Source organism: Chiloscyllium punctatum, chromosome 50 (genome assembly GCF_047496795.1).
Source record: "Chiloscyllium punctatum isolate Juve2018m chromosome 50, sChiPun1.3, whole genome shotgun sequence".
Classification (NCBI taxonomy): domain Eukaryota; kingdom Metazoa; phylum Chordata; class Chondrichthyes; order Orectolobiformes; family Hemiscylliidae; genus Chiloscyllium; species Chiloscyllium punctatum.
In genome coordinates this window covers 24,153,498-24,225,586 of record NC_092788.1, presented here as the reverse complement: position 1 = coordinate 24,225,586, position 72,089 = coordinate 24,153,498, and the positions used below count along the sequence as shown (strand labels likewise).

Here is a 72,089-nt window from a genome sequence, read left to right as displayed (position 1 = left end):
CTATTTGTGATGAGGCTGTTTGGTTATGCACTGTGACACCGAGACAGAAAGATACTCCACTCTGGACCATGGGGAACAAAACCATCCTGTTCATGGTGCATCAGACAGTGACAGACACACACTATTGTCTGTTCCAATTGGACATTGATCATCCCAAGCTCAACATTCACTGATGATCAAGAGCAGAACAGAATCCAGTGGCTCCCATCCTCCCAGTTGGAAATCAAAAAGGGAATGCGATGGTCAGATGAAGTGGGAGTAATTGGGGAATTGGTGTAAGTTACGGTGGAAGTGACAGAAGGATGGTGTAAAGGGAAATAATCAGTGGAAGAGCATGTACCAGCAGAAGGGGTAGTGCAAGGGAAGTAGGAGTGTGAGGAAAGAATAGGACGAAGGAGGAAGAATGACGGATGAAGTTTTAGTGACAAGGAAAATCTTGTTTTTGGGGAAGCGGGATTGGATGCGAAAACATCACTGTTCAGGAAAATCGAGATCAGGTTTCCATTCAAAATTAAGAAAAGATTTCATGTTCTTTCTTTTCTATCACTTGATTCTTGTTAAGATGATACATGTACTCTATCTTTCCGAATCAAGTGCAGAGGATTTTTTTTTCTTGTCTTGTGTGGTGTTTCAACATTTTTGATTTTTCTTTACAGTATGTATTTGCTTCCAATTCAAGGTAGACATGAGAATATGATTTGATCTCCTTCAGTTTGTCCATAACATAGAATTTAATTGAGTATTTATCCTCATCACACTAGCTGATTTAAACAAACAATGAATTAGTCTGTGTCCATCCTGCAGATGAAAAATGTCTCCAGCTCTGGCTATTGCAGTGCCTCCAAAAGGTTAATGTTCCAGCGCAAGATGCCAAAACCTAGTTCATCCTAAATTATTTCCAAGCTTTATGTATAAAACATGCAAAGTGTAAAAGATGAATTCAACTCTGTGTCAAACTGGTTATTTCTGGCTTCCTCATAAAAGATGTTAACCAAATCACTCTGTAAATTGACCAAAATAAGAAAAAAACAGAGACTGGAATTCTCAAATCTTCCTCTGAATAACATCTGGGAAACAGGAAGGAAATCACGGTTTGTTTGTGTTATTCATAAATGACGATGGTGAGCATGTGGAAAATGCGGGGTGGGGGCAGTGGAATGCTGACCAATGTTGTGGATGACACAAAGCTGAGCTGAGTGGCTCACAATCAGGAGAATATAAATAGATTATTCAGATAGCCAGATGAATGGCCGATGAAATGTAACACTAATAAATGTGGGATGATGCATGTCAGATGTAATAAGACAAGTGAGTACTCAAACTATGAATGGGGAGGGCTAAATTTGCTCGATTTTTCTTTGCAGCAGGGAAGGTTGAGGAGGGAATCTGCTACAGGTATACTGGAGTATAGGGGTATGGAGAAGATGAACAATCAGAAGCTGTTTCTCTTCGTCAAAGGGTCAAAAACAAAGGAACGCATTTTTGAAGTGAAAGGCAGGGATTTGAGAGGACTTGTGGAATGTGTTTCGTACTGAGAGGGTGGTATGAATCTGGAATGCATTGTCTAGGAGGGCCGTTGAGAGAGGTAACCTCACAAACATTTAAAAAGCCTTTGGATGTGCACTTGCTGGTGCAGACATGACATACCTTTAATTCGTTTCATGATTCTATGCGTTGGCAGCCATGAATGCTCTGATATATTCTGAAGCAATAAACAATGGCAGTTGCTGGTTTGTTCCTTTCACTAGACTCAGTAAGTGGCGCGATCACAAACCAGAATCATCTCATGGAGTTCCAGCATCCAAGCCATCTCTGGGAACATCCAGGGTAATTCACATGCTCAGTGCAAGCATTGTCTAACAACAACACGAGCATTTTTCCAGCTGTTTACCACCATTATTATAGCTACAGGAATGTCATGGACACAGATTTTTCTTCAATATAATGCAGACTTCTAGCAATGAGGGTGCTATTTCTCTGAAGCATAATAAATTACTTCCCAGATATTCACTTTGATGAAAAGCAAGTTTTCCTGTGTTTTGCTGCCAGTTATTTATCACAGAATTCCCCACCCCACTCCATCCCTTCAATATTTACCCTTTAATATTTTCTTGTACATTGTCTTCCTGATCTCTCACACCTCAATCCCTCACATACCCCATACTCTCCATCCTCATTTGTTAATCGCTGATAAACCTGAGCCTCATCTCTATCATTTATTCCAACTTCCATCTCACAATGTGAACTGATAGGATTCCTTCCCTCAGCATGGTCATTAGACTGGCCATGCCTGATGTGCTATTCATCTCAACCTTCTACTCAGTTTCTGACCCGCTGCTTTGGTTACCAAACTCCTGGTTAATTAGTTTAAATCCATTCGACATACACGAGCAAAGCTCCCCAAAAGGATGTTGTTGCTCCTCCAGTTAAGATGCATTCTGTCTTTTTTGTACAAGTCCCACTTGTCCTGGAAGAATTCCCAATAATCCAAAAACCTGAAACCATCAACCCTGAACTAGCTTTTTAACAACATGTTAAACTATACCGCCGTCCTAATCCTGACCTTTATTCCATATGGCACGGGGAGTCATTCAGAGATTACAGAGGATTGTTCTGTCTCTCTCTCTCTCTCTCACTCACGCACTCACACACACAATAAGACAGACTCCATATTACTTTGCAGAAGAATACCAATAACTTTAAAAATAATCAGAATGATAACTGGAATGAAGGATTTCGTTAAAGAAAGGACGAGAGAAATTGCATTTCTTCTGGATGTCAGTTTGAGTTGGAGAGTTCATTTTCCGATGGATCATCACTATCCTCGTGAACATTATCAGTGAGACTCCGGTGAAATGTTATGTCCCACTTGCTATTTAAGTGTTTAGGTTTCCTTGAGTCAGCGATGTAATTTCCAGTATTGGTGATTTCATGCCTGGTCCTTTTCCTCAGAGAGTGTTAGATGGAATCAAAATCGATGTGTTTGTTGATAGAGTTCCGGTTGGATTGCCATGCTTCTAAGAATTCTCGTGCGTGTCTTTCTTTGGCTGGTCCTCGATGGATGTGCAGACCCAGTCAAAATGATATACTTCCTCATCCGTATGTAAGGACCTAGTGAGAGTGGGTCATGTCTTTTTTCTGGCTAGTTGTTGTTCATACATCGAGGTGGCTCGTTTTCTGCCTGTTTTTCCGACGTAGTGCTTGTTACAGTTCTTGCAAGGCTTATCCTTCCTGGAGCAGAACAGACAAAGATGTGAACTTATCGCGGTGCTCAAAAGTATGAAGAAAGTTGCAGAGTAAAACAGGAAAACTCTGTTTCCGTTAGTTGGCATTACAGCATCAAGGAGTTCTAATTTCAAAATGGTCAGCAAAAGAGCTGGGACTGAGATACATAAATACTTCTTTATTGAGAGAGTTCTTAGGATTTGGATTAGACTGCCTGGGAGAGTTGTAGATGACGATTCAATAAAGAATTGGATATTTATTTGTAAATTATAAATTTAATGGGCTACAGAGATAGGGCTGGAAAATGGAAGGTGCTTGGGAAACATTACTGGAGCTGGTGCACACACAGCGACCAATGGCCTCATCCTGTACTTTAAAGGCTTGTACTCTATCATGTGTCTGATGCAAATAAAAATCAGTATCGGATTATTTCCAGTTTTAAGTGCTCGCAAATATCTGATTATTTGGTGCAGGATAAACATTTAAAATGCAAAAAAAAATTACAAGGTCAGTCTCATTATGTAGTCTATTTATTTCTCAGAACATGAATATTTTAAATGTTATGGTCTGATAACGAAAACAAATATCTCATTGCTTTGGCACAAATCTCTTTGAAAAGGTCTCACGCCAAAATATGTCCATTTTTTTTTCACTGTCCACATTTCATATTCAGTAGCATTCTTTCTAAAAATCGGAAGTTTTGAAATTATTCTTCGCTAAAATTTGATAATGTAATCATTCACAGTGCATGTTGAATTATTGCTATTTCTAAATTGCTGGCTATTAGCTGAAGCTCGTACATTTCACTGAGAAATTTAACTGATTGATTATATATAAATGCATAAGAATGCTAATTCTATTTGATTGTCCAATCGTTTACTCTCTCTGAACATGTAATCATTCAGAAGCCGACCATTTTCAAAATGTTGGAGTGGCAATGCATTGTTTTGAATCCTGACATTGAATATATAATTCTGATCATAACAGTTACGTACCATGTTCTTTATTCAAAGTAAAATAAAATGTGCATTCTTTATTTTTGCGTTACAAAAAATTGATAGGAGTTTATCCTTTACTCCCATAAATAGAGAATCGACCTAATTGTTTTCAGAGATTATAGTTCAGTTAAATAATCATACTTCATATCTCATTTTTGCCCAATTCACGAAACATAGCTAACAGTTGATTATTGTTCGGGTCAGTAAACTCAACACCTTGCAATGAGCTACGCTAAAAATGGCTTCCAAAAGATTTTGAATCATTTACAGTGTTACTGGAATTCACAGTTGCCTGTGATGCTGAGTGACACACTGACCTGCTCCTAAATCTGTGCAAAGAGTTTCTAACCTGGGTCAGGGCAGTTAGTCAAATATTTCTTCACAACAAATAATTTGGTATCCACCCTGGGAAAGGTGGGAGCTCGCTAACAGACTATTACTGGTCTCAGTGTAGCTACAAATAATGTCCAAATTAGATATCAATGGCTGACCAGCAACCAAGTTTTAAAAAACCATCTTCAGTCAGAGCCTGGCCCAGTGGGCAGATGTGTCGACATGCAGTGTCAGAATCACACCGCACAACTTACTGATGGTGCTGACACCTGGCCTACCTCCCAGACTCTATACATCTGCACCCTGGACCGGATGCTGGGAAAAGACGTTAAAAATTTGACAGTCTGATGCACAATCTTGAGTCTCACAAAGAAACCTCTGAAACCATACCCAATAAATGTCACCTTCATTATCACCAGTATTAAAATGAAATTTTACATCTCTGTGGATGGCCAGATATGAATACAGGGTTCACGAAACAGAATATATCTGAAGAAAACAGCAGCAAATGGCAGGCCAAGAAGCACGTTAATAACTGAACTTGGCGGATTCTGTTTGGTGTGTGATGACATACACATATTGTACTGACACTCAGATGACTGTAACAATGCACAACGTAAATGTAAGTTTTGACCTAACACCTCGTCAAAGCTTCCTGATCTCAAACACATCACTCCCTCACACACTCAAGAATTGATGAGAACCTACAAGCTTGGTGAAACAGGAATCATCGAACAGGCCCTTCAGCCCTTGACGTCCTGCCGACATTTTATCCTGTTCTAAGATCAGACTAACCTACATACCTTTCATTATACGATCATTAATGTGCCTATCCACACACCCACACTCTCTGTGTAAAGAACCTACCTCGGACATCTCCCATAAATATTCCTCCAATTACCTTAAAATCATGCCCCCTCATCATAGCCATTTCCGTCCTGGGTGAAAGTTTCTGGCTATCCACTCTATCTATGCCTCTATTCATCTTGTCCACCTCTATCAAGTCATGTTCAATTCTTTTTCGTTCCAATGAAAAAAAACCTAGTTCCCTGATTTTTCTTTACAAGACCTGCCCTCCAGTCCAAGCAGCGTCCTGATAAGTTTCCTCAGTACACCCACCAATGCTTCCACATGTTTCATATAATGAGGCGACCAGTACAGAACGCAACATTCTAAGTGTGATCTCACCAGGGTTCCATAGAGCTGCAGCATAACCTCACTACTTAAACTCAACCCCCATGCTAATGAAAACATCATCCGGCTTCTTAAGAACCTTATCCACTTGGGTGGCAACTTTGTGGGAGCTATGACATGGATCTTCAGATCCCACTGTTACTCCACAACGTATGAATACTACAAACTGAATCGCTTTACAATTTTCCAGGTTGAACTCCAACAGTTTCTTATCAGCCCAGTTCAGCATCCTGTCAATGTCCTGTGCAAACTACAATAGCCCTCCACACTACCCACAATTACACCATGCTTTGTTAAATTGAGAAAAATTACTAATCCACCTACCCTCTTCTGCATCGAAGTCATTTATAAATATCACAAACACCAGAGGTCCCAGAACCGATCCCAATGGAACACCAATGAACACCGAGCTCCAGACTAAATACTTGCCATTTACCATCCCCCTCTGTCTTCTATGGGCCAGTCAATTCTGCATCCAGACAGACCGGTTTCCCTGTATCCGATGCGTCCTTACATTCTGAGTGAACCTACCATGGGGAAATTTACCAAACGCCTGGTTAAAAACCATGTACTCCACATCCACTACTCTTGCTTCTTCAATGTGTTTGATCCAATCCTCAAAGAATTCAGTAAGGTTTGTGAGGCATGACCTGCCCCTCACAAAGCCATGCTGACTATTTCTAACCAAACTATGATTTGCAAGTAATCATAAATTCTGTCTCTCAGAATTCTCTCCAAAACTTGGCCCAATGCTGATGTAAACTTACTGGTCTGTAATTCTCAGGATTATCCCTATCCCATTTCCTGAACAAGGGAGTAACACTTGCCTCCCTCCAATCATCTGGCACTACTCCACTGGAGAGTGAGGACGCAAAGATCATCTCCAAAGGTACAGTAATCTCTTCGCTCTCTTCCTGTAGTAAGCCAGGGTGGATCCCGTCTCGCCTTGGAGATTTATCTATCCCTATGTTTGTATTTCAATCAGTCTGTACTTCACCTCACCATGTCTACTCACTGTCCAACTATCTGATTGACTTCTTTCCATTTCAGGGTTCTATACAGTGCTGCTTTCCTGAACACATATGGTTCCCTATAACCTGTTAATCATGGAATGGAAAACATGGGAAGGCACCAATGCCTTCCCGATGAAAGGCTGATGCCCAAAGCTTTGACTTTCCTGCTCCTCAAATGTCGCCTGACTGGCTGTGCTTTTCCAGCGCCACACATTTCGACTCTGATCACCAGCATCTGCAGTCCTCACTTTCTCCATTACAAAGGGCTGTCCCCTCTGCACACTGAGCAGGCAATTAATCAGCAGAAACCCGTTGTATTTAGAGCTGACTGTTCAGTTCTGGAAAATTGCATTTGATGAATACATTTACTGAAAATGAAATTACAACAAATATTCATTCAGTCCCAGAGTTACAGTTGTGGTTCATGAATTAGGCAGCTTGATAACGAGCAGTCAATGACTGAAGAACGCTGTGGTACAGCGTATTCCAGGTAATATATTCCAGGCTGGATGTACTTTCCCTTAATGTTGGGTATATTGTCGGACAGACAGATGTGATAAGGGAACGAGCTGACACGTGGAATTGTGACATTTTTGCCATGACAGAGATGTGTTTGAAGGAGGTCAGGGCTGACAACTCAATATTGTGCGGTACAAGAACTATAGGCAGCACAGGAGAGGGGTACAGGAGGAGGTGGTGATGCATTATTAGTTATGGAGTCAGTTGCTGCAGTAAGAAGGGAATTAAATCGGAAAGAGAAGCTTAAAGCAGGTACACATTGAGCAGGTCAATGGAGGCAACTACCATATGTGTAGGGCTAAACTTAAAACGGCAGTAGAAGCGTAAATATGAGGCGTGATAAAACATTAGCGGGTAGTATGAGCGGGTGAGAGAGATAGGGAGTAGTATATGATTTGGGAGGGTCTTAGAGATATAGGGAGGGGTGTAGGGTTTGAAGTGGATTAGTGAGATCGGGAGGCGTGCAGGGTTTGAGAGAATTATGGAGTAGTATAGGGTTTGGAGGAGGTTCGAGAGAGAGAAGGGTTACAGATTGGAGGGGGTTAGACCGACAGTGAAATGTATAGGTTTGGAGGGGGTTAGAGAGATAGGGAGGTAATACAGGGTTTCAGAGAGATAAGGAGCAGCATAGGGCTTGGAGCAGGTTAGAGAGATAGGGAAGGGTGTAGGGATTGGAGGGGATTAGACAGATAGGGACAGGGTTTGGTGAGGTTGAGATAAGTAGGGAGAGATATAGGGTTTGGAGAGGTCAGAAAGATAGTGAGGGGAGCAGGGTTTAGAATGGATTAAGGAGATAGAGTGTGGTGCTGGGTTTAGAGTAGGTTAAAGAGATAGGGAAAGGAGTAGTGTTTGGAGGAGTTTAGAGAGCTAGGGAGGGGTGCAGTATTTGGAGAGGGTTAAGGAGATAGGGAGGGGTGTCGGGTTTGCAGGAAGTTAGAGATATATAAAAGGGGTACAGTGCATGGAGGGTGTTATAGAGATAATGAAGGCGGTAGGGGCTGGAGGAAGTTACATAGATGGGATGGGTGGAAGGTTTGGAGGAGAGTAAAGAGATAGAGAGGAGTGTAGGGTTTGGGGAAGGAGAGAGAGATAGCGAAGGGGGTAGTTTTGGAGGAAGTATGAAGTTCATTGTGTCAGATCAAACACTGACACCGAAACCTCCTGCTGACTCCCCTCCCTCAGCCTCACGGTGTCAGATCAAACACTGACACGGAAACCTCCTGCTGACACCCCTCCTCAGCTGGTGGATCAGTGTCCCTCTACATTGAACAACACTTGGAGGAAGCACTGAGAGAGTGACAGAGCTGGAGAATGTCAACTGGGTGGGCCATTTGAAACCCACCACCAAGAGGAGCTCAGCAGCAGCATTACTGATCGAGGTGGTCAGGTCCAAAAGGACATAACTGCTTCACTGCATCTGCACCAGGTTGGGGGGAACGACTGATAGGGAGAAACATCCTTGACCTCACCATCACCAACCTACTGGCTGCAGACACATTGTTCGATAACCGTATTGGGAATGGTGAACTACCACACACAGTATTTCTGGAGACAAAGTTCCACTTTTACATCGTGAAGACCCCCTGTGTATACGTGACATCATCACTGTGCTAAACAGGGCAGATTTCCAATAGATTTTGGAATTTTGCACTGGCCTGTGTGAGGCGGTTCCAGTCATTACCAATAGCATCAGAATTGTACTCCTGTATAATTTTCACTATCACTGCCTGGCATATACTCCACTTTATCCTGGCCGTCAAGCCAGGGATACACCCTTGATAAATGGAGAAAACAGGAAGGCCTGACTATAGTAGCATCAAATACACCTCAGAATGAGATGAAGTTACTAAATTGGGCCACTTACTCACCACATGGTATAAATAGCAAATAAGACACAGATGTAACCAGTGAATAAGACCTAATCTCTATCTGGGTGAGTGGTGGTGGACAATCGCACAATTCATTGGAGGAGAAGAATCCACCAATACCACCTTCCTGAATGATGGAAGGGCTTAGCACAATAATAGAAATCTAAGGCTGAAACATTCACAGCAATGTTCAGACAGAAATATCGATGGGATGATCTATTTTAGTCTCCTCCAGATGGCAGTCTTCAGCTAATCCGACTCACTTTGTGTGGTATCTACAAACAGCTGGAGGGATTGGAAAATGCAAAGGCTGTGGGCCATGATAACATTCCATTCAGGCTGTTCCTGCTGGGATACAGCACTGGGACCTACCTGACAATGTTGGAATCTATCCGGGTGTGTTCTGTACACACACAGACAAAACATTAGACAATCAGTGACTACCCCATTGCTCTAATCCCTGTCACGAATAAAGGGATGGCAGATGTCATCTACAGTGGGGTCAAGCAGCACTTCCTCAGTACTAAAATGCTCGGTTAGTACGAAAGCTCAGTTTGGGCTCATTGAAGCCTTGGTTTAATGATATACAACAAGAGAACACACAGCTGAATTCGAGAGGTGAGGTGACAGTGACTGAACTTTTAACATGATCATAACTACATTTGACCAAATGTCGTATCCAGGATTAACGGCAAACCTGGAGCAAATAGGAATCGTCTGCATTGGCATAAGTTATACCTCGTACAAAGGAAGGTGGCTGGGGTTGGTGGGGAGCAGCCATCTAAGTTTCGCCGCAGTTCCCCAGGGACGGGGTTTCTGGGTAAGCCTGTAGATGACAAATGTAAAGGTAGGGCACCAGACTCCTACAGGATGATAGAGACAACTGGCGGTAGTTGAACTGGACAGTTATCATACCTCAAGTAAGGGAGAGATTGAGTAGGACAGTCCTTTAGTCACCCCAGGAATTGAACCCACACTGTTGGCATTAATCTGCATTACAAACCAGCCATCCAACTGATTAAGCTAACCAAATCCTAACACAGCCTTCTGTGGTAGATATTGAAATATTATTCCATTCAGATATGTTGTTGGACACCTCTGGAGCAGGTGGAACAAGAAGCAAGCTTCCTAGCTCAGAGAGAGGGACAGCATCAGTGAGCTGTAAGAGTGCTCTCTGCCCTAGGCCCTCTAATTTTCAGCTGCTTCATAAATGACTGTAAAATCACAAGTGAGGATGTTTGCCAATGATTGGACAGTATTCAACACCATTCATGATTTACTCAGATACTGAAGCAGTCCTTGTCCAAATGTAACAGAACCTGGAAATATGCAGGTTTGTGCTTAACAGTGACAATCCCATTTCCATTACACATGTGCCAGACAACGATTACTGATATCAATGGAAAATTGAGACACACCCTCTAACGTTCAATTCCACCACCATAACTGAACACACACCAAACAATATCGCGGGGATTATTGTTAACCTGAACTGGACTGACCATATGATTTCATTACCCATTCCTGTGAAAGGGTTATGCTAAAACATTGCCTTCTCCTGTACTTCAGATGCTGCCTGACTTGTTTTACTTTTCCAGCGCCACTTTTTGACGCATATAAATTCTTTAGCTACAAGAATATGTCATTGGCTCGAAATTCCTCAGGAATAACTCACCTCAAAATTTCCGAAAGCCTGCCCCCTATTGCTCAGACACATGTTGAATGTGTGTGTGATTAAATACTTCCATTTGCCTGTGTGAGTGCAGCTTCACCCCTCTTCCACTGACGCTCAGCAGCAGCAATACCTGCCATCTACACGGTGCCCTGCAGAAATTTACCAAGGCTCCTTACAACGTACCTCTGAAACCCGACCATCGAGAAGGTCAAGGGAAGCAGATACACGGGACCTCCACCGTGTTCGCTTCTGTCCCAAGCCATCTACCATCCTGATTGGGAAGTATATTGCCGATCCTTCAGTGTCACTGTTTCAAGTTCCCTATCGATCAATAAATGCCGTCCCAATCACATTTCATGAATAAATTAACATAACAGTATTGTCTAGACCTGTTCAATGCAGGACATGGTTTTGAATTTTGTGAGCTCAGGCTGCTTGGTCCAGGCAGTACATTGCTTTTTGTGAACAGCTGAAGGGATATTAATACAATATTAATACAAGGGAAAATAATTGTGTATTTTCAAAGTCCTTGTACTTAATAACAATACGGTCTTGGGTGTGGCAATGAGACTCATCATTTCAATGCTACTTACTGTGAGTTTTCATCATATTGTTATTATAACAGTGTACTGAATAAATGGGTGAATTTTGTGCTTATAGAACAATCTAAAAGTTGGTATTATGAAAGGATATCGGAACTTCAGTAAAGAGACTTTACTTAATGGCTGTTAATGGTTAAAACAATGCTGCAAACATTTACACAGAGATTTCCAGCTTAAGTCACACACAAGGACATTGGGCTGGGATCACGCTGGCCATCAATGGAGCTGTACAATTCTGTTTGGATACTGACATTTTGGGGCTAACATACACTGGATATGGTTTATGAGGGATTCAATGTACGATGCCATGTGCTTCAGGAGCCCATCACCTTTATAACACCTTCATTCAGGATCAGGTCCAAGGTGCAGAATTATCGAGATTGGGTGGCACACAGAAAAGATATACTTGCAAGACATGACTGTTTACAGGTCGTTGTTATAAATATTGAACTGTGTCTGGACCAGCACCATGTGCGAGTCCATTGAACAGTCTGCCCCACACACATCTCCCTGTTGTTCAGGTATGTCTCTAACCAGTCTATTGTGAGGGATTGTGTGAGTAACTGCCCAGCTCCAGTTTGGGAGCTCTCTGGACAGATTTTGGAGATGGCCAGTGTTTTGGAGGTCGTGGTGAGGCCCAATAACACTGTGTCTGAATTCAGGCTTTTCCTCAAAGTTATTTTCAACAGCTTTGCTGCCTGCAAGATGGTGTGTTCACTGATCTGAACATGAATCGGCTGTTTACTACAGTCACTGAATCGTGTAATAGTTAGGCATGCGCTCTGGTAATTCAATTATCATTCACTTCAACAGTTCTCAACTGAAAAATAATGATGTTTGGTTTATTTTAAAATATGCAAGAAATAAAGTGATATTAGCTCTTCATTAAAGAAAATGTGAAAGTGACCTGTTATATATTTCCCATGAACCAATCAAGCAACTGCCAGATATTGTCTGTAAAGCAGGATTCTGTGAACAGGACTATGTCCCAGGCAACATGACCACCCTCGCTGGTAGGTTCTGTCCCACTGACAGGACACAGCCAGGCAGACGGGGACAGCTCCTTGGTATATAGTCAATATAGGGTGGCACGGTGGATCAGTGGTTAGCACTACTGCCATATAGCACCAGGGTCCCAGCTTTGATTCCAGCCTCAGGCAACTGCCTGTGTGGAGTTTGCACATTCTCCCTGTGTCTGCGTGGGTTTCCTCCCACAGTCCAAAGATGTGCAGCTCTGGTGAATTGGTCATGGTAAACTGCCCAAAGTGTTCATGCATTAGTCAGAGAAGCGTGTGTTGCTCTTCGGAGGGTCAGTGTGGACTGGTTGGGCCGAAGGGCCAGTTCCCATACTGTATGGAATCCAATCTAATGATAGTGCTCAGCATTGATGCTGGATCCTGTGGCTGCTAGACTGCTCTGTGGCAGGTTATGGTGGAATCAATAAAAGGAAAACATATCATTGACCACATCATCACCGATCTGCCTGCTGCAGATACGCCTCTCCATTTCAAACATCAGTAAGAATGGTCACTCCACAATGGGGAGCAAGGACTACCTTCACATTTTGCAGACCCTCCTCACCATGATACTGAATGGGACAGACTGTAAACAGATTGAATAATTAATGATGATGCAGCCATGAGGTGCAGAGGGCCATCGGCAGCAGCAGAACCATACTCTGTACAGCTCATTCACTCTTCAACCTCACAGCCAGACAGACCTCCCTCTGTACAGTAACCATCACGGCCTAACATACTTCCCACTGTACAGTAACCATCACGGCCCATCATATGTCCCACTCTACGGGAACCATCAAGAGTGGCATGGTGGCTCACAGCGCCAAGGTCCTGGGTTCAATTCCGGCCTCGGGCGACTGTCTGTGTGGAGTTTGCGCATTCCCCCCCGTGTCTGCATGGGTTTCCTCCCGCAGGCCAGGTGAATTGGCCATGCTAACTTTTTAAGTGTTTTAGTCAGAGGGAATTGGGTGTGTGTGGGTTACTCTTCACAGGGTTGATGTGGACTGGTTAGGCCAAAGGGCCTGTTTCCACACTGTAGGGAATCTAATCTACTCTGCAAGGTTCAAGTCAGGGATGTGATGGAATAATCAATTGTCTGAATGAGTGCAGCTCCAACAGTACTCTAGTATGGACTTACTAGCAACAAGCAACGCAGTTGCGTGGGGAGGGTCATGTCTCACAAACTTAATTGAATGTTTTGAGGAAGTGACAAAATTGATTTATGAGGGCGTGGGGCTGAATGTTGGTCAATTAGACCTTAGCAAGTCCTTTGATATGTTTCCTTATGGCAGGCTCATGCAGAAGATGAAGTGAAATGGGATCAGCGGTCAGTTAGTAAGATGGATAGAGAACTGCTTGGTCATAGAAGACAGAGTAGTGGTGGAACAGTGTTTTTGTGACTGGAGATCTGTAAATAGATTGGCGGAGTTGCAGATTGTGTGGATGATTGCCAGATAATACAGCAGGATATAGGTCAGCTGCAGACTTGGACAGAGAAAACACTGATGTAACTTTATCTGGACAGTTGCGACGTGATACATTTTAGAAGGTCGAATGCAGGAGAGAAGTATAAAGTGGATGGAAAAACTACTGATTGCATCAATTTCCAAAGGATCTTGGTGTACAGCTCCACAGTTCCCTGAAAGTGGTAACACGGGTGGAGAGGGTGATCAAGAAGACTGATGGCAAACTTGCAGACAGGCATCGGAGCATGCAGTATGAAAATTAGCAGGTCATACTGCAGCTGTAGAGAAACTTAGTTCGAGTTACATTTAGAATTATGTGCTCAGTACTAGTTGCCACACGATGCTGAAGTGTTGGTGAGGGTATGGAAAAGTTTTACCAGCATATTGTCTGGTTTGGAGGGTATTACCCAGAAGGAAAAATTGAACACACATGGTTTATTTGTACCTGGGCATCATTGGCTATGGGGCTCCCTGATAGATATTTACAAAATTATCAGAGGCATAGATAGAAGGACAGGTAGAGGCTTCCCTCCACCACCCCCCAACACCACCCCCCCCCAACACACCCCCCACCCAGAGTACAAATATCAATTACCGTAGGTTTTAGGTAAAAGGGAGAAAGTTCAGGCGATATGATAGGTAAGGTTTTTTTTTGCTGTTCCAGACAGAATGTGAAAGTGCCTGGAATGCACTGATAGAGGAGAAGAAGCCAATATAGCAAGGTTTAAGAGGGATCTTGGCACAAATATGGGTAAAAAGGGAATAGAATGACATAGAAGGTATTGGAGCAAAACCTTTTGTTTTAAATTTAGAAGGTCATCCTGTGTCAATGCGGGCTTGCTGGGCTGAAGGGCCTGTTCCTGTGCTGGACTGTTCTTTAAGACAAGATTTGAGCACGGGAGTGGCGAAATGCTCATTGAATGATTACTGATTATCAACAGCCACATTATTGTGGATCCCTCCCCTCATCATCTTGCAGCTTCAGATCGTTTCCCAATGTGGGGAAACTGAATATTGAGAATTTGACATGAATGTCAGAGCTGGTACCTGGTTTTTTTTTAGATTAGATTAGTTACAGTGTGGAAACAGGCCCTTCAGGCCAACAAGTCCGCACCGCCCCGCCGAAGCGTAACCCATCCATACCCCTACATCTACATCTACCCCTTACCTAACACTATGGACAATTTTAGCATAGCCAATTCACCTAACCTGCACATTTTTGGACTGTGGGAGGAAACCGGAGCACCCGGAGGAAACCCACGCAGACACGGGGAGAACGTGCAAACTCCACACAGTCAGTCGCCTGAGGCGGGAATTGAACCCGGGTCGCTGGCACTATGAGGCAGCAGTGCCACCGTGCTGCCCACAAAGCCACCTTGACCCTCGCTCCTGCAGACTTCTGTCCTGGACACCAACGTCTCCGGGGACACTGCACTGACAGAAGCTGCATGTCCTCCACACCCACCAATGCTATCATCTGACACATGCCAACTTCACCATGCCATGCCAGCACATCTCCAACCCACTGACAGTACACTTCTGTACTTCAATGCTGCAGCTCAGGCTGCACTGACAACTCTCATTGCAATGCTGCTACAAGGGCACTGTGCTCAGAGACACACACCCAGCTCATGGGCTGTCCCTTTGGGCTGCTCACTCCGTGTTTGTACGCACGCAATCCTGCTGCAAGGACACTGTGCTCAGGGACACCCACTCCGCTCATGGGCTGCCCAATCCATGTTTGTACACATTCACTTTGAACTGACGTGAATGCTCACCGAATTATTGCCTTGCCATACACTGCCTTTAGCAGCCTTTCTCCTCAGCTACATCTACCAGGCTCACCCATCTGCTGTGTTGTCTTGATGTTTAGCAGAGACACAAACCCAGGAAGCTTGATATCATTGTCCACAGTAAGTCATGGTGCCCAGCAAAGTGAGTCAGGGGGAGTCTCAGATCTCAGATTCCAGTCTGGGAGCTTGGACGTGGTCAGTCACGGTGCCCAGCACAGTGGGTCAGGAAGAGTCTCAGATCTCAGATCCCAGTGCAGGAGCTTGGACGTGGTCAGTCACGGTGCCCAGCACAGTGAGTCAGGGGGAGTCTCAGATCCCAGTGCAGGAGCTTGGACACGGTCAGTCACGGTGCCCAGCACAGTGAGTCAGGGGGAGTCTCAGATCCCAGTCCGGGAGCTTGGACACGGTCAGTCACGGTGCCTAGGACAGTGAGTCAGGGGGAGTCTCAGATCCCAGTGCAGGATCTTGGACAAGGTCAGTCAGCCTCTCGTGGTTGTTAGGGTCAGGATCCTTCCCCTATGAGGGGGTGAGGAGATGAATGTTAGGCTGCCCCATATCCCTCATCGCTCTTTGTGCCCTAGTGTGTGATGGTTCCTTCTGGAATGTAAGAATTACCAAGTAGGATTAGGGAAATGTAAGTGGTTGGTACAGCTGTTAGTGCTAGCACAGCTGGGGGGAAGGTGTCGAGGTGTTCTGAGTGAGGGAGGGGGCAGCACAGACACCAGGCAGAGTTGGGCAGAGGGGCAGAGAAGAGATTACAGAGAGACTGAGAGAAGGTGCTGCATTCACTGACGGTGGAAGAAAATGAGCCTTGGTGGGAGGTGGGTGCAGTAACAGAGAGAGAGTGAGGGTGAGGTCACAAATTTCAGATGGTGGCACTTATCCTGGTGGAGTGGAGAAGGTCACTGACCTCCTTCCTATACTGCTAGGTATTCACCCAGAAGTCTGGTACCTCACTGACCTAGGGGTCAGCCTCGGACAAAGCTGGAAGGGTCTGGTGTCATAGCTTCCCCTGCCAGCCCTTTAGGAAGATAATGTCCCTCTCCTGTACCATGCCATTCACCAGAAACTCAGGGGCTTGGCCACAAAGTCGGGCCCCAGTTTTACCCCTTTGCCATGTCCAGGACAGTTTCAGATTCACAATCCAAGAGTAAAATGACTTTTTAAAGATGGCTCTGGGAAACAGGGAGGCCGGTGCATTCTGGGATATCCAGGCAGAGGGCAGTTGTTGTGACAAAGGGTAAAAATCATCGCGTTAGTGTCAGATGAGAGGAAGACCACGCGAGCAGGGAGAGTCATTAATGAGGCAGATTGGGGCTGGTATCATGAGAAAATGCAATTCATCTTGCGGAGAGAAACCCTCCATAAAACCTGATTAAAATGAGACTTGACCAAATCATAAGATGGGTTAGGCCTTTGTCTGTCTGGATCAAAATAGGGATGAAATATTGGGAGCAACAAACTTGGAGCGGACAAATATACAGGAGACTCAAATCCTTAGAAAGAGGCAACACAATGTTCCAGACTGTTAAAAGGAGCCGGGGAAAATCCCCAGCCTTATAGTTACCTACATTATCCAATCCTCACTGGATGCAGGGATGGTGCCGGAGGCCTGGAGAATGGCTAACACGGCAGCTTTGTTTAATGTAGAGCAAGGGACTGACTGAATAGGTCGCGGCTGGAATTCTGAGACAGTGGATAAACGATCACTGAGGAAGTCCCAGGGACTCCAGGACAGTCGGTCTGGATTTGTTCAAGGAATATCATGTGTAATTAATCTGACTGTGTCGGTTTGAGGCACTAACCCATAACTGCATGTGACTTCCTTGGATTTGACGAGAGATCCCATGGCAGACTGTTTAAAAACAGAAACTACAGGATCCAGGGGAATGGAGCAAATAACCCAGAGAAGTGCAAGGCAAAGCATTTGGGGACATCAACAAGAGAGAGGAATACACAATAAATGAGAGTATGGTCAGTGTGAGCAGGTAAATGAAGTAGGCTGGACACATCAATAATCTCATTAATGGAGCAAATGGCATCATTTCCTCTGTCAGCCAAAGGGCAGAATTTCAGAGCAGGAAGCTTATGCAGGAATTGTATAAATAATGAGTCACAGCTTGGGAAATGTGTGCATTTCTGGTCACCCCATCACATGGGAGGATGGAATTGTACTGGAAAGGGAATAGAGGAGATCCGTTACCCTGTGACAGTGGAAGTGCAGTTATGGGGAAAGATTGGAATGGAGGATCCTGAGAGGAGATTTGATTGGGGTGCACATAATGTCAGGAGTCTGGATAGAAAGGGAGAGAATACCTTGTTCCTGTTGGAGAGCTCAGTTACCTGTGGCGAATAATTAATGTATGTGGTTGAAATAGTAGAGACGTGATGAGGAAAGTTGTGATTTCACCCAGAGTATGGTCGGGATCTGGGAGTCACACATGGAAGCGGAGTAAAGGCAGAAACTCTCAAACCATTTTAAAAAGGTGTTGGGATCTGCACCTGAAGTCCTACACTGTCTGGGGAGACAGAACTTGGGCTTTAAAAAATAACGTTACATCTTGTCCAACGCAGACAGTGGACAGAGGTATTTCCTCTATACTGTGCTATTTTCTGAAGTTTGCAAAGGTGACCAATATCTGATAGGATTAATACGCAGGGATGAGGGGTTAGGGCAGAGAGGAGCAGTGTGTAAATTGATGAGCATCACAATAATACTGATGCCATCCTTTATACACATTGCTACTTCACTGTGTTGGCCTGTTTATCCTTCCTGTAGAAATGGGGAAAAGATTTGATTATCCAGGTCTGTCGTGGTCACACTACAGCCCCATCTCCATCTGATCTGGTTCACACTATTTAAAGCTACCATTTCACTGGCCTTGTTGAAAAGTTCCCAGCTTCATTCTTGCCCCATTGAAGACTGCTGTCAGTCAACTAATGTTTCTCACTCTCAATTATTGCATTTCATTCGCTACCAATATCCTGAACTTTACAATAAAATGATTGCTGCGCCCCAAAACCATCCCCTACTGACACTGGATCCACTTGCCCCACCTCTTTCCCAAGGACCAGATCCAATAGTACATGCTCTCTTGGGTTGGATACATACTCCTGCAGTGAGCTCTCCTCCATGTAATCCAGGAACACTTGACCCCCGTGACCCTTCACCACCAGTATCCCTGTCTGTATCTGGAAACAATAATTTTCTCAGTATAACTAATCTGTAGTATTGTTATCGCTCTCAAATGACCCTGTGTATTTATTGTCTCCATCATTTCTTTGGTCCTGGCAGACAGACTGTACCTCACAGTTTAATTGCATACTTTTTGTTCTGTAGCTCCAGCCAAATTCTGTCCTTGGACGGATGCTCTTTCTCTTGGACGCCTTAACTAATGCTAATCTAAACCAATACTTCTACCTTCGTTCTTTCACTTCCCTTCATTCATTTTGGAATCCTTTATATTCAGCAATATTTAACACACAGTCCTGCCATTCCTTGAGCCAGCTCTTGGTGATCAGTACATCAGATTTCCACACACTAATCTACATCTGGAACTCCCTACATTCCGAATATTCATGTCCATGCAGAGTACCTCAGATTAAGGCTTCCTTTCTTACTCCATCTTCCACTGATAAACTTGTTGTTGTAAATTAGTACCAACTGAGGCTCCCATTATTTTGAGAATCCTGGTAGTCTCCTCTACTATTCCTTTTTGGATCCTAAGCACACATCAAGTTATTTTCAATCCCTCCCACACAGACCACAATGAATTCAGTCCCAGCTCTGTCACGTTAGCCCATCCAGCTTGTCCAGTTGCTGCCTTCCACAGAACCAGTCCCAATGTCCCAGGAAGCTGAAGCCCTTCCTGCTGCACCATCGTTCCAGTCACACTCTCATCTACCTAAACCAGAAACACAACAACGAGCACCCGAGCTACAAATCTTCTCCCAAACTTTGAATTTATTATTGGCTCACAATTTCACTTCTCCTTCTTATTTCTGTGCTCAACCCTTATTTCAGAAGTTTAAAAAAATGCTAACTTACAGCAATTAACTGACAGTTGCTAATACCGGTGTATTTATCAGCCAATGAACTTGCAGATTTTTCTGTGATGGCTCTTGCACTTCTTTCAAACTCAGTGCAGGCAGGTCCCAGCAGCAGAAAGTTATCTCTGTGACTCCCAGGTATGTGTAATCCTCCAGCTCCCACTCCACCCTGCTCCCTCACAGGGTCACCATCTCTGTGACTCCCAGGTATGTGTAATCTTCCATCTCCCACTCCACTCTTCTCCCTCACAGGGTCAGCGTCTCTGTGATTCCCAGGCACGATTAGGCCTTGATCCTCAGTGTTGATTTATATCCTCCCACTTTGCTGCCTCTCTAACTCCCAGGTGTGAGTTAGCCTCATGCTCCTGCTCCAAGTTGTTCTATCACATGGTCACTCCCTCTGTGATTCGGTGCTGATTTCGAGGCTCCTGCTCTGCTGTTTCTCCAACTCCAAGTCCCAGTTGGCCTCGATCCTCATTACGGATGTATATTCTCCCGGTTTGAGCTGCTCTCTCAGGTTCCATCCATTTGTGACTCCCAGGTAATGGTAGGCCTCAAGCCTCAGCTGACCCCATTCCGAACTGCTCTCTTATAGGATTGCTGTTGTGCCTGGAAGACAGTGGAAAAGAGGAGGATTAGACAGAGCAGAGGGTGTTACAGTACTGAGCGAGCTGTATGGGATGGAACATGTTATCTGGGGAGCTAGGCAGACCTGTAGCAACTAAAGAAGTTTGCTGAAAGATACAGTGAGAGTTTCAGACATTGAAGAAGGCAAAGGAAATAGAGAGATGGTGGCTTGTTCATGACGGTGCTTTGTAGAGCCGAAAAGGCTTTTTTTGAGCTGCTGACAGAAATGTGTAGACTTCAACAAATGCAAAATGACAGCCAGCAAGTGGTGTAAGGTACTGGAGACTGTTGAATGTTACAGAGTTAGAAGACTTGCAGCAACTGGGCGGAATATAATCTTTTGGAGCAATTGTGATGTTCAAGGACCCTCAGGACGGTGGCACGGTGGCACAATGGTTAGCACTGCTGCCTCACAGCACCAAAGACCCGGGTTCAATTTCCACCTCCAGTGACTGACTGTGTGGAGTTTGCACATTCTCCCCGTCTCTGCGTGGGTTTCCTCCGGGTGCTCCGGTTTCCTCCCACAGTCCAAAGATGTGCAGGTCAGGTGAATTGGCTGTGCTAAATTGCCCGTAGTGTTAGGTAAGGGGTAAATGTAGGGATATGGTGTGGGTTGCGCTTCGGTGGCGCGGTGTGGACTTGTTGGGCCTAAAGGCCTGTTTCCACACTGTAAGTAATCTAAAAAGGACATGAGGAGGTGCAGAGAATGGGAGCATTCCAAATATGGGATTATAGGAGCTGGAAGTTCTTAGATGGATAAGGAGGATGAAAAGTGCCAATTTAGCACACACAACCATTGTAATTATAGAGATTTAGGAAGGGAACCTGTGCTGTCATTGAATACAGTTAAGTGGAGAGTTACAGAAGCTTAAGGGTTTACAAATTTAAAAGGGGATAGAGTTGAGGTGATCAGAAGTTTAAACAAGAATAAAGAAATTTTAGAGATGTCAGGCACAGATGGGAATGGATGAGGTGAGATATTGTGAGGAACTACAAGAGTTATAAGTCGGGATGGATGTCAGATATAAAAGGGAGAGCTGCATTGTCTGTGTGGAGGGGACACAGATAATAACAGTTCCAACTGCTGATGCAGTGACTCAGGAAGGCAGCTCCCCACCACCTTCTCAGGGACAACTCCAAATCAACAACAAATGCTGGCTCAGCCAACAAATCTCATCTTCATGAATGAATGAATAAAATATCTACAAGTAGCACTGAGATCCATCAGGAAGTATCTTTCAACAGCACTTCACAAACCTGGAACCACTATTCCCTGGAAGGACAGGAGCTCCGGGTGCACGGGAACACCAGCATTTCCAAGGTGCCCTCCAGGCCATGCTCCATCCTCCCAGCACTGTGTCTGTCCCTACACCCAAAGGACTGCAATGGGTCTGGAAGGCAGCTCCCCACCACCTTCTCCAGGGAATTACAGATGGGAAGGTAATGGGGAAACTCTGCTGTTTACACCCAGACAGAAAATTAAATCCAGCAGTGGGTGTGAAATGACATTTCCGTTTCAGAACAACATGCTGAACATGGATAGAGGATTTGTCTGATTGGCACAAGGCAGAGAGTGTGAATAAAGGGGTCTTTTTCACGATGGGAACTGGTGATGGGGGAGCTCCACGGGGTCAGTGTTGGGACTACATTCAACACGTTATTCATTCAGTCTGAACAAAGGATGTGAAGGGGTACGAGAAATGGGTATCCAAGAAAGATCTCAGGGATGAAATTTGTGTCATATGAGGAGCAGGTGAAGTCTCTGGGTCTGCACTTGATGAAGTTTCAGAGGCGACGGCAGAATCTCATTCAAACTTACAGAATATTGAGGGGCCTGGATGGAGTGGACGTGGGCAAGATGTTTCCACGAGCAGGAGAGACCAGAGGCCAAGGACACAGCTTCAGAGTGAAGGGACCACCCTTTAGAACAGAGATGTGGAGGAATTTATTCAGCCAGAGGGTGATGGATCTGTGGAACTCACTGCCTCATAGGGCTGTGGATGCTAAGTGATTCAGTGTATCTTACTCAGAGATAAGCAGGTTCTGGATGGATAAAGAGATCAAGGGTTACAGGGAGTGAGAGAATAGGGTTGAGAAACAATTCATACGCAATTGAATAGTGGAATAGACCTCATGGATTGAATGGTCTAATTCTACCCCTATACATGATGGTCTTATGGATTGCGCTTATTACATAGGTTTCTAAGTGTGCAGTTAGTATTTCTGGCATATCGTTTAACATACATCCCAGCACTTTCGTGATTATTACTGTCAGCTCTTGGTTTCAGATCAACTGCAGAAAGGTTCACCAGGCTGGTCTTCAAAATGGAGGGATATTGATGAGAAGAGGTGGAGAAGGTTGAACTTGCAGTCGTTAAAATTTAGAAGAATGACGCAAATTTATTGATAAACCAAAGATTCTTGTGTTCTTACAGATTCTATACTGAGACATTGTTTCACTGTGCAAGGGTCTGTAACCGGAGATGAAGGGGAATACAGTTACCAGACAAGCTAAGAGAGAAAAGCTGGGCTGTAGAGACTGGAGGATGTTACGGAGTTCAGTGGTTTGAGATCACTGTTGGTGGTTAGAGATCAGGTGGTTGTCGGGCTGAAAGATGTCAAGTGGAGTTACAGGATTATCAGTTCTGAAGGATTTACAGAGATCGGGAGGAATATAGGGACTAGAGATTACACAGTAGTAGTTGGAGCTACAAAAAAGTTTTAGAGAAAGGGAGGGTTATAGGCACTGGAGAATAGACAGATGGGGTGGTATTTGGAGCTACAGGAGTTTATAGAGAAAAGGAAGGACTGGAGGGACTGGAGATTACACGGATTGGGGTGGTAGTTGGAGCTGCAGGAGTTTATAGAGACTGGGAGGATTGTTGGTGCTGGGAATTACACTGACATGGACAAGAGTGGAGGGGAGGGTTGAAGGGGCTGGATCAGTTCAAACAGCCAGGGAGAAGTGTAGGGATTGGAGGAGCCAGAGATACTGAGGGTTGTAGAACTGCAGGAGTTCAGACAGTTACTGAGGACTGTGAAAGCAGGTCTGCAGCATTCCCATCAGTTACACAGAGATGTGGAATGCTGTTCTGGAGGGGGTTACAAAAATCGAGAGGGTTGCAGATACTGGAAGATATGACAAAGAGAGTGAGCTGTAGTATTTGAGGAGGTTACAGCGACAGGGTGCATTGAGGAGTTGATGGCTGCTACAGGTGTTAAACATGCTGCAAGGGATCAATAACCTTACATTGATCAGGGGGATTGGAAACTCTGGAGATAAAGAATGAGAATTACAGTAACTGAAGAATATCACAGAGATGGGGAGTAACATATGAGTTAGCGGAGTTATAACATGAGATGGGCTGTATTCAATGGAGTCAGGGAAGATACAGGGAGATCTGAAGGGACTTGAGGTGATCAAAAGGACAGTGAGGCTTCTCACTGTCGGATTGGGTCAGTTTACGCAGGCATGGGGTATTTTATGGAATTGTGCTACTTACAGAGATTAAAAGAGTTGTATAGGATTGAGGAAAGAACAGAGATATGGAAGGCTGCAGTTAATGAAGACTTTTGTTGATGTCAGATGCTGAAGTTCTGGAAAGTATACGGACTGGTAAACTGTACAATCTGTCAGAGTTTACAGAGACAGGAACAGCAATAGATCCTGGAGACACAAACACAGATAGGGAGTATTGCAGACACTGGAGGAGCTTTCTGCTTTAGGGATGGTTGTAGGGGAGTGTAACGTTTACACAGATAGGGGTGTAAGAGCTGGAGAAGGTTATGGAGATGATTAGATTGATGGGGAGACCGGAGGAGCTTACATTGACAGGGCGGGTGATAGTGATGGGAGGATGTTACATAGATAGTAAGTCTTGTAGAAACTGATCAGGAGAGTCACAAGCATTGGAGCTGGTTCCACAGATCGGGGGTTTTACAGTGTCCTGGGAGGATTACGCAGATAGGGAGGTTTGTAGGATGTTCACATTTTCAGAGTGTTTCAGGAAAAGGTTGCACAGTAAAGGAGGGATGTTGGAGTGTGGGAGTTCACAGAGACCCGGAGGTTTGAAGGGGTTAGGGCTGATTATGGATAGATGGATACATTTAGGGACAGTAATATGGAATGCAGAGGGAGAGTTTGGATTAGATTCCCTGCAGCATGAGAACAGGTACTTCGGCCCAACAAGCCCACACCAACTCTCCAAAGAGTAATCCACCCAGACCCACTTCTCTCCGACAAGGCACCTAACACTATGAACAATTTAGCATGGCCAATTCACCTGACCTGCACATCTTTGGACTGTGGGAGGAAACTGGAACATCTGGAGGAAACCCACGCAGACACAGGGAGAAGGTGCAAACTCCACACAAACAGACAGTCACCGAACGCTGGAATCAAACCTGGGTCCCTGGCACTGTGAGGCACCATCGCTCACCACTGAGCCACCATGCTGCCCAAATTGCAGAATTACACAAAGAGAGAGTGTTTGAGGTGCTGGGAGGACTGTAGGGAGTGGACGAGCAAACAGTGATGTGGAGTGCTGCTGTGGCTTGATCAGGGTCTGGAGGTGTTCATATCGGTAAGGAGGTCGGTAGGGTTGGGAGAAGGTTACTGTGGTCGTGTGGTACTATAGGCCAGGAGGCAGGAGTGTGATCGGACCTGCAGAAGGTTACAGTGATATCATGTTTTCTTGGCGCTTGAGGAAAGTACACAGATGGGTATTTTGCTCCAGGCTGGAGGATTTTACAGAGACGGCGTTAGTGTAAGTATTGTGCAAAACTACAGAAATGGGAATTATTGTACTGAGTGCAGGATGAGATCATTGAGATTGGGCATGTTATTGACATTGGAGCAATTTACATACAGGGAGAGTCGTCAGCATTGGAGGAGGTTTCAAATATACAGCGGGAATTTGGGAGGGGTGGAGGTGACAGAAATAGGAAAATTTCTGGGAATTACAAGCATTACAATTACATTGGCACAAACAAGTTAGACCGAAAGGCATGTTTCCTTGCTGTATGCCTCTATCACATGACAAGAGAGAGTATGAGAGGGAGAATATAGTACAGAAAGATCCCAGGTTTCAATACCATCTCCTTGAGGGAGGCCTGCTTTCCCCTCTGTTGTACTGATCCTCACTAAGACAGCACAGGCCTGAATTGATAACTGTCAACTTACTGTATTGACATAGGAAGGCTCAGTACAGCAGAGATGTAAATTAACAAGACGGTGGGGTTTGAGCCTGAGACCATCATGCTCTGTGTTTACCCTTCAACACTGTATCTGTGTCATGTCTTCTGGACTAAAGTTCAATCCCTTAAATACACTCTGCTCTGTTCACTGTGAGTGATCTTACCTCACTGAAGGATTTACTGAAGGCTCCAGATCTCACTCTCCATCTCTCGGGCTGACCAACTGTCTTCAGTGTGGTGATGGACGAGACAGGAATTGGGAATTCTGTTGAGTCAAGAGCATCCTGAGTATCTACAGGAGATAGAGAAACAGACAGAATGGGAAATTAGACTGATGCTGTGAGGGTTACACATGGAGAATGGCACCACGTCCCACAGAGATCTGGAAAATCCCAGTCTCCATCCCTGGTCTGAGATGCCTCATCTCCCTGGAGTGGAGAATTCTGTTGGCTTAGGATCTGGAGTAGCTGCAAAAGGTGTAGTCACCGGCATCAATTAAACCCTCACAGTGACAGATACCACATGGAGAGAGACTGTGTGATATCACCAGAGAGCAGGGGGGTATCAGGATCAAACCATGGTCAGGAAGAAGGTGCACTGGGATCAGTACTCAGGGATAAGGGAGCTATCAGTTGACCAGGCAATGACCTCGTGTTACTCTCACTAGACAGTTCATCCAGAATTTAATGCCAGAGTCAGGGATACACATCTAACCGCTTAATAATACCCTTTCAGTAAGCAATTCTGTTTTCGGCTGCCAGTCTGGCCTACACATGAATCCAGACCCAGGGCAATGGGACTGACATTCAAATGCCCACTGTCATAATCTGGCAAGCCACTCAGCTCTCAGGCTGCTCAGGGTGGGCATGCGATGTTGGCCAGCCAGAGACAGCAATATCCCATGAGTGATTTAAAATCAACACTGCTGGGAGCAGTTTCCTGGCCAATCATTTCGGTGAGTTTATGGACAGGGCTTTAAACTGACAGAGAGGATACAGGGAAAGGGTTCAGGTGAAAGGAGCTTTCCAAATACAAAAAGAAAATGTGAAGCCTCAGAACAGCATGGGAATGTGGCTGAAGACAAGCAGAAAGGAACAGGAAGGGGCAGAGTTTAACTAAAACTGTACATCAATGAAGTGGTTTGTGACAGGACATCGTGGGGAAGAGGTAATTATAATGTTGTTTTGATTTGGAATGGACAAAGTATCTACAATAACGTAATAGCCTTGTGACACAGAGATAATTGAGACTTAGTCACCAGACAGACGTGATTACAGGGTGAACAAAAGGTAGAACATAAGTATTCAACAGTAAACAACCTTACAGGATCTCAGGCAGAATGCAAAAGCAAGATGGGAATCCTGACACTAATGGATAACAAAGGCATTACAGAGAAAGCATTTGGCCTCAGATTATGCAGCTGAATCAGCCTGAATACACATTCTGGGTGCTATGTGTCAAAAACACAAGCAGGAGAACAGTTTTTATGCTGGTAAAAACAGTGACTGCAGATGCTGGAAACCAAATTCTGGATTAGTGGTGCTGGAAGAGCACAGCAATTCAGGCAGCATCCAACGAGCAGAGAAATCGACGTTTCGGGCAAAAGCCCTTCATCAGGAATAAAGGCAGTGAGCCTGACGCGTGGAGAGAAAAGCTAGAGGAGGGTGGGGGTGGGGAGAGAGTAGCATAGAGCACAATGGGGAGTTGGGGAGGAGATGAAGGTGATAGGTCAGGGAGGAGAGGGTGGAGTGGATAGGTGGAAAAGGAGCTAGGCAGGACGGACAAGTCCGGACAAGTCAAGGGGACAGTGCTGAGCTAGAAGTTTGAAACTAGGATGAGGTGGGGGAACGGAAAATGAGGAAGCTGTTGAAGTCCACATTGATGCCCTGGGGTTGAAGTGTTCTGAGGTGGAAGATGAGGCGTTTTACCTCCAGGCGTCTGGTGGTGAGGGAGCGGCGGTGAAGGAGGCCCAGGATCTCCATGTCCTCGGCAGAGTGGGAGGGGGAGTTGAAATGTTGGGCCACGGGGTCGTTTGGTTGATTGATGCTGCCTCGGAGTCTCAGAGGGACCTAAGGGGCAACCTTTTCACGCAGAGTGTGGTGTCTCGGAGATGCTGCCTTGCAGTATTTCATTGCTCATCCCTGCATTAAACAGGAATTCATTAGAAATTGTATCAAAGGAGGTGTGATAATTTTTGAAGACTTAAGTCTTTGTATAATCAGGGACAGACACATTGGCAAGACTGATATTATCCGAAATCCTCCTTGAATGTTTTTGTCAGTGTTTCTTTGAATAACACATTGTGCAAATAGCTAGGGATGTAACTATCTCAGATCGACCATTGGGTGATGAAGCTGAGTGAGTGAGTAATATCACACCGAGATCCTCCAAGAAATTATACCGGAATTCAAAGAGATTATGACATTTTAAAGTGACCATAAATCACACCCGAGCATCAGTAACAAAGTCCATTATATGATATTGAGAGAGAACTGACCAAGGTAAACAGGGGAAACAGACTGAAATGTCAGGCTGTAAATGAACAGTGGAAAACATTTAGAGCCAGACAGACCGAGAGACGTACAGCACATAAACGGACACTTCGGTCCAACTCGTCCACGCCGACCAGATATCCTTTCCTAATCTCGTCCCATCTGCCAGCACTTGGCCCATATCCCAATAAACCCTTTTTATTCATATACCAATCCAGATGCTTTTTGAATGCTGGAATTGTACCAGACTCCACCACTTCCTCTGGCAGTACATTCCCTACAAAACCACACTCTGCGTGAAAAGGTTGCCCCTTAGGTCCTTTTTAAATCTTTCATCTCTCACCTTAAACCTACGCCCTCCATTTCTGGTCTCCACTACCCCAGGGAAAAGACCTTGTCTGTTTGTCCTATCCATGCCCCTCATGATTTTATAAACCTCAGGAATGTGACCCCTTAGCCTCTGACGCTCCAGAGAAAACAGTCTCAGTCGTTTCTGCCTCTTCCGATATCTCAAATCCTCCAACCCTGACAACATCCTTGTAAAACTTTTCTAAACACTTTCAAGTTTCACAACATCCTTCTAATAAGAAAAAGACCAGAACTGCATGCAATATCCCAAAAGTGCCCTAACCAGTGTGCTGCACAGCTGCAACATGAACTCCAAACTCCTACAATCAATGCTCTAACCAATAAAGGAAAGCATACCAAACACCTTCTTCACTATCCACTTACCGAGGTAACACTTACGGGGGCATGGGCGTGGACATGGATTGGACGATGGATGTGGTGGGCGGGGGGGGGGCGGTGTTGAACGGATTTGGGGACGGGCTGAGGGTGATGTAGGATGTGTCTGGCAGGTGGGAGCAGGTGGCTGGTGGAGGGTGGGATCAGATGGTTTTGGGGGCAGGATTTGCTGTTGGGTCGGTGACGTTGAGAGTCGGGTGGGGGCGGTGTTGGATGGGTTTGGAGGTGAGCGGGGTGTGTTTTTGGGGTCTGACAGGGTGTGGGGGCTCACTCATGGCTTGCTGCTGCCTAGTCACCTGAACAGGGAGCAGACTGAACTGAAAACACCGAGCCCCAGAGGAAAGGTATTGAATCGATTAACCGAATAATCAATTAACCAAACGAAATAGTGCCCGCCCATCTCGTTCAGATAATTGAGGTTCCTCTGTAAACCATCTAGACTATACCCTAGTGTCGTGTGAGTTTTACCTTCACCCAATCAACCCCTGCTCGATCCTGCTGAATGGCCCCAATATTGGCCCAGTTCCAGTTTAAGACCTAAATCTGTCAACCTGCCTGATCTTTTTCCACAACTATGTTAAAACAAAGACAGTTGTGGTGACTGGACGCAATGTGCTCTCCGACAGATACTTCAGTCACTTGCCTGGTTTTCTGAGGAGAGGTCCAGTGTTGCACCCGCCTGAGTAGCATAGAGCCCTCTACGTCTTGATTGAGGAAACCTTCTTGGACACATTTTACAAATTCCACCCAGTACGGGCCTTTTACACTCTGGGTGACCCAGTCAATCCAGGGGAAGTTAAAATCTCCATCCAATACTACTCTATTATTTTTATAGGTACCTGCAAACTCACTACACATTTGCTCCTCTCGTACCTGCTGGTTATTTGAGGGTCGAGAACATGATCCCAGCAGACTGATCATCCCCTCTTTGTTTCTAACTTTTAAATTTATGGCCTCATTTGATGACTGCTTATCAGAATTGTCTTGATGAACAGTTGTTATGTCCTTCCGAATCAAAAGGACAACTCCCCTCCTCACTTACTTGTCCTTCTGTCACACCTGTAGTTTCTTTATCCTGGAACACTGAGCTGCCAGTCCTGCCCTTCTCTCAGCCATGTTTCTATTATGGCTATAATATCCCAGTCCCCAGAGCTAATCCATGCTCTGAGCCCATCTGCCTTACCAGTCAGGCCTCGTGTGTTGAAATAAATGCCCTTTAAACTAGATATCTTTCTCCTCCCTCGACTGTACCCCTGGATATCCTGAATAGGTAACTTGCTCTTGATGGCTGATGTATTTCCCCTGACTTTTCGATGGTCCCTCTCTCACTCAGAGTCTCAACTCCCTGCCAAACTAGTTTAAATCCTCCTGGGTAACACTAGCAAATCTCCTCCCTGGGATACTTGTGCCCCTTTGCTTCAAGTGCAAACCATCCCCTTTGTACAGGGCCCCTCTACCCCAGAAGAGATCTCAATGACCCAAGAACTGAAAACCCTGCCCATTATATCAGCTCCTCAGCCACACATCCATCCGGCCTACCTTTCTATTTCTATTCTCACTGGCACTTGGCACTGGGAGTAATCTGAAGATCATTAAGGTCAATATCCTGCTTTTTTAACTTCTCATCTGACTCCCTGTACTCATTTCACAGGGCCCCAACCATTTGACTACCTCTGTGATGTGGACCAATGTGCACAATGACCTCTGGATGTTCACTCTCCCCCTTCATAATGTTCAATAATGACTCAGAGACATCCTTGACCCTGGTACCTGGGAGGCAGCACACCATCCTGAGCTCTCCTCTGGAGGCACACAGTCTCCTGTCTGTCCCCCTCACAACTGTGCCTCCTATCAGTATCACGATCATTACAGAGGATCTGGCAAACATAGACTGGGAGGAACTCCCTGCAGTTGGGTCCATGTTAGAAAAGTGGAGTATTTTAAAGTGATGCAGTTAGAACGCTGGGGTAGTGTGCTCCTTGAAGAGTGAATATTAAAGGCAGCAAGTCCAGGGAATACTGATCAAGTGATATCGTGAGTTTGATAAAGAAAATACAGTGCAATAAAATCAGGTGAAGCCCTTCACAAGTATAGAGAGTGCAAGGGGATTGTGGAAAATGAGGGACAAACAATGGTTATGAAATATATTTGGCAGATACGATTGCGGAAAAGCCACAGACATTTTATCAGCATCGTGAGAGTAAGAGGATTCCCAGTGAAAGAGGAAGGCCTGTGAGAATCCAAAGGGACAATCTGTGCATGGAGCCAGAGAAAGCAGGTGAGGTCTTCAATGAATACTTCCCATCTGTATTCACACAGGAGAAAGGCATTGTAGCTGGGGATTTCAGTTGGGATGCTGAGGTTCCTGAACATGTTAAGATCAATAAGGAGGAGGTATTAAATGTTTTCACAGGCAGAAAGGTGGAGAAATCTCCAGTTCCCAATGAAATGTATAGAACATAGATAGAACATAGATCAATACAACACAGAACAGGCCCTTCGGCCCACAATGTTGTGCCAAACATTTTTCCTAGCTTAAGCACCCATCCATGTACCTATCCAAATGCCACTTAAAAGTAACCAATGATTCTGACTCTGCCACTCCCACAGGCAGCGCATTCCATGCCCCCACCATTCTCTGTGTAAAGAACCGACCCCGGACATCCCTACTGTACCTCCCACACTTCATCTTAAATTTATGTCCCCTTGTAACACTTTGTTGTACCCGGGGAAAAAGTTTCTGACTCTATCTATTCTTCTAATCATCTTATAAACCTCTATCAAGTCACCCCTCATCCTTCACCCTTCCAGTGAGAAAAGGCCTAGCACTCTCAACCTATCCTCGTACGACCTATTCTCCATTCCAGGCAACATCCTGGTAAATCTTCTCTGCACCGTCTCCAAGGGTTCCACATCTTTCCTAAAGTGAGGCGACCAGAACTGCACACAGTACTCCAAATGTGGGCTAAGCAAGGTCCTGTACAGCTGCAACATCACTTCACGACTCTTGAATTCAATCCCTCTGCTCATGAACACTCATACACTATAGGCCTTCTTATAAGGTCTATCCACCTGAGTTGCAACTTTCAAAGATCGATGAACATAGACCCCAAGATCCCTCTGCTCCTCCACCTAACTAAGAACCATACCGTTAACCCTGTAATCCGCATTCTTATTTGTCCTTCCAAAATGGACCACCTCACACTTGACAGGGTTGAACTCCATCTGCCACGCCTCAGCCCAGCTCTGCATCATATCTAAGTCCCTTTGCAGCCGACAACAGCCCTCCTCACTATCCACAACTCCACCAATCTTCGTATCATCTGCAAATTTACTGACCCACCCTTCGACACCCTCTTCCAAGTCATTAATAAAAATTACAAACAACAGAGGACCCAGAACTGATCCCTGCGGAACTCTACTTGTAACTGGGCTCCAAGCTGAATATTTACCATCTACCACCACTCTCTGACTTCGACCGGTTAGCAATTTATCTACGCAAATGGCCAAATTTCCCTCTATCTCATGTCTCCTGACTTTCCACATGAGCCTACCATTATCAAATCCATGTACACTACATCCACTGCTCTACCCTCATCCACATGCTTGGTTACCTCCTCAAAGAATTTAATAAGACTTGCAAGGCAAGACCTACCCCTCACAAATCCGTGCTGCCTCACCCTAATCGAGAAGTGCATTTCCAGATACTCATAAATCCTATCCCTCAGTACCCTTTCCATTACTTTGCCGACCACTGAAGTAAGACTAACTGGCCTGTAATTCCCGGGGTTATCCCCATACCCTTTTTTGAACAGGTGCACAACATTCGCCACTCTCCAGTCCTCTGGTACCACCCCTGTTGACAGTGAAGATGAAAGGTTCATTGCCAACGGTGCTGCAATTTCCTCTCTTGCTTCCCACATAATCCTAGGATACATCCCGTCAGGCCCGGGGGACTTGTCTATCCTCAAGTTTTTCAAAATGCCCAACACATCTGCCTTCCTAACAAGTATCTCTTCTAGCTTACCAGTCCGTTTCACACTCTCCTCTTTAACAATATGGTCCCTCTCGTTTGTAAATACTGAAGAAAAGTACTCATTCAAGACCACTCCTTTCTCTTCCGACTCAATACACCGTGTCCCACTACTGTCCTTGATCGGACCTACCCTCGTTCTCGTCATTCTCATCTTTCTCACATACGCATAAAATGCCTTGGGGTTATCCTTGATCATACCCGCCAAAGATTTTTCATGCCCTCTCTTAGCTCTCCTAATCCTTTTCTTCAGCTCCCTTCTGGCTATCCTGTATCCCTCCAACGCTCTGTCTGAACCTAGTTTCCTCAACCTTATGTAAGCCTCCTTCTTCCTCTTTACAAGACATTCAACCTCCCTCGTCAACCAAGGTTCCCTCACACTACCATCTCTTCACTGCCAGACAGGTGCATACACGTCATATCCGTTCCTTGAAAAAGTTCCACATTTCCACGACATCCTTCACTGACAGCTTATGTTCACATCTTATGCTCCTCAGATCCTGTCTTACAGCATCGTATTTACCCTTCCCCCAATTGTAAAACCTACCCTGTTGCACACACCTATCTCTCTCCATAACCAAGGTGAAAGTCACAGAATTGTGGTCACCATCACCAAAATGTTCACACACTAACAAGCCCATTACTTGTCTCGGTTCGTTACCAAGTGCCAAATCCAATATGGCCTCCCCTCTGGTCGGACAATCTACATACTGAGTTGGAAAAGCTTCCTGGACACACTGCACAAACACCGCTGCTGGTATCCCAGGCTGCTATGTCATTCAGAGAAGGACATCTGCCCATCATCACGTGGTCTGCACGACATAGCCACAGCAAAGTATTTGACTCCCAATTACCCTCTTCAAAAACCAAGCAAGTTACTCAGTTCAAGGGCAGCTAGGATTGGGCAAGAAAGGCTGGTCAGCCAGAGACACCCACATCCCATACCTGATTTAATAAATAATCCATTCGGATGGTCCCACTGGAACTGTGCTGGGACCAGGGTCCTGGCTGATCATGTCGGTAGGTTTATGGACAGGGCTTTAAACTGACAGAGAGGATGCAGGGACAGGGTTCCGGTGAAAGGAGCTTTCCAAATCCAAAGAGAAAAGGCGAAGCAATGGAACAGTATGGGAATGTGGCTGAAGACAAGCAGAAAGGAACAGGAAGGGGCAGAGTTTAACTAAAAATGTATATCAGCGAAAAGATTTGTGACAGAAGATTGTGGGAAAGAGTAAGTTATGTTTTTTTAATGGGCAACGTCACTGTAATAACGTAGATGGATTTGTGACACGGAGAAAAAAGAGATTTAGACATCAGGGAAACATGGATACAGGGTGAACAAAAATATTCAATGGTTCACAATCTTGCGGAAACTCAGGAAAAATGATTAACACTAAAAATAATGGATACCAAAGACATTACAGAGAAAGCATTTGGCTGCAGATCATGAAGTAGTGTCAGTCTGAATGTAAATTACTACTTGCCAAGGACACAAGCAGCAGAACAGTTTTAGCCACTGAACAGTATTCCATTGCTCATCATTGCATTACCAAGGGACTCATTGGAATTTTTTAACAAAGATATTGTGATAATTTTGGAAAACTTCAATATTTCTATAATCTGGGACAATCACACGGTCAAAATTGATATTGGAATAGGACTTCGGTTCATTTTTTTTCAGTGTTTCTTTGAAAAACACATTGTGCAACTGTTAAGGGACATAACTATCGCAGAGCGACCGTGTAATGAAACTTAGTGAATGAGTAATGTCACCTGCAGAGATCCTTCGGGAAATTGTGATAAAGTGCATTTTAAAGAAATATAAAGTTTTAAAGTGACTCACAGAAAGGACAAGCTACAACTAGAAACAAAAATAGCCAATGAGTTTGAGAGGATAACTGACCAAGGTAAACAGGCTAAACAGACTGAAATATGTGCTTGTAAATGAACAGTGGAAAACATTTGAAGGGACAATGCAAAATACTCAACAAAAGAACATTCCATTGAAACAGTAAAAACCTCAGCACGAAATTCCCACTGATCCCTCACTCAGATCAAAAGGAATCATACTAGATTATGAGGCTGAGAAGATCACCAAAAAGTACTTAAAATCCTGAAGTCAGAGTGTGTTTTAGGAGTAAATGTTAATGGATTACAATGGGTCTGCTCGCAGGAGGAGGGCTGTGGGAAGGGGAACCACGGTCAGGGTTCATTGACACAATAGGAACAGGGAGAGGTGAAGGTGCTGGAGGTGGTGAGAGTGTTACAGGGAGTGGTCAGCGTCTGAACCGTGTTACAAAGCCAGGACGGATTGCTGCAGCTGGAGGGGTTTGCAGAGGTAGGGAGGGACATATGGATTTTTATTTATTCATTCCTGGGATGTGGGTGTCACTGCCTGGACTAACATTCTTTGACCCAACTGCTAATTACCCAGAGGTTAGCTCAGAGTCAGCCATATTGCTGTGGGTCGGGAGTCAAATGTTGGCCAGACCAGGTTAGAATATTTAATGCCCTTCCTTAAAGCAAGTAAGTGACGAGAGGAGTTCTTCCTCCTGATCAACAATATTTTTATGGTGGCCCCACAAATATCTCGTACAGATACAACATGACATCCCAACTCCTACTCTTAATGCTCTCCCCAATGAAGGTAACCATCCCAAACGCCTGCTTCACCAGCCTGTCTACCTGGGACACCACATTCAAAGAACTGTGTACCTGCATCCCTGGGTCTCTGACTGATAACACTACCCAGGGCCCGAACATTAACTGTACAAGTCCCACCCTGGTTTGTTTCACCAAAATGGAACACCTCACCTTTATCTAATTAAACTCCATCTGCTATTCTTCAGCCCACTATCCCAGCAGTACTGTCCATCCTGTTGTATCATAGATAACCTTCTTCACTGTCCACGTTACCACCAATTTCAGTGACACCCAAAACAATTACTTACCAGGAAACCAATATTCCCATCCAAACCATTTATCCAAATCACAAACAACAGTGGACCCACTCCACCGCTGGTCACTTGCCTGCAGTCAGAAAAACATGTCTCCCACCACCCTCTGTCTCCTCCCATCAAGTAATTTTTGTATCCAGTTCATTAGCTCCTCCTGAATGCCATATCCTTTTTACACTGATCTGAGCTTATTACCCAGTTTACTCGACAGAACACAGAACACACAACAGTTCAGCCCAAGACCCTTTGGCAATGAGGCTATGCCAACCTTTTATCCGACTGTAAGATCAAACTAATCTACATACCTTCATTTTACTACTATTCATGTGTGTGTCAAAGAGTCTATTAGATGTCCCGAATGTGTCTAATTTTACTACCACCATTGGCAGTCCATCCAACCACCTAATATTCTCTATCCTCTTATCCATCTTCCAATCTCCTTAAAATTATGCCACCTTGTAATAGCCATTTATGCCATAGGAGAACAAGTCTCTGATTATACACTCTCTCTGCGCCTCTCATCACCTTGTTCACCTCTACCAAGTCACCCCACCCCCTTCTTCACTCCAATGAGAAAAACCTTAGCTCCCTCACACTTTCTCCATAAGAAATGCCCTCCATTCCAGGCAGCATCCTGGTAAATCTCCTGTGTACGCTCTCTAAAACTTGCACATCCTTCATGTAAAGATGGGACGAGAACTGAACACAATATTCCAAGTGTGGTCTCACCAGGTCGCTATAAAGATGCAGTAAAACTCAACGGCTCTTGAAATCAATCCCCTTGCCAAGGAAAGCCAACACAACATATGCCTTTTTAACAACCCTATCAACGTGCGTGGCAGCTTTGAGGGATCTATGAACATGGACCCCATGATCTCTCTGTTCCTCCATAATGCCAAGTATTTCGCTGGATTCTATATTCAGAATTGACCTTCCAGAATGAATCACTTCACACTTTTCCAGATTGAACTCCATCTGCCACTTTCAGCCCAGCTCTGCGTCCTACCAATGTCCCATTGCAGCCTACAACAGCCCTCCACATTCCCCACGACGCACCAACCTTCGTGTTATTGGCAAACGTACTAACCCCCTCTCCAAGATCCACATCCAAGTCATTTACAAAAATCACAGAGAGCAGAGTCCCAGAGCTGATTGTTCCAGAACACCACTGGTCACTGAGCTCCAGGCTCAATACTGCCAATCTGCTGCCACACTCTGTCTTCTCTGGGCCATCCGATCCTGTATCCAGACAGACAGATTTCCCTGTATCCCAATCATCCTTCTTTTCTGAATGAGCCATCAACGTATTCTGTCATATCCTCAAAGAATTCAATAAGGTTTGTGAGGCATGACCTGCCCCTCACAAACCCATGCTGTCTCTAATTTAACTATGTCTTTCCAAGTTGTCAAAAATCCTTTCTTTAGAGTCCTCACCAATAATCTGCACACCACAAACATTAGACTAAATCTGTAATTCCCAGAATTCTACCTCTGTAATATGGTCCTGACGCTACAAATCTTCTCTCCTCTGCCATGTTCCCCAGAAGGGCACTGGAGGGTGGTGGGGGTTACAGAGTCAGGGAGGGATATCAGGACAGGAGGATTCTGCAGACATTAGGAGGGTTGCAATGTCAAAAGGCGGCTTCAGTAATTGTGAGTTTTCGTGGTGATGAAGGCATTTCAGGAGGGAGGGAGGGAGGATTGTAGGGAAATGAGAGGTTTCACAGTTTATGTGTTTCCTTAAGAGTTCAAGAGGTTACTGAGTCGGGGAGGTTTAAGCACTGGAGGTTATTACATAAACATGTGGTTTTGGTTGCAATGGCAGGAAGAGAATTCAGGAAGCTGGAGAGTATGTGGTCTGAACGAAGTTACACAAATGGGAAGAGTTGTCAGGAGTGGAGGTGTTTACAGAGACAGCAATGGTCTGATCTGGAGCAGAGGACCCAGACTGGGAGGGACGTGGGGACTGGAGGTGGTTTAACAGGGAAGGAGGACCATAGAGCCATAGGAGGCTAAAGGAATATGCAGCGCTGTAGGGCTGACGGGTTCATGGAGTTGGGAATGTTGGGAGGGATAGAGAAGTTTACAGGGATAATGATGTTTGTAGGCCAGGGCTGTATTACACAGACAGGGACTGTTTTAGGGAGCTGAGCAGATTACAGAGATAAAAAGATGTGTATCACCTGGCAGATCAAAAAGAGATATGGAGGGTCATCGTGACTGAACATGTTTATAGATATAGGAATGCATGGGTTCTGGGGGTTATTTAGACATGGAGGCTGTGGAATCTGGATTCTTTTTTTGAGATTGAGTAGCACGTTTGGTTGGAGACAGTTTCACAGATAAGGGAGCATAGCACAAACAGAAGGAAGTTCCTGCGGTAGGGAGGGTTCGAGTGGAGAGTGATGTTTACACAGATGGGGGTAAGAGCTGGAGAAGATTATGGGGATGAGTAAACGTTTGGAGATACAGGAGGAGCTTACATTGACAGGGTGGGTGATAGTGACGGGAGGATGTTACATTGTTAATGAGTCTTGCAGGAACAGGACTGGGAGGAGCACAGGCATTGGAGTGGGATCTACAGATCGGGAGTGTTGCAGAGACCTGAGAGGATAACACAGATAGGGATGGTGGTAGCGTCTCCACAGACTGATGGCGTTTTAGGGACTGGAAGAGGTTTGGTCAATAGGGAGGGCTGGAAGAGCTGCAGGAGCTTATGGAGAGTTGAAGAGTTGGAGCAGTTCACAGAGGGAGGGTTCTCCAACAGGAGTAGGTCACAGATAGTGAGGGATGTGTGGCCTGAGAAAGTTAAAGAGAGGGGAGTTTTCGGGATTGGAAAATATTAAACTTAAAAGGGCAGTTGAAGAGACTGTAGCAAAAAATGCATGGAGAAGGTTACACAGATAGGGGGGTGAGTACGGACTGAAGGTGAATACACAAACATGGAGGGTTGTGTTGTTAGACGGAGCTTAGAGGGATAGGGACTGGTGTAGGGATTAACACAGATAGGGAAGGTTGTGTTTTTGGAGAAGGTTACACTGATACAGACAGTGTTAGGGAGTGTTCAACGGGCTACAGAGGAGCTCAGACAGAATGTATTATGGGGACTGGAGGAGATTACAGACACAGAGATGGCTGTCGGTTTGAAAAGAGGTTCTACAGATCCTCAGTGCTGTAAGACTGGAGGGAGGTTACAATAATAAGGGTTACCTACACTTAATGACTTTTTTGATATAGAGAAAGTCTCAGAACGGGATTGTCAAAAGGAAGTACAGACAGTCCAGATGGGTTTACAGAGAGATAAAGGTTTTTGGGTTTTCAGGATGGAACAGTGATTGGGAGTGCTGTAACAAATGTCAACAGTTATAGGTAGGGTTCTAAAAGCAGGAAGAGATGACAGTCATAGCAATCATGGTAAGGACTGGAGAAGCTTACATCAGCAAGGAATGTTTTAGAAACTGTTGGAGATTACACATATAAGGAGAGTATTGGGGATGAGCTGAAAATGTGTTGCTGGAAAAGCGCAGCAGGTCAGGCAGCATCCAAGGAACAGGAGAATCGACCTTTCGGGCATCAGCCCTTCTTCAGGAAATGATTTTCAGCTCTGATCTCCAGCATCTGCAGTCCTCACTTTCTCCTCGAGTATTGGGGATGAGGCAAGGATCAAGAGACAGGGATGGTTGACAGGACTGGACAATAAACTGAATAGAATCTCCACAGTCTGGAAATAGGCCATTCGGCCCAACAAGTCCACACCAACCCCTCTAAAGAGCATCCTAACCAGACCCATCCCTCTCCCTGTCCAATAAACCCTGCATTCCTCATGGTGAACTCACCTAAACCACACTTGCCTGAATACTACAGTCAATTTATGACGGTCCATCCACGTATCATGCAAATGTTGGACTATGGCAGGAAACCAGAGCACCCGGAAGAAACCCACACAGTCGGGGGGAGAACATGCAAAGTCCATACAGACAGTTGGCCAAGGCTGGAATTGAAGCCAGATTCCAGTCACAGTGAGGCTGATTATACAGAGCACTGCAGAGATTGGACGAGGTCACAAAGTTCACAAGGGCTTTTTGGAACAGGAGGAAAATATAGTCAGGAACAGGAGAAGCTTTATAGATGATGGTGTCCATGAGAGGGACTGGAGGAGGTTAACGCAATAGGGAGGGTTGTGCATTCTCTCGACAATTACAGGTAGGGACGGTTGGGGAGACTGGATGAAGTTAGTCATACTCAGAGTTGTACACACACTGAGTAATGGCAGATGGAGTTTACCTCTGATCACTGTGAGGTAATGCACTGTGGGAAGTCTCATAAGCAAAGGATATACATCATGAAGGGTAGGTCCTCCTGGAGAACTGAATAACACCAGGACCTTGGTGGGCAAGTCCCTGGATGTCTGAAGGTGTCAGCACAGGTTGACAGGGTGGGGAAGGCACCTGAACTGGGAGCAGGAGGGGGACCCACATCCTGATGGGGCGAATTGTTAGAGCTGCTTGAGAGGATATAATCTAATCTGGCAGGGTGTTGCACCTTAAACAGTCATAAGGCCAGAAAGAAGATTGAGGTTGGTGCACAAGTTAAAGACAGCAATTTCCGCAGAAAAGGCAGGTAAGAACATAGCAGGGAATGGGGGAGGGGGAACTGATGATTAAAGTGCATTGATTTCAATGCAAGGGGCCTGACAGCTAAGGAAGATGAACTCAGGGCATGGATTGGAACATGGGACTGGGAGATTATCGTTATTACAGAAACACAGCTGAGGGAGGGACAGGACTGGCAGTTCATTGTTTCAAGGTGGAGATGCTACAGGAAGCATCGAAGGGGATGCAAAAGAGGACGCGTGGTGGTGGGTTTTCATTACGTGAATCATTACATCATTACCTAGGGAGGATATTCCTGTGGGATCACCCAGCGACGCTATGTTAGTGGAACTGAGAAATAAGAATGGGTCATCAATCTGACACGATTGTCTTACTGACCCCGAATAATCAGTGGCAGACTGAGGAACAAATATATCAAGAGATCTCAAATATCAATCATAATAATAGGCCTGTTATGGTTGGGGTTTTTAAACTTTCCAAACCTAGACTGGAACCGCCAGTGTTCAGTGTTTGCAAGGGAGGAATTTGGTAATTGTGTTCCAGAAAACTCCCAATCAATATGTAAATGGCCTGAAAAGAGAAAGGGGCAAAACCTGACCTCCACTTGGGAATTAAGGTAGGGAAAGGGACTGAGGTGTGAGTGGGAAAGCATTTTGCCAAAGTGACTCAAGTCTATTAGCTTGGAAATAGCGATGGAAAAGGACAGGGCTGGTCCACAGGTTCAAGTTATACAATGGGGCCAGGAATATTAGCCAGGAACTCTCAAAAGGTGATTGGGGAGTCTATTTGCAGGGAAAGGGAAGTCTGGCAAGTGAGGAATATTTTAAAAGTGAGATAAATTGAGCAATCACCACCTGTTTGTGTGCAGGTCAATGCTGACAGCGTTCGGAGACACTGGCTGTCTATTGAGGGTCTGGTCAAGGAAAAGGGGGCACGTGTCAGGTATAACCAGATGGACCAAGGGAATCCCTGAGGATCACAGGGACTTTAGCAATACACTTTGGGTAGAAATCAGGATTGCAGAAAGTGTACATGTAGAGAATGATAAGGAGAATCCAAAAGTGATTGTATAAATATATTGAGTAAAAGAGTAACTCGAGACAAAATGCTGTCTCTTAAAGATCAATGAGACCACTGATGTGTGGAACAGCAGGATATGGGTAAGACCTTAAACACATTTTTCCCTCCAGAACTTACTGTGGACAAAGACTGGGGAACTCAGGGAACAAGAGTAATACATTAGACCACATTTGGAGTTCTCTGTAATTCCAGTCTCCCTGCTATAGGAAGGATGGTGTGAAATTTGAAAGTGTTCAGAAAAGATTTACAAGATGTTCCCAGGGTTGTTGCTGAATAAGCTGGGGTTATTTTCCCTGGAGCATCGGAGACTGAGTGGTGACCTGACAGAGGTTTATATAAACATGAGGGGTATGGATTTGGCAAACATTCAAGGTATTTTCCCAGGGTTTGGAGAGTCCAAAACTGGAGGGCATAGGTTTAAGGTTAAAGGGGAAAGGTTTAAACGGCACTGAAGGGACAGCTTTTTTATACACACAGAGCTGAGAGAGAAAGTAGCAGATACTGATACTATGACAACATTTAAGAGATATTTGGATGGGTGTATAAATAATAAGGGTTTAGAAGTACATGGGCCAAATGCTGGTAAATGGGATGGATTTATTTACATCTTCTGGTCAGCATCAACGAGTTGGACCAAAGGGTCTGTTTCCATGCTCTACATCTCTATGACTTGAAAAGAGTGCATGTTATAGAAGGTTTTAAAACACAAAGCTATGGAAAAACCCAGGACCTGATTAAGTGCATCACAGAACATCGTGGAGCCCCGAGCAAAGATATTTGTCCCATTGATAGCCATGTGTGATGTGCTGGAAAGGCTGGAGGGTGGCATAGTGGACAGTGAAGACGTTGTAATCGAGGATAAAGCGGATGGCCCTCAGGACAACTCCATACAACCCTGTCCCGGTGGACACTGCAAGACGTGTCAGATTGTGGATATAGATACCACTATTACGTGTGGGAACACCTCCCACCTTGGACATGGCAGGTACTCATGTGACTCAGCCAACATTATCTATCTTATACATTGCAGGCAAAAATGCCCGGAAGCATGGTACATTGGGGAAACCAAACAAAGGCTCCGACAATGGATGAATGGGCACCGCACAATGATCAACAGACAGGAGTGTTCCCTCCCAGTTGGGAAACACTTCAGTGGTCCAGGACATTCAGTCTCGGACTTTCGGGTGACCATCCTCCAAGGTGGACTTCGGGACAGGCAGCAGAGGAAAGTGGCTGAGCAGAGGCTGATAGCTAAGTTCGGTACCCATAGGGAGGGCCTCAATCGGGACCTTGGGTTCATGTCACATTACAGGTGATCACGATTGCACGAGACACACACAGATATTCCTACACACACACACACACACACACTCTCACATACACACGGAGACAGGTACACACAGACGGGTACACAGACACCCACACACACTCCCACACTCACAGACTTAAGACACTCTGCACTTCCTACACACACACTTTCTCACACTCACAGCCCCCACCCAGACAGACACACACAGACAGACAAAGACCCACAGACACACATATTTTGTGGGGTGAATTTGTACTTGCAGAATTACATTGTACTTTGCTCAAAAACTGCATGCATTCATGGAGAACTCTGAGCTCAAAAACTGCATGAATTTATGTCAAACTCTTATCTCACTTTTTAGATTAGAATCAATCTAAATATCAGGGCATAGACAGAGAACACAGGGGGCTAACACCTTCAACATATTGTCTAGCTATCACCATTGTTAACAGCTAACCCGAGAATGCAACTTTAAAAAAATGTTTTGTGATTTACCCATGAAAGAAGTGAAACTATCACTGTATTCTAAACAATGAAAGGCTTAACAGACAATCAATTTTTCAATGTATAATGTCAGTTGCATCACACTGTAAATTTTTGCTATAAATCTGTGTTACGATCGAGCCCTCCACTCTCACCTGATGAAGGAGCGTTGTTCTGAAAGCTTTCAATTAAACCTGTTGGACTATAACCTGATGTGTTATTTTTAACTCTCTTCCATAAGGTAGATTGATTTGTGACACAGAGATAAAAGAAATTTAGACACCAGAGAGACGTGGTTACAGGGCGAACAAAAGGTGGACATAAATATTCAATGGATCACAACCTTGTGGAAACCCAGGAAAAATGGGTAACGCTAACAATAATGGATAACAAAGGCAGTACAGAGAAATCATTTGACCTCAGATCATGAAGTAGAGTCAGTCTGAATGTAAATTCTGGCTACTACTTGCCAAGGACACAAACAGCAGAACAGTTTTACGCCATCGAACAGCATTCCATTTCTCATCACTGCATTACACAGGAACTCATTGGAATTTTTTAACAAACACTTTGTGATAATTTTGGGAAACTTCAATATTCCCATAATCTGGGACAGTCACACTAACAACAGTGATATTGGAAGATTAGTTCAGAGAATTTTTTTTTCAGTGTTTCTTTGAATAACAAATTGTGCAACTGGCTAGGGACATAACTATCTCAGAGCGATCGTTGTGTGATGTAACTTATTGAATGAGTAATGTCACCTGGAGAGATACTCAGGGAAATTGTGATAAAGTTCAGTTTAAAGTAATATAAAGTTTTAAAGTGAATCACAGAAGGACATGCTACAACTCGAAACAAAAACAGCCAGTGACATGGGTTTGAGAGGAGAACTGACCAAGGTAAATAGGCTAAACAGACTGAAATATGTGCCTGTAAATGGACAGTGGAAAACATTTGAAAGGACAGTGTAAATCACTCAACAAAAGAACATTACACTGAAACAGACAAAACCTCAGCAAGAAATTCCCACTGGCGCCTCACTTTGGACAAAATGTATCATATTAGATTATGAGGCTTAGAAGATCACCAAAAAGTACTTAAAATCCTGAAGTGAGAGAGTGTTTTAGGAGTAAGAGTTAAAGGGATTGCAAAGGGTCTGCCAGCAGGAGTTGAGCAGTGGGAAAGGGAATCAGTGTCAGGGTTCAATGTCACAAATGGAACAGGGAGAGGTGAAGGTGCCGGAGGTGGTAAGAGTGTTACAGAGAGTGGTCAGGGCCTGAACGATGTTATAAAGCCAGTACAGTTTGCTGCAGCTGGAGGGGTTTGTAGAGGTAGAGAGGGACATATGTATTTTTATTTATTCATTCATGGGATGTGGGAGTCACTGTTAATTACCCAGAGGACAGCTCAGAGTTAGCCATATTGCAATGGGTCTGGAGTGACATGTTAGTCAGGCCAGTTTAAAATGTCAGATGGTCGACACAAAAGGAGGTCAGTGAACCAGATGTGTTCTTCCCACTGATCAACAACGCTTTTATTGTGACCTGACCAATGTCTTGTACAGATACAACATGACATCCCAAATCCTATGCTCAATGCTCTCCCCAATGGAGGTAACCACCCCAAACGCCTGCTTCACCAGCCTGTCTACCTGTGACACCACTTTCAAAGAACTGTGTACCTGCATCCCTGGGTCACTGACTGACAACACTACGCAGGGCCCGAACATTAACTGTACAGGTCCCACCCTGGTTTGTTTCACCAAAATGGAACACTTCACGTTTATCTAATTAAACTCCATCAGCTATTCTTCAGCTCACTATCTCAGCAGTACTGTCCATCCTGTTGTATCACAGATAACCTTCATCACTGTCCTGTTTACCACCAATTTCTGTGTCACCCAAAAAACTTATTTAACTTACTTAACAATATTCCCATCCAAACCATTTATCCAAATGACAAACAACAGTGGAACCACTCCACCACTGGTCACATGCCTCTAGTCAGAAAAACAACAGCTCTCCCACAACCCTCTGTCTACAACCATCAAGCCCAATTTTCTGTCCAGTTGACTAACTCCTCCTGAACGCTATAACGTTTTACATTCATCTGAGCTAATTACCCAGCTTACCATCCGACATGTAGAACACAGAACAGTACAGAACAAGACCCTTCGGCCATGATGACATGCCAATCTTTTATCCGACCATAAGATCAAAAATAAAAGTGGCAGATAGAGTTTAGTTCAGATAAATGCGAGGTGCTGCATTTTGGGAAAGCAAATCTTAACAGGACTGATACACTTAATGGTAAGGTCCTAGGGAGTGTTGCTGAACCAAGAGACCTTGAGGTGCAGGTTCATAGCTCCTTGAAAGTGGAGTCGCAGGTAGATAGGATAGTGAAGAAGGCGTTTGGTATGCTTTCCTTTATTAGTCAGAGTATTGAGTACAGGAGTTGAGAGGTCATGTTGCGACAGTACAACACATTGGATAGGCCACTGTTGTAATACTGAGTGCAATTTTGGTTTCCTTACTATCGGAAAGATGTTGGGAAACTTGAAACGATTCAGAAAAGATTTACAAGGAAGTTGCCAGGGCTGGAGGATTTGAGCAATAGGGAGAGGCTGAACAGACTTGGGCTGTTTTCCTTGGAGCGTCGGAGATGAAGGGGTGACATTATAGAGGTTTACAAAATTATGAGGGACATGGATAGGGAAAAAAGACAAAGTCTTTTCCCTGGGTTTGGAGTGTCCAGAACTAGAGGGCATAGGTTATGGATGAAAGGGGAAAGATATAAAAAAAACTAAGGGGAAACTTTTTCATGCAGAGGGTGGTATGTGTATGGAATGAGTTGCCAGAGGAAGTGGTGGAGACTGGTATAATTGCAACATTTAAGAGGTATTTGGATGGGTGTATGAATAGTAGGGGTTTGGAGGGATATGGACCGGGTGCTGGCAGGTGGGACTAGATTGGGTTGGGATGTCTGGTCAGCATGGACAGGTTGGACTGAACTGTTTCCATGTTGTACATCTCTACGACTCTAACTTCCATACCCTTCATTTTATTATCATCCATGTGCCTATCCAGAAGTATATTAAATGTCCCTAATGCATCTAATTTTACCGCCACCGCTGGCAGTGCATTCCACTCAGCCACCACTCTGTATGTAACGAACCTACATCTGAATTCTCCCCTTAACCATCAACTAATCACCCGAAAATTATACCCCCTTGTAATGACTATTTATATGAGGGTTAAAAAAATCTCTCTCTATTGACTCTATCTATGACTCTCATCACCTTGTTCACCTCTACCAAGTCACCCCTCATCCTTCTTCACTCCAATGAGAAACGCCTTCGCTCCCTCAACCTTTCTTCATAAGACATGCCCTCCAGTACAGGCAGCAACCTGGTAAATCTCCTCTTCACCCTCTCTAAAACTTCCACATCCTTCCTGCAATGAAGGGACCAAATCTGAACACAATATTCCAAGTGGGGTCGAACTAGGTCTCTATAGGGCTGCAGCATAACCTCACAGCTTTAAAACTCAATCCCCAAACTAATGAAATCCCACACAATATATTGCTTCTTAACAAGCCAATCAGCTTGGGTGGCTACTTTGAGAGATGTATGGACTTGGAACCCAAGATCCCTCTTTCCTCCACACTGCTAAAGATCCTGCCTTTAACTCTGTATTCTGCATTCAAATTCAATCTTCAAAATGAATGACTTCACACTTTTCCCAGATTGAACTCCATCTGCCATTTCTCAGTCCAACTCTGCATCCTGTCAATGTTCTGTTGCAACCTACAACAGCCCTCCACACGATCAACCACTCCACCAACCTTTGTGTCATTGGGAAACTTACTAACCCCTCTTTTAATCACACATCCAAGTCATTCCTAAACTCACAAACAGCAGAGGTCCTGTAACCTCTCCCTGCAGAAAACCACTGGTCACTGAGCACCAGGATGAATGCTTTCCATCTATCATCACCCTCTGTCTTCTGTGGGCCAGTAATCCTGTATCCAGACAGACAGGTTTCCCTGTACCCCATGCCTCTATACTTTCTGAATGAGCCATAAAGATGTTTTGTCACATTCTCTAAAGATTCAATAAGACTTGTAAGGCATGTCCTGCCCCTTACAAAACCATGCTGACTATCTCTAATCAAACTATGGTTTTCCAAGGAATAATAAATCCTGTCTCCCAGAGACCTCTCCAATAATCTGCATTCCACAGACATAAGACTGACAGGTGTGCAATTCCCAGGATATTCCCTTTCCTGAACAAGGGAATAATATTTTCCTGCCTCCAATCATCTGGTCTGACTCCAGTGGACAGTGAGGCTGCAAAGGTCATCACCAGGTGCTCAGTAATCCACTCCCTCGGTTCCTGTAGTAACTTTCGACGCATCCAGTCTGGTTCAGCGACTTATCTGTCCTTATCTTTTACAAAATTCTCAGCACATCCTCCTTCTTAACATCCACCTGTTCACGTACATTAGCCTGTTTCACGCTGTCCTCACAAACGACAAGACCCTTCTCAGCAGTGAATACTGAGGCATAGTATTCATTAAGGACCTCCCCTACCTCCTGTGACTCCAGGCACAAGTTCCTTTCACTATCCCTGACCGGCCCTATCCTCACTCTGGCCTTGCTCTTGTTCCTCGCATAAATGGAGAATGCCTCACGGTTTTCCTTAATCCTTCCCAACAATGCTTTTTCATGCACCCTTCTAGTTGCCCTAAGTCCATCTCTTGGTTCTTTCCTGGTACCTTCAGAGAATCCCTACTGTGTGGAAACGGGCCATTTGGCCCAACACCTCCATATCAACCCTCCAAACAATATCCAACCCAGCCCCATTCCCCCACCCTATTACTCTCCATTTGCACTGACTAATGCACCAAACCTACCCATCCCTAAACACTATGGGTAATTTAGCAAGGCTAAGCCACCAAACTGGCACATCTTTGGGCTGTGGGGGGGAAACCGGAGCACCTGGAGGAAACCCACAGGGAGAATGCGCAAACTCCCCACAGACAGTCGCCTAAGGCTGTAATCGAAATGGAGTCCGTGGTGCTATGAGGTAGCAGTGCTAACCACTGAGACACCGTGCCATCCAATGTAACTCTCTGGAACCCTGTCTGATCCTTGCTTCCTCGACCTTAAGTAAGCTTCCTTCTTCCTCTTGATTAGATGCTAAAGTCCATGTAGACAACGTTGACTGCTCTGCCTTCATCTATCTTTGGCCACCTCCTCGAAGAGTCAATCCTGTTTGTGAAACGTGGTTTTCCACTCACAAAGCCATGCTGACCATCTCGAATCAGCCCTTGCCTTTGTAAATGTAAGGAGGTCCTTTCCCTCAGAATCTCCTCCAACAACTTCCCCATCACTGGGCTCACTGGGCTGTAATTTCCTGGCTTTTCCCTGCAGTCCTTCAGTGATGGGACAGCGTTAGCCAACCTCCAGACTTCCAACATCTATCTGTGCCTGTTGATAATATACATATCTCTGTAAGGGATACTGCAATCTCTTCCCTAGCTTCCCACAATATTCTAGGATCGACCTAATGAGCTACTGAGGACTGATCTACCTTTATTTGTTTTAAGATTCCAGCACTTTCTCTTCTCTGTTGAGGATTCTTTCCAAGACATCACTATTTATTTCCCCACGTTCCCGAGCTTCCATGTCTTTCTCCACAGTAAATACTGACAACACTATTTTGTCTAATATCTCACCCATCTCCTCTGGTTCCACACATGGGTGACATTATTGATCTTTAAGGGGCCCTATTCTCTCCCAAGTTACTCTTTCGCCCTTATTGAAACTTTCATAAAGGCTTCTGATAATTCAAATACACCATATCCCCTATACCAGTACACCCCTCCTACACCCTTACAATTCTGCCATTTATATTCACACCAACAAATTCAATCCAACAGGCTCGTTGCTGTATCAGTCGGCATGGAGACCACTGTCACACACAGTTACTGTATTGCCCTTGCCATAAGTACATTCAGTGTCCCGACTGTCACTATATTGACATTCCCATCACTGTTTGGAGCCTACAAAAGAATTCCTGATAGAGGTTGCTGCTACTTGCTTATTCTCAGCTCTACTTTTCATATTCAGATCCACATGACTGTCTCATTAATGCATTAACCTCATGCTTCCTTCATAACGTGTTGGCTTTTTGCCTAGTCTGCCTATTGGGACTAGATTGGGTTGGGATAGCTGCACAGCGTGGATGGGTTGGACCGAAGGGTCGGTTTCCATGCTGCGCATCTCTCAGACTCTATGACTCTATCCCAACAACCCTTCAGTATTCACTTCCCAGCGATGGTCATTCTGCAGCTTCATTTCCAGAATGACAGTTCCATCATATCTGTTCACTGTCATTCCATCTTCCTTATGGCGAATACAGGGAGTCATTCCTCAGTAGTGGGGGGTTGAACAGATGAGTAGAGTTTACAGAGATAGGGAGGCTTACGGGGGCTCAAGCATGTTAAGAGTTATACAGAGTTACATCTGTTCAAGAATGTCAGTGGGACAAAGGGATTTGGGGATTGAAGGAATTTACAGAGATCGAGGGAGCTGGATTAGATTCTGGAGATAGGGATGGAGATAGGAAGAGGCAGGCAGACTGAGAAGCACAGACAGGGGGCTGTTTCATCTCGGAGATTATTGTGTATACTAACAGAGATATGGAAGGTTGTCTTGACTGAAGACATTTACAGATATAAGAAGGCTTCTGGGCTCTGGAGGCTACATAGATAGGAAGGCAATGGAGAATGCCAGGTTACTGGGTTGGAGACAGTTACACAAATGGGGAGCGTTGCACAAACTGAAAGAGGTTCCTATGGTCGGGAGGGGTATGGTGTCGGGAATGAGGGTGAAATTTAACAAGATAAAGATCAAAGAATTGGAGAAGGATAAGGAGATTACAAATTTTTCACAGCTAAGGAAGGGTTGTAGGAGCTGGAGAAGGTTACATAGGTAGGTACCGATGGGGTGGTTAAAGACAAATACATGGAGGGTGGTATTGGTGGGAGAAGCTTACAGGGATAGACAGGCCTGTTAGGGTTTACAGGGATGAAGGAATTTAGTATCTACTGCAGAAGGTTAGGGATTAGGGTGTTAGGGACTGGAGAACCTGACAGAGACAGAGACAAAGACACATAGAATGATGCGGCATAGAGGAGATTCCAAACAGAGGAAGCATTATCGGGACTGGAGAATATTACAGAGATCACTAAAACAGCATAGGCCAGGATTGATGCCTGCGATCCCCTGTGCTGTCGCATTGAGGACCAGTACAGAAGAGATGAAAGCAGGACCCTCACAAGATGGTGGGAATGAAGCCTAGAATGTTGTTGTTCCTTACCCAGCTCTGTATCTATGTCCGGTCTTCCAAGTCTGAATATAGAAGTCTACTACCTCCACCCTGTGCTGTTTACTGTGAGCGATCTTAACAACTGCAGGAATTACTGAAGGTTCCAGATCTCCTTCTCCATCTCTCTCTGGCTGACCAACCAGTTTCAATGAGGTGATGGATGAGACAGGAGTTAGGAACATCCTGATGACCTGCATGAGACAGAAATAGACAGAATGGGAAATTAGACTGATGCAATGAGGATAACTCATGCAGAGTGGCGCTGAGTGCAGCAGAGATCTCGATAATCCCAGTCTCCATCCCTTGCCTGTGCTGCTGCATCTCTCTGGAATGGACAATTCTGTTGACTCAGGATCTCAGACCATCTGTAAGAGGGAGAAATGCTGACAGAGGCAGTAAATAGACCCACACAGCGAGGGATACCAGATGGAGAGATACTGAGTGATAGCATATTATTAGACAGTGCATTAACAGGGAATTGTTTGAATTTGTAACAAAGGCACTGGGATAATTGTGAGGGGATTCAACCTTCCTATCTCATCATCTCTTTGGCAGTGGCTCACAGATGAGGCTGACTCTCTCCCACTCTCAGTGGGGATGGGGGAGTCTGGAGTTGGCTGTCCAGACCGATGTGGCCTTCCACAGACTCTGTTACACTTGAGGCAGAAGGTGGACATGGAAAGGGGGTGGGTGGGGTGGAGGTGTGACAGCGCGCTCCTTGTGCTGTTTTCTCCTGGATTCCCGTTTTCCCCACAGAAAGTCTCGAGGTGCTCGACACCTTCCCAATGCTCTTTCCCCACTTCAGACGGTCTTGGCCGATTTGATTAAGAGATGAAAAAGAACCGATCAATTCTGAAGTAACTAACATTTAGAAATGTGGACGAGTGCAGTCGGAAGAGGAAACATTGTCAGTGTTTAATCAGAGTAGTGGAACAGGGAGGATTGAAGGTGTTGGAGGTGGTGAGAGTGTTACAGAGAGGGGCAAAGGCCTGAACAACATTACAAAGCCAGTACGGATTGCTGTAGCTAGAGCTGTTTGCAAAGGTAGGGATAGACATATGTATTTTTTCATTGATTCATTCACGGCCTGAGGATGTCACCGGTTGGACCAGCATACATTGCCCTCCTGCTAATTGCCCAGAGGCAGCTCAGAGTCAGCCATATTGCTGTGTGACTGGAGTCACATGTGAGCCAGACCAGGTAAGAATGTCAGATATCCCTCACTAAAGGACATACGTGAACAAGTTGATTTTTACCAGATAATCAACAATGTTTATACAGAGGCCTCACTAATGTCCTGTACAGATACACCATGACATCCCAACTCCTACTCTCAATGCTCTGCCCAATGAAGGGTAACCCTCCCAAACACCTGCTTCACCAGCCTGTCTACCTGTGACGCTACTTTCAAAAAACTGTGTACCTGCGTCCCTGGGTCACTGATTGACAACACGACCCAGGGCCTGAACATTAATTGTACAAGTCCAGCCTGGTCTGCTTTACCACAATACAACTTCTTGGATTTCTCCACCTGTTATTCCTAACCTCACTGGTCCAGCAGTACTGTTGATCCCATTGTACTCTTCGATAACCCTCTTCACTGTCCACATTATCACCAATTTCAGTCTCACTCACAAACTTGCTAACCATGACTCCTGTACTATCAGCCAAACTGTTTATACAAATGATGCACAACAGTGACCCAGCACCGAACCCTATAGTACACCGTTGGTCACAGGCCTGCAGTTTGAGCAGTAACCCTCTATGAACATGCTCTGTCTCCTATAGTCAATCCTGTTTTGTATCCAATTAGTGAGCGCTCCCTGGTTATGTCTGATCTAAACTTACTAACCAGTCTGCCATGCAGAACCTTGTCAAAGGCCTTGATAACCTTCATGTGGACATCGTGTACTGCTCTGCTTTGACGTCTCACTTGTCTACCTCCACACTCAGGTTTGAGGCATGATTCCCCGTGCACAAAGCCATGCTGATGATCATTAATCTGTCCTTACCTTTCCAAATGCACGATGATCGTTTCTCTCAGAATCTCGTCCAACACCTTATCACCCTGCCATCAGTCTCACTGGTCCGTAGTAGCTGTCGATGCAACAAATATCTCTGGAAGGGGCCCTGTAATTTCTTCCCTCGCTTCTCACAAGGCGCTGGGATACATCTGACCATGTCCCAAGGTTTTATCTAACTTATTGCATTTTAAGACATCCAGCACCTCCTGTTCTCCAATGTGCACTCTTTTCAAGACATCACTATGTATTTTCCCAAGTTTCCGAGCTTCCATGTCTTTCACCACAGTAAATCCAAAAACAAAATATGTGTTCAGTGTCTCCCCCATCAGCAGTGATTCCACACAGACAGCCTCATTGACCTTTCAGGGGCCCTATTCTCTCACGAGCTAAGATTTGCCCCTGTGAAAACTTGTCAAAATGCTTCTGAAATTTCAAATATCCCTCTACCGCAACTAGCCTCCCCCAACCTTATCTATTCTGCCATTTAAGGTCACACCAAAATATAGAATCCAAAAGATTTAAAAATATTCCACTTTTATAAAATCATACAGCTCCCTTTGTTTCTAAACATACAGTTATCAATTATTGTCATATCCTTTTAAACACATTCCAGCACGTTCCCGACTTACTGTCAGACTAACAAGGTTTGGTTTCAGACTGACTGCACAAAGGATTTTGGGAATCGTTGTGTATCAATCTGAAACAGGTAGCTTACAGGATCAGCAGGTCATAGAGAAGGCAAATCAAATGTTGTCATTTATTACAAAGGGAATGGAGTCTAAAAATAGGGGGGTCTTGCTAAAACGATGCAAGGTACAAGTCAGACCACACCTAGATTATAATGAATAGTATGTGTGCCCTAAGGAAAGACATTCTTGTGTTGGAGGCAGGCCAGGGAAGGTTCACTCGGCTGATCCAGGAGATGGCGGGATTTTCCAATGTGAAGAGGTGGAGTAGATTGCCCTTGAACCGAATGGGATTTTGAAGAATGGGAAAGAAATTGAATGAAACATCCAGGACTCTGAGGGGCTTTGACAGGGTGGATGCCGTGAAGTTAGAAATTGGAACAGTACAGCAGAGTAATAGGCCCTTCGGCCCACCATGGCTGTGCTGACAATGATGCTATTCTAAACTAATCCCATCTGCCTGCACATGGGCGATATCCCTCTATTCTCGGCCTGTTCATGTTTCTGTCTACATGCCCTTCAAAACTTTGCTCTTATTTCCACCTCTCCCACCTCCTGAGCAGCTTCCACCCTCTCGGTAAAGACAACTGGTCTCATTCATCTCACTTAAAACTTCTCACTCTCACCTTAAACCGATGCGCCCTAATATTTGATATTTCTACATTGGAAGAAGGATTCCAATTATCTACACTATTCACGTCTCTCCTAATGCTATATACCTGTACCAGGTCACCCCTCAGTCTCCGATACTCACGCAAAACAATCCAACTGCGTCCAACCTCCTAACAGTAAACACATTCTCATCCAGGCAACATTCTGCCAACCCTCTGTTGCACGCTCCCCAAAGCCTCCACATCCTTCCTATGGTGTGTCGATGAGAACGACAAGCAACCTTCCAAACATGGCCGACTGAAGTTTCATTCAGTCACAACATGACATGCAAACATCTGTACTCAATACTGTGACCAATGAAGGGAAACCTACCATACTCCTCCTTTATCACCACATCCTGTTGTGTTGTTATTTTGAGGGAGCTGTGGATTTGCTTCCAATGTCTCTCTGTTTATCAATGTTTCCAACTAGTCAATTAGTGTACTTCTCTCTTCCATTTGGCTTCATAAATGCATCACTTCACACCTGTCCCGATGTAATTCAATTTGCCACATCTCTGCCCAGCGTTCCAGCTGATCTACATACTACTGCAACCTTTAACACTCTTCCTCACTATCCACAATTCCCTTAACTATCCCTAATCATTACATGCCTTTCCAAATGTCGTCCGCAAAATTACCACTCAAACTGCTGACCTTTTCATCTGAATCACAGATATAAATTACACACAGACATCGCAGCACTGATCCTTGTGAAACAGCATTGACCACAGACGTCCAATCAGAAATTGACCACTCCACATACCTCTGTCTACTATCACCAAGAAAATATTGCAACCAACTTAACAACGAGCATGGATTGTGATTTGATCTTCCAGATCCCCCTTGCTATTTGGAAGCTGTCCATTCAAAATGACTCGATATTTTGATTCCCAGATTAAATTGGCTCTCTCACTAATGCACTGACTGCATTCTTTCTTCACAACAAAACAGGACCTTGTTTGGTTTTTTGCTGATCCTGCCTAAATCCCTACGACCCCTCAATAATCACATCCCAGCCACGGTCATTCTGCAGCCACCCCTCCACAATAACAGTTCGATCATATCTGTTCCCTTCAGTTAATGCTGTCATTCCATCTGCCTTGTTGCAAATGCATGGCGCGTGTCACCAAGAGAGGGCCTTTGAGGGATGGATAGAGGCCACAGAGTGGGAGAGAAGTTTGAGGGCGCGACAATGTTGCAGGGTTAAACATAGTTACAGTTGCTACAGAATGTTCGCAGGAGAAAACATTTTATTGCTTGGAGGAAGTTAGAGAGATAAAGCGTCTTTGATGATATTCCAGAGAGAGGGATGTGTATAGGGTTGTGGATTGTTACATGGACTATGTTGATCAGGACGTAGAAACATTCACAGGATTCCAGGATGTCGTACATTTAACAACAGGTGTGGGATCTGGAGAATATCACAGTGAGAGGGAGGATGGTATGGACTGGAGAATATTACAGGGAAAGGGAGGGTGGTCTGGACTGCAGAATGTTGCAAACACATGGAAGATGATATAGACTGGATAATGTTGCACGGATAGGGAGGAAGTTGTAGACTGGATAAAGTTAGAAGGAGAGATGAGTTTATGCACTGGAAGGTATGTCAGAGAGAGAGTGGTGTACATGCTGCAAGTTACGACAGGGATAGGGAAGCTTATAGATACTGGAGGAGAGAGTCGTAGAGAAGCTTGTAAGAGACCAGATTCACTTATGAGCTAGGATGTACTGCAGTGAGCGGAGCCTTTTGCAGATATAAACGAGAATACAATGGCCACAAAGCAATCACACCAATACATAGGAATATAGAAACTGAAGGATGTGAAGAGATTACACAGACTAGGAGTGTTGTATGCAGTGGAGGAGATTAAACTGATAGGGGTGGTTTAAGAGACACAACAATGTTAGGAAATAATGGGAGTTGCAAAGGTAAGAGCAGGTTTCAACAATTCGGAGGATATAGACCTGAAGGAGCTTTGACAGATAGCGATGGTACGGTAAAGGGAATTGTAGTGGCTTCCCTTTCATAAGCAATCCATTAGGACTTAAAACAGCCTGTTTGACATGTGCATTATCTCTCGACCATTCATCAGACAGCGCTGCAAATATTTCACTGGCTCTGCCTACCAGCTTAGACTGAACTAGCATTACCCAGAAGACCTCGGGCCACTCTACCCGTCTATGCAATTTTTCAAATGAAATACAGAGTTCCTTGACAGTAGAGTCACAGGTAGTTAGGATAGCGAAGGCAGCGCTTGGTATACATTCTTTTATTGGTCAGAGTATTGAGTACAGGAGTTGGGAGGTCATGTTGCGGCTGTACAGGGCAGTGGTGAGGTCACTTTTGGAATACTGCATGCAACTCTATTCTACTTCATATCGGAAGGATGTTATGAAACTTGAAAGAGTTCAGAAAAGATTTACAAGAATGTTGCCAGGGCTGAGCTGTAGGGAGAGTTTGAACAGGTGATGGTTGTTTTTCCTGGAGTGTCGGAGGCTGAGGGTGACCTTATAGAGATTTATAAAATCAAGAGGGGCATGGATAGGGTAAATAGACAAAGTCTTTCTCCTGGGGTATGTGTTTCCAGAATTATAGGGCGAGGTTTAGGGTAAGAATAGAAGGATATATAAGAGAACTAAGGGGCAACTTTTTCACGTAGAGGATAGTGTATGTACGGAAGAGGTGCCAGAGGAAGTTGTGGAAGCTAGTACAATTGCAACAGTTAAAAGGCACCTGGATGGGTATCTGAATAGGAAGGGTTTAGAGGGAGATGGGCCGGGTGCTAGCAGGTGGGACTACATTGGGTTGGGGTATCTGATCTGCAGGATGGGACCATGAATGGGTTGTGGAACCTGGAGGATGTTATGATTTGAACCACCTGTAATTTTTGATTGGATCTTTCAGCCAATCTTACAGATGGTACAATTGCAACATTTAAGAAGCATTTGGATGGATATATGAATAGAAAGGGTTTGGAGGGAGATAGGCCAGGTACTGGCAGGTGGGACTAGATTGGGTTGGAATATCCTGCCGCCATGGCTGGGTTGGAATGAAGGGTCTGTTTCTATGCTGTACATCTCTATGACTGTAAGATTGGCTGAATGGTCCAATCAAAAATTACCTGTGGTTCAAATCATAATATCCTCCAGGTTCCACAAGCCATCCCCTGTCCCATCCTGCAGGTTCAATGAATCCCGGAACTTCTAACCTTCTGCAAGTCCCACGTCCCTTCCGACATTTGTACCATCCTCCAGGTTCTGCAGTCCTTCATACCTCGTAACATGGCCCAGACTCTCCAACTCCTCCTTCCTCTGCAATGTTCCCCAGAAGGGCACTGGAGGATGGTGTGGGTTACAGAGATATGGAGGGACATCAGGACGGGAGGATTTTGCAGACATTAGGAATATATGGACTTGAGGAGGTTTCACAGTTTATGAATGTTGTAGGGACTGGAGGAAATTGCAAAGATAGGGATAGTTTTAGATTGGAGGATTCTGCAGAAAACCTTTACGTGGTTAAAGGCAGGATTCTTAGCAGCGTGCAGGAACAAAGGGATCCTGTGTCCCTCAGGTTCCCACCCAAGTTGACAGGCTGTTAAGAAGGCGGATGGTGTGTTGGCTTTCATTAGCAGGGGGATTGAATTTAAGAGATGTGAGATTTTGCTGCAGCTCTCCAGAACCCCAGTTAGACCACACTTCGAATATTGTGAACAGTTCTGTTCGCTTCATTATAGGGAGGACGTGGAAGCTTTAAAGACAGTGCAGAGGAGATTGAGCAGGATGCTACCTGGACGGGAGGGCATGCCCATTGAAGGTAGGTTGTGGAAGCGAGGGCTTTTCTGATCACAGCGAAGGAGGAATGAATGGTGACTTGATAGAGGTTTACAAAGGAATGAGAGGCATAGATAGAGAGGATAACTAGAGACTACTTCCCATGGCGAAATGGCTATCACAAGGGGACATAAGTTTAAGGCAATTGGCGGAAGGTTTAGCTCAGATATCAGAGGGATATGGGCCAGGTGCTGGCAGGTAGGACTAGATTGAGTTGGGATATCCTGTCGGCATGGATGGGACTGGTATGTTATTTACACAGAGTGTAGTGGGTGCGTGGAATAGACTGCCAGCCATGGTAATAGATTCAGACACATTACAGACATCTAAGCAACTCTTGGATACGCACATCAATGATAGTAAAATGTAAGGTATGTAGGTTCGTTTCATCTTCAGAGTAGGATAAAAGGTCAGCACAATATTGAGGGCGGAAGGACTTGTACTGGAATGTGGTATTCCATGCTTTAAATAGCAAGGGTTATGATGGCAGCAAGAGGTTTCGGGAAGCGGGACAGGATGCGATCTGAATGAAGTGACACAAATAGGAGGCGTTGCTAAAGTTGTATGAGGTAACAGAGACAGCAATGCTCTGATCTGGAGCAGATGACCAGACTGGGAGAATTGTGGGGACTGGAGGGGCTTTCACAGGGAGGGAGGAGCATAGAGCTACAGGAGGTTACAGAAATGTGGAGAGCTGTCGGGCCGACAGGAGGACATGGAGATGGGAAGGTTGGGAGGAATGGAGCAGTTTACAGGGATGAGGATGTTGGTAGGATGGGGTGTTTTACACAGACAGGAATGTTTCAGGTGAATGGAGCTGGGTACAGAGATAAAGTGGGTTGTACAGATTGGAAAAACAAATAGACGTATGGAGGGTAGTCATCACTGAAGATGTTTATAGACACAGGAAGGCTTAGGTGCTGCAGGTTATTTAGATAAAGGGGGTGTGCAGTCAGACAGATTCTCCAAGTGACAAAGACAGCAATTTTGGTTGGAGACAGTTTCACAGATTAGGGAGCGTTAGTAACCTCCTCCAGTTTGGTCAGAGTGGGAAGGGTTGGAGGGGAGGGTGATGTTTACACATGGAAGAGCTGGAGAAGATTGTGGAAATGAGTAGATGGATGGAGACACTGGAGGAGCTTACATTGACAGGGTGGGTGCTGGCAATGAAAAGATATCACATCGATAGACGGTCTTGGAGGAACTGTATTGAAAGAGTCACAGGCATTAGAATGACTTCTGCAGATTGGGAGTATTACAGGGACTGAGAGGATTGTAGGGTCTCCACAGATTGATCGTGTCTTTAAGAATATATAGATACGAAATTCTTAAACCCAATGTATGCAGTCTTCATTTCAAGACCAGAGCCTTATTATCCCTCACCAGCCAAGGATCCCTAACCCTGACAGCTTTTCCCTTTATCCCAATGGGGCAGACTGGTCCTGGATTCTTCAAATCACACTTTGAAAAGCCTCCCATTTGCCAGTTGTTCCTTTTCCTTTAAACGGACTCACCCAATCGATTAGAATCATAATGTGGAGGTGCTGGTGTCGGACTGGGGATGTACTAAGTTAAAAATCACCCGACACTCGGTTCCAGTCCAACCGGTTTATTTGAAAGGACTAGCTTTCAGAGCACTGCTTCTTCATCAGGTGGTTGTGGAGCACAATCCTAAGGTACAGAATTTATAGCAACAGGATGGCAGGGTCATGGAATACAATATCAAACAAATTTAGTTTAAGCCTTTCATCTGTTACAGTGATCACCAGCGCTTCCAAAGCGAGTTGGATTATAACTGGGCGTTGTGCAATTTTAATTTCACAGCATTGACGCTGGCCAGATCCTGCAGAATGGCCCCAAACCTGGCCCTGTTCCAGTATTCCTCTTCAATCTGTGGAGCTGCTGATCTTTTTCCATAACTATGTTAAAACGAAGACAGTTGTGGGCACTGGACCCAAAGTGCTCTCTGAATGACACTTCAGTCACTTGCCCGACCTCGTTTTCTGAGGGGAGGTCCACTGTTGCACCTGCCTGAGTAGAGTAGGGCCCTCTGCATATTGATTTAGGAACCTTCCTTGGACACCTTTGAAAAATTGCTCTCCGTCCAGGTCTTTTTATACTCTAGGTGGCCCAGTCAATACAGGGAATATTAAAATCTCCAGCCTGCACTCCTCTATTATTCCTATAGTTATCTGCAATCTCTATATACATCTGCTCCTTTGGTATCTGTTGGGTCTACAACAGTCTACAATACAGTCCCAACAAAGTGACCACCCCCCTTCTTCTTTCTAACTTCTAACTATGTGGAATTTTAAATGAATATATGTTTTAATAATTGGAATTAACAATCCATAAATAAGTATTGATAAAAATCCAAACACAGAGAAAGACAACAGTTCACTCTCATGTGGTCTGCAGGACATCCCCACAGCAAAGTGTTTGCTTCTCAATGACCCTGTGAAATGGGCGAGCCAGCTGCTTCGCTCAAGGGCAGCAAGGGATGGGCAATAAAGGCTAGTCAGACAGAGACACCCACTTCCCATACCTGATTTTTTAAAAAATCCATTCAGATTGGTCCCAGCACAGTTCCAGTGGAACAATGTCCTGGCCAATCACATTGGTAGATTTATGGACAGGGCTTTAAACTGACAGAGAGGATGCAGGGACATGCTTCAGGTGAAAGGAGCTTTCCAAATCCAAAGAGAAAACATGAAGATCAGAGCAGCGTGGGAATGTGACTGAAGACAACAGAAAGGAACAGGATGGGACAAAGTTTAACTAAAACTGTCGATCAGCAAATCCATTTGTGACAGGAAATTGTGGGAACGAGTAACTTATGTTTTTTATTAATGGACAAAGTCTCTGCACAAGGTAGATGGATTTGTGACACAGAGATAAAAGAGATTTAGACACCAGAGAGATGTGGTTACAGGGCGAACAAAAGGTGAAACATAAATATTCAATGGTTCACAACCTTGTGCAAATTCAGGCAAAATGGACGACGCTAACAATAATGGGTAAGAAAGGCATTACAGAGAAAGCATTTGGCCTCAGATCATGAAGTAGAGTCAGTCTGAATGTAAATTCTGGTTACTACTTGCCAAGGACACAAGCAGCAGAACAGTTTTCGACCACCCACCGAACAGCATTTCATGGCTCATCACTGCAATAAACAGGAATTCATTGGAATGTTTAATACAGGCATGGGGAACATTTAGTGAAACGTCAATATTCACAAAGTCTGGGACAATCACACTGACAACAGTGATATTGGAAGAGGAGTTCAGAGAATTTTTTTCAGTGTTTCTTAGAATAAGACATTGTGCAACTGGCGAGGGACGTAACTGTCTCAGAGCGACTGTTGTGTGATAAAACTTCGTGAATGAGTAATGTCACCTGGAGAGATCCTCTGGGAAATTGTGATAAAGTGCAGTTTAAAGAAATATAAAGTTTTAAAGTGAATCACAGAAAGGACAAGCTACAACTAGAAACTAAAAAAAAGCCAATTACATGAGTTTGAGAGGAGAACTGACCAAGATAAACAGGCTAAACAGACTGAAATATGTGCCTGTAAATGAACAGTGGAAAACATTTGAAGGAACAGTGTAAAATACTCAACAAAAGGACATTCCACTGAAACAGACAAAAACTCAGCAAGAAATCCCCTTTGATCCCTCACTCAGGACAAAATGGATCATATTAGAATATGAGGCTGAGAAGATCACCACAAAGTACTTAAAATCCTGAAGTGTGAGAGAGTTTTAGAGTAAGTTTTAAAGGGATTGCAATGGGTCTGCTAGCAGGAGGGGGGGGCAATGGGAAGGGGAATCGTTGTCAGGGTTTATTGACACGATATGAACATGGAGAGGTGAAGGTGCTGGAGGTGGTGAGAGTGTTACAGAGAGTGGTCGGGGTCTGAACGGTGTTACAAAGCCAGTACGGATTGCTACAGCTGGAGGGGTTTGCAGAGGTAGGGAGGGATATATGTATTTTTATTTGTTCATTCATGGGATGTGGGTGTCACTGCCTGGACCAGCATTCTTTGACCCCATGCTAATTACCCAGAGATTGTTGGGGCCCTGGTGGATAAATATAATACTTTGCTGGCCACAGGTGAAGTGCTGAATGACTGGAGGATCACTAATGTGGTTCCTTTGTTCAAGAAGGGCAGCAGGGATAGGCCAGGTAATTACAGAGCAGATAGTCTGACAGCAGGGGCAGGGAAATTATTTTGAACTACTGTGAGGATGAATCAACACTTGCAAAGGTAAGGATCAACTCGGTTTAGTCATCACGGATTTGGCAGAGGAAGATACTGTCTGAGGAATTCAGTTCAGTTTTTTTTTTAAACGGTGCTTTAGTATATTGATGAAGGCAGTGCAGATGATGTGGTTTACATGGACTTGAATAAGTCCTTAAACAAGATCCAACACGGAAGGCTGGTCCAAAAGGACTGGGTTCCAAGGCAAGTTGGCAAATTGGATGCAAAATTGGTGGATAGAATACTTTCACCGGGTGTACCACAGAGATCTGTGCAGGAACCATTGAAGATTAATAACTCGGATGTGAAAGCAGAAGGTATCATTAGTCGGTTTGCAGATGATATGAATCGTGAGGGTGTTGTTCACAGTGAGGAGGGTGGTCTCTGTCTGCTGTCCGATGTCGATCAGATGATAATCTAAGCAGAGTTCAGTTCTGATTGAAGTGAGGTAATACTCTGTGCGAGGTACGATAAGAGAAGAACAGACATAATTAACGGTAGGTCATTGCGGAGTACTGAGGAATACAGGGACCTTGGTGGACAAGTCCATAGATCCCTAAAGGTGTCAGCACAGGGAGACAGGGTGGGAAAGGCACCTCAACTGGGAGCAGGAGATGGATCCATATCCTGGTGAGGTGAATTGCTCGAGCTGCTTGAGAGGGTATAACCTTGTTCTGGCAGGGTGTTGGACCTTAAATAAACGTAAGGCCAGAAAGAAGATTGAGGCTGGTGCACGAGTTAAAGACAGCAATTTCAGCAGACAAGGCAGGCAAGAACATGGCAGGGAATGGGGGAAAACTGATGATTAAACTGCATTTATTTCAATGTAAGGGGTCAGACAGCTAAGGAAGATGAACTCAAAAGCATGGATTGGAACATGGGACTGGGATATTATAGTTATTACAGAAACACAGCTGAGGGAGGGGCAGGACTGGCAGTTCATTGTTTCAAGGTAGAGATGCTACAGGAAGGGGAGGCAAGAGAGGATGTGTGGTGGTGGGGTTTTGATTGCATGATTCATCACAGCAGTACTTAGAGAGGATATTCCTGTGGGATCGTCCAGTGAAACTATGTTAGTGGAACAGAGAAATAAGAATGGGTCATCATTCTGAAACGATTGGACTGCTGACCCCGAAAATCTGTGGCAGACTGAGGAACAAATATGTCGGAACATCTTAAATATCAACCATAATAATAGGGCTGTTATGGCACGGTTTTTGAACTTTCCAAACCTAGACTGGGACTGCCAGTGTTCAGTGTTTAAGGGAGGAATTTGGTAATTGTGTTCCAGAAAACTCCCAATCAATATGTAAATAGCCTGAAAAGAGAAAGGGGCAAAACCTGACCTCCCTTTGGGAATTAAGGTAGGGAGAGGGACTGAGGTGTGAGTGGGAAAGCATTTTGCCAAAGTGACCACAGTTCTAGTAGTTTGAAAACAGCTTTGGAAAAGGACAGGGCTGGTCCACAAGTGCAAGGTATAAAATGGAGCCTGACCAATCTTGATCGTATTAGCCAGGAACTTTCAAAATGTGACTGGGGAAGGGAATTATTTACAGGGAAAGGGAAGTTTGGCAAGTGAGAATATTTTAAAAGTGAGATAAACTGATCGATCAGCACCAGTATTTTCCTGTTTGTGTGCAGGTCAATGCTGACAGCATTCGGAGACACTGGCTGTCTACTGAGGGTCTGGTCAAGGAAAAGGGGGCACATGTCAGGTATACCCAGCTGGATCAAGGGAATCCCTGAGGATCACAGGGACTTTAGGAATACACTTTGGGTAGAAAACAGGAATGGAGAAAGGCTAAATGAAATAGCCTCAGCAGAGAAGGAAAGGGGAATCCAAAAGTGATTGTATCAGTATATTAAGAGTGTATAAGTAACTCAGGACAAAATAGTGTCCATTAAAAATCAATGAGGCCATCGATGTTTGGAACTGCAGGATATTTGCTAAGATCCTAAACAATTTTTTCATTCCAGAACTTACTGTGGAGAAAGACTGGGGAACTCAGGGAACAGGAGTAATACATGAGACCACAATTGGAGTTCTCTGCAATTCCAGTCTCTCTGCTACAGGAAGGATGTTGTCAAACTTGAAAGGGCTCAGAAAAGATTAACAAGGTATTGCCCGGGTTGTTGGTGAATAATCTGGGGTTACTGTCACTGGAGAATCGGAGACTGAGGGGTGACCTTACAGAGGTTTAATAAACGTGGGGGCCATGGATAGGGTAAGCATTCAAGGCCTTTTCCCAGAAGTTGGGGAGTCCAAAACTAGAGGGCATAAGTTTAAGGTTAGAGGTGAATGGTTTACAGAGGGACTGAAGGGACAGCTTCTTCACACACATGGTGATGGGTGTATGGAATGAGCTGAAAGAGAAAGTAATGGAGACTGACACAATTACAACATTTAGAACATAGAACATAGAACATTACAGCGCAGTACAGGCCCTTCGGCCCTCGATGTTGCGCCGATCAAAGCACCCCTAACCTACACGAAGCCACTATCCTGCATATACCTATCCAATGCCCGCTTAAATACCCATAAAGAGGGAGAGTCCACTACTGCTCCTGGCAGGGCATTCCATGAACTTACGACTCGCTGAGTGAAGAACCTACCCCTAACATCAGTCCTATATCTACCCCCCCTTAATTTAAAGCTATGCCCCCTTGTAATAGCTGACTCCATACGTGGAAAAAGGTTCTCACTGTCAACCCGATCTAACCCCCTAATCATCTTGTACACCTCTATCAAGTCACCCCTAAACCTTCTTTTCTCCAATGAAAACAACCCCAAGTGCCTCAGCCTTTCCTCATAGGATTTTCCTACCATACCAGGCAACATCCTGGTAAACTTCCTCTGCACCCGTTCCAGTGCCTCCACATCCTTCCTATAGTATGGCGACCAAAACTGCACACAATATTCCAGATGCGGCTGCACCAGAGTCTTATACAACTGCAGCATGACCTCAGGACTCCGGAACTCAATTCCTCTACCAATAAAAGCCAGTACGCCATATGCCTTCTTCACTGCACTATTTACCTGGGTGGCAACTTTCAGAGATCTGTGTACATGGACACCAAGATCCCTCTGCTCTTCCACACTACCAAGTAGTCTACCATTAGCCCAGTAATCCATCTTTTTATTACTCTTACCAAAGTGAATCACTTCACACTTAGCTACATTGAACTCCATTTGCCACCTTTCTGCCCAGCTCTGCAGCTTCTCTATATCCCGCTGTAACCTGCCATATCCTTCCTCACTGTCTACAACTCCTCCGACTTTCGTATCATCCGCAAACTTGCTCACCCAACCTTCTAACCCTTCCTCCAGGTCATTTATAAAAATGACAAACAGCAATGGTCCCAAAACAGATCCTTGCGGAACACCGCTAGTGACGGCACTCCAAGATGAACCTTTGCCATCAACTACTACCCTCTGTCTTCTTCCAGAGAGCCAATTCCTAATCCAAACCTCCAACTCACCCTCAATGCCATATCTCTGTATTTTCTGCAGTAGCCTACCATGGGGGACCTTATCAAACGCCTTACTAAAATCCATATATACCACATCTACCGCTTTCCCCTCATCTACCTCCTTAGTCACCTTCTCAAAGAATTCAATAAGGTTTGTGAGGCACGACCTGCCCTTCACAAAACCATGCTGACTATCCTTGATCACATCACTCTTATCCAGATGTGCATAAATCCTATCCCTTACAATTCTCTCTAAGACTTTGCCCACAACAGAAGTGAGACTCACTGGCCTATAGTTACTAGGATTATCCCTACTCCCCTTCTTGAACAAGGGAACCACGTTTGCTAGCCTCCAGTCCTCTGGCACTACTCCTGTCGACAAAGAGGACACAAAAGTCAAGGCCAATGGCTCTGCAATCTCCTCCCTTGCTTCCCAGAGAAACCTAGGATAAATACCATCAGGCCCAGGGGACTTATCTATTTTCACCCTTGCCAGAATTTCCAACACCTCTTCTCTACATATCTCAAAGCCATCCATTCTACTTATTCGTGCCTCAGTATTTATATCGACAACAATGTCCTGTTCCTGAGTGAATACTGACGAAAAGTATTCATTCAGCGTCTCCCCAATCTCTTCAGCCTCCACACGCAACTTCCCATTACTATCCTTGATTGGACCTATTCCTTCCCTAGTCATTCTTTTATTCCTAACATACCTATAGAAAGCCTTAGGGTTTTCCCTAATCCTACCAACTAAGGACCTTTCATGTCCCCTCCTTGCTGCTCTTAGCTCTCTCTTCAGGTCTTTCCGGGCTACCTTATAACTCTCAATCGCCCCTATTGAACCTTCACGCCTCATCTTTACAAAGGCCGCCCTCTTCCATTTAACAAGGGATTCCAACTCCTTATTAAACCACGGCTCCCTCACACGACCCTTTCCTCCCTGCCTGATAGGTACGTACTTATCAAGGACACTCAATAGTTGCTCCTTGAACAAGTTCCACATATCAATTACGCTCTTGCCTTGGAATCTACTTTTCCAATCCACACATCCTAAGTCATGCCTCAACGCATCATAATTTCCCTGCCCCCAGCTATAACTCTTGCCCTGTAGTACACACTTATCCCTCTCCATCACGAGAGTAAAAATCACCGAATTGTGGTCACTGTCCCCAAAGTGCTCACCTACCTCTAGTTCTAATACCTGGCCTGGTTCGTTACCCAGAACCAAATCCAGTATGGCCTCACCTCTTGTAGGCTTATCTACATATTGTGTCAGGAAACTCTCCTGCACACATTGCACAAACACTGACCCATCTAACGAACTGGAGCTATAGCTTTCCCAATCAATATCAGGAAAGTTAAAGTCTCCCATAACAATCACCCTATTACTGTCGCTCTTCTCCTGAATCATCTTCGCAATCCTTTCTTCAACGATTCTAGGACTATTAGGAGGCCTGTAAAAGACTCCTAACAGGGTGACCTCACCTCTCCTATTCCTAACCTCCACCCAAACTACCTCAGATGGCAAATCTTCGTCCATCTTCCTTTCCACCGCTGTAATACTATCTTTGACAAGCAAATCCACACCCCCCCCTCTTTTGCCCCCACCTCTGACCCTACTAAAACATTTAAACCCTGGAACCTGCAACAGCCAATCCTGTCGCTGATCTAGCCATGTCTCCGTAATAGCCACAACATCGAAGTCCCAGGTACCAACCCACGCTGCGAGTTCACCTACCTTATTTCGTATACTTCTGGCATTAAAGTACACACACTTCAAGCCACTCTTCTGTTTACAGGCACCCTCCTTTAAGATTGATGCCATATTCCTAACCTCCCTACACTCCAGGTCCTGCACCCTAACGCTACAGTCTGGGTTCCCATGCCCCTGCAGAGTTAGTTTAAACCCCCCCCCAAGAGCACTAGCAAACCTCACCCCAAGGATACTGGTGCCCCTCAGGTTCAGGTGCAGACCATCCTGTTTATAGAGGTCCCACCTTCCCCAGAAAGAACCCCAGTTATCCAAGTACCGAAATCCCTCCCTCCTGCACCATCCCTGTAGCCACGCATTTAACTCTTCTCTCTCCCTATTCCTCGACTCTCTATCACGTGGCACGGGTAACAAACCAGAGACAACAACTCTGTTCGTTCTAACTCTGAGCTTCCAACCTAGCTCCCTAAAAGCCTGTCTAACATCCTCAGCACTCCTCCTACCTATGTCATTGGTGCCAATATGGACCACGACTTCAGGCTGCTCCCCCTCCCCCTTAAGGACCTGGAAAACACGATCATAGACATCACGTACCCTTGCACCTGGGAGGCAACATACCAAACGTGAGTCTCTCTCGTTCCCACAAAACCGCCTATCTGTGCCCCGAACTATCAAGTCCCCAATTATTATTGCTCTGCTCTTCTCCACCCTTCCCTTCTGAGCAACGGGGACAGGCTCCGTGCCAGAGGCCTGAACCCCATTGCTTACCCCTGGTAAGTCGTCCCCCCCACAAGTATCCAAAACGGTATACTTGTTCTTGAGGGGACCGACCACAGGGGGTCCCTGCACTGGCTGCTTCCTCCCAGTCCCCCTCACTGGCTGCGCGCTTTTAAAGGGGAAACAAACCTACCCAGGTAAGCTTACGCTCTACCTGCTTCCGGGTCTCGGCTGCCTCTCTGGTCGTCGTCACTTCCCCCTGCTGCTCCCACTCTTTCTGTGAAGAGAGTGAAAAAAAACACCGCTGCCCGCTACCGGTAAGTACTTTTAAAACAAACAGTCTTACCTTAGCTGCTGCTCGCACTCAAAATGGAATCTGAAAGGTATCTGGATGGGCATCTGAATCGTGAGGGTGTAGACGTTTATGGGCCAAATGCTGGAAAAGGGAATGGATTTATTCAGATCTTCTGGTAAGCCTGGACGAGTTGGGGACTGAAGGGTCTGTTTCTATGCTGTATATCTCTATGACTTGAAAAGAGTGCATGTTATAAAAGATGTGGTGCTGGAGGTTTTAAAACACAAAGCCATGGCAAGTTCCAGAATCCGATTAAATGCATCACAAGGGTAGAGCTTATACAATTAATGTTAAGGCTTCGGTTAGTGTTTTAGTGCAGAGGGACCTCCGGGTTCAGGTAGATAATCCTTGAAGTTTGCATCACAGGATGGATAAGACAGTGCTTGGCATGCCTGACTATTGCTCAGTCCATTGAGTGGAGGATTTGGGACATCATGTTGAGATTGCACAGACATTTGTGAGGCCTCTTCTGCAATACTCTGTCCAGCTCTGGTCGCCCCAGTTATAGAGAGGATATTATTAAGCTGCAGGGCATTCAGAAGAGATTTACCAGGATATTGCTGGGTCTGGAAGGCCTGAGTTCTGAAAAATGGCTGGATAGGCTGAGTCTTTTTTCACTGGAGCCTGGAGGTTGAGACATGATGCTATAAAGATTTATGGAAAAAAAAATGAGGTACATAGATCAATTTAATGGTAGTTGCCTTTTCCTCAGGATGGGGGAGTCTCAAGAGGAGGGGCCACATTTTTAAGGTTAGAGGGGAGAGGTGTTCAAAAAAACAGATATGGGGCAATTTGCTACACAGAAGGTGGTTTGAGTGTGGAATGAACTTCCTGAGAAAAGGGTTGATGTGGGTACAATTACAACATTTAAAAGATATTTGGATAAACAGGTGAATAGGGAAGAGTTGGAGTGATATGGGCCAGCAACAGGCAGCTGGGAAGAGTTTAGTTTTAGATTATGGTGAGTATCAACTGAAGGGTCAGTTTCCATGCTGTATGGCGTTATGACAAGAATATGGTTTGATTCCATTATTGAAGAAAGGATCAGGGCTGGGTCCACTGATGTGCATCATCGACATAAACAATTTGGTTGAAAATATAGGAGTGATTGTGCGAAAGTTTGTTGATGATCAATTGAATGGTGTAGTGGGCAGTAAATACGGTCATCAAAGGGGATACTGACCAACTGGGCCAGTGGACCAAGGAATGAAAGATGGAGTTTAATTCAGCTGTTGGATTTTGTTAAGACAAACCAGGGAGGACTAATACAGTTAATGGAAGGGCTCTGGCCAGAGTTGTTGACCAGAGAGAGAAAGAGAGAGAGAGAGAGAGAGAGAGAATTACATTGTTCCTCGGAAATGGCATCACAGGTGGACAGGGTGGGGAAAGCGACATTTGGCACATTTGCCGACATTGGCCAGCACTTTGTTACATACGTTGGAGATATTTGTAACATTGTCCTAAATATTTCACTTGGGCAGAGGAGGCCACGGGGTGACTCTAAGAATGGTGAATAACCAAGGGTAGGTAAGTCTAAAACTAGAGGGTATAAATGGGAGGTGAGAGAGCAAGGATTTAAAGAGGGAGCTGTGGGTGATCATTATCCACAGAGGATGGTGCATAGACGGAACAGACTGCCTCAGGCACATGGGAGAAACAAGAACAATTACAGCATGGAAAAGACATTCGGGCAGGTACATGGAGAGGAGAAGGTTTGAAGTGATAAGGGCCAAATGCAGGCAAATGAGACTCGTTCAGTTTCGGTAACATGGGCAGCATTGAGGAGTTGGACCACAGGTTCTGTTTCCGTGCTGTATCACTCTGTATCCAGTTAAAGAGGATTAGTGTACCATAATAAAGCTTGTTGTAGACACTGAACAAGTTACAGCGATGGGGATGGTAGTCTGGAATGCAGTACATTTCAAATATGTGGAGGGACTATTGGGAAGGGAGGAGGTTACAGGGATAACTACTGTTATAGGAGTTAAAAATGACTGAAGACACTGGTGCACAAGCCATGCCACAGATACAGTGTTGCAGAGTAATGAGTCTTAGTACAGTGTTGGAGGGAGAACACAGAACAGAAAGATCCCAGGCAGCATTCACAAACTCTCGTCGGAGATCTACTCTCCCGTCTGTTGTACTGATGCTCACTAAGACAGCACAGGACTGAATTGATAACTATGAACTCCCGATGCTGTCTCAGTGCAACATAAGTTAAAGTAGACGTGGTGATTGAGCATGGGGTGTAACTGTACTGTACTGTGCTCCCCCTCCAGCACTGTATCTATGTCATGTCTTGTAAGTGATGTTTGGAGCCCTCTCATTGCTCTCTGCTCTGTGCACTATGAGTGATCTTACCTCACTGTAGGATTTATTGAAGGCTCCAGATCTCCCTTCCCTTTGTCTCTCTGGCTGACCAACCATCTTCAATGAGGTGATGGATGAGACACACAGCAGTTGGGAAGTCTATTGAGTCAGTAACTTCTTGAGTACCTACAGGAGACAGAGAGATAGACAGAATGGGAAATTAGACTGATGCAGTGAGGGTTACACAAGGAGAATGGAAATGAGCCCAAACAGATATCTGGAAAATCCCAAACTCCATCCCAGGCCGGTGCTGTTGCGTCTCTCTGGAGTGGAGAATTCTGTTAGCTCAGGATCTAGAGTAGCTGCAAGAGTGAGAGACGCTGACAGAGGCAGCAATTAGACCCACACAGTGAGGGATACCACATGGAGAGAGACTAAGTGATATCACTGGAGTGCAGGAAGACTTCAGGATCACACAGTCATGTTAGAAGAATGGGTGTAGCTTCATGTATCAGTGCTCAGGGATTAGCAACCAGTGAGCAGCTGAAGTGATGGTGTAATAACATTATTGTTAGGGTATTTGTCCAAAACCTCAGCTAATGTTCAGGGGAGGCAGGTTTGAATCCCACCATAAGATATGGTGGAATTTAAAATCAATAATTTTAAAAATAGCAATGAACAACCGTTAAACAAATATGAAACCATTGCTGATGTACAAAAATCACAATCCCTTCGATTAGATTCCCTACAGTGTGGAAACAGGCCTTTCGACCCAAGAGTAACCCACTCAGACCCATCACCCTCGACCTAATACACCTAACATTATGGGCAATGTAGCATGGCCAATTCACCTGACCTGCACGTCCTTGGACTGTGAGAGGAAACCGGAGCATCCAGAGGCAATTCACGTTGACACGTGGAGAATGTGCAAACTCCACACAGTCGCCCGCGGCTGGAATCGAACCTGGGACCCTGGTGCTGTGAGGCAGGAGTGCTAATCACTGAGCCACCGTGCCGCCCACTTGCCCTTTCAACAACGAGATCTGATCATCCTCACGTGGTCTGCATGACATACCCACAGCAAAGTGTTTGCCTCTCAATGGTCCTCTGAAATGGCCAAGCAAGCTACTCAGCTCACGGGCAGCTAGGGATAGGCAATAAAGGCTAGTCAGCCAGAGACACCCACATCCCCTACCTGATTTATAAAAAAATCCAATAGGATGGTCCCACTGGAACCGTGATGGGACCAGTGTCCTGGCCAATCATGACAGTAGGTTTATGGACAGGGCTTTAAACTGACAGAGAGGATGCAGGGACAGGGTCCAGGTGAAAGGAGCTTTCCAAATTCAAAGAGAAAAGGTGAAGCATCGGAACAATACGGGGAT

General features: G+C 44.9%; 1 long non-coding RNA gene across 1 annotated transcript; it reads right to left on the bottom strand.

Moving 5' to 3' along the window:
- Positions 1-20,319: 20,319 nt before the first annotated feature.
- On the bottom strand, positions 20,320-50,869 carry LOC140470013 (uncharacterized). The gene is made up of 3 exons (XR_011956305.1): positions 50,674-50,869; positions 25,740-25,867; positions 20,320-20,361 (listed from the first exon to the last, which is right to left on the bottom strand). It is a non-coding gene; the product is annotated as an uncharacterized lncRNA (long non-coding RNA).
- Between the last annotated feature and the right edge of the window lie 21,220 nt (positions 50,870-72,089).